Source organism: Bufo bufo, chromosome 4, assembly GCF_905171765.1.
Source record: "Bufo bufo chromosome 4, aBufBuf1.1, whole genome shotgun sequence".
Lineage (NCBI taxonomy): Eukaryota > Metazoa > Chordata > Amphibia > Anura > Bufonidae > Bufo > Bufo bufo.
In genome coordinates, this window is record NC_053392.1 from 219,888,265 (window position 1) to 219,960,353 (window position 72,089).

The 72,089-nt window shown below is 44.1% G+C and overlaps 1 protein-coding gene across 1 annotated transcript; it reads right to left on the reverse strand.

The window, feature by feature from the left end:
• Window positions 1-19,780: 19,780 nt before the first annotated feature.
• AHSG (alpha 2-HS glycoprotein) lies at window positions 19,781-38,704 on the reverse strand. Its single transcript, XM_040428305.1, has 9 exons — window positions 38,450-38,704; window positions 37,935-38,042; window positions 37,471-37,555; window positions 34,321-34,481; window positions 31,794-31,907; window positions 28,936-29,019; window positions 26,378-26,381; window positions 24,827-25,066; window positions 19,781-19,981 (listed from the first exon to the last, which is right to left on the reverse strand). The coding sequence occupies exons 1-8, from the start codon at window positions 38,654-38,656 to the stop codon at window positions 24,858-24,860; spliced, it is 972 nt and encodes a 323-aa protein (XP_040284239.1). The 5' UTR covers window positions 38,657-38,704; the 3' UTR covers window positions 19,781-19,981; window positions 24,827-24,857.
• Between the last annotated feature and the right edge of the window lie 33,385 nt (window positions 38,705-72,089).

A 72,089-nucleotide genomic window follows, 5' to 3' on the forward strand; every position in this document is an offset into this window, starting at 1 on the left:
AATTACAAGATGCGTAATTGTAATTGTTACATATCTGTGCCCTGCCTAGCTGAACGATGGGCCGGCCCAGCTTGTCTACTGAGTTGGGGGGTCTGAAGACGTCGAGTGGACCAGCTGTAGAGCTGGAGGGGTAGGATGCCGTGCTGACGGCGGACTTATCGCACCACTCGACAGAGTGAAAGATAGACTGGCAGGCGGAACAGGAGGGAGCTTTCAGACCTGCAAAATGCCTACAGAAAAGCTCAGTGTCCAGGTTGGACCAGTCAGTGACGTGTTGGAACTGGGAGAGAGCCGCTGCCGCCTTAGCTGAAAACGAACAGTGATAGTCGTAGAATGCGCTCCCTCCATACCTGTGACCCAACTCTGTGACCCTGAAGAGATACAGGTCTAGTTCTTCCCTCCTGTCCGGCCTGGCAGTGCAAATCACATCCCTGAAAAGGCTGAACGCCATGACAAATTCCGGTATGGACAATTTGCGGTTGAGCCGGTGGTCGCGGCTTCTCAGTACCACTGACACTTCCCCGCAAGCTATGACCTTGTTGTCAGATAGGTCCCTGGAGGCTATTAATAGAGACGCAAGATTGACATCCCTACCCTCCAGGATGTCCTTCCTGATGTTGATCGGGACAAAGTGGGAGGGAGTCACGTTGGGGACGGACTGGACAGAGCGAAAGTCTGCGGCGGCAGAAGTGGAGGCGACCGCAACCTCGAGGGAGGGAACTGGTAGGACTGCGCTGCGAGCCTCGATAGACTCTAACCTCGCCTGCATGGACGTGACGGCAGACGTCAGACTGTTTAGCATGACATGTATCTGAGTCAGCGAAGTTTGCATCGTGGCCGCAGGGGGATCATTGGTACTAGGTACCAGGGAGTCCTTCCAAAGGCGATACAGTTCCGCTTTTCTGGCAGACGCTGGGAAAGGGACGCCCTGCTTTGTCAGCGCCGCCATAAGCCTGGGGACGGTCCAAGCACGTAGGGACGGTATACTGCCCCCTTCAGATGTCTCTGCTACGACCTCGTCCACAGACGCCTCGATGATGTCTGATGCGTGTGACATCGTGGCTGTGAAAACAGTAACGTAAAAATGACCGTCTAGCCTGGATGACCGCCGGAAACCGTGCAGCAGTCTAAACCATGTAATGAAAGGGTAAACTATCCCCGTGAGGAATGTACGATGACACCAGAAGAGCCGTGAAGGAGTGGCCAGGAACCGCCACCCGGTAGTCCATGCAAGGAGACCTGCCGTACTTACCAACTGAGAAGCACTATACTCTGACTTCCGTGGAAGTATCAATGAACACAGAACAACCTGTACGTAAAGTAACGTATGAGACACAAGCCTGACAAAGGCAGTACCTACCCGTCCCCCAAGGTGAACCCCCACTACCTTGGTTGACAAGGAAAATCAACTGAGATCCAAACCAACTTCTCTCTGACTAATAACTGCTTTGAACCTGGAAAACAACGGGACAACGAAAGAACCAGTCAATGCGTAAGGCTCAATTGTAGAACGTGGGTTGTGAGTAAAGGTATAGTCGGCTAACGAGAGTAGGTATACTGATTGACATTGACCACTACCTGACGTTGGCGGTGAAAACCCCTACCTATCTAAGCGGCACAGCGGCCTGTGCCAGACTTTGGTGTGGGCGAGGAGCGGGGCCGTTGCGAGCCCCACCGTGCCTCACGGTAACCACGTGGGGAGCGCGGGGCTCCCTGGCACCGTGAACCAAGTGGGGGTGGTCCTCTGGGCAACGACCGACACCCCACGCCAACCTGTCTCAGGTGCCACGTGGAGAGCCAGCGCATGTCCCTGACAGGGTGCTCAGTGCGGGGGCCCCTTGTCGTCCCGGGGCTGGGCCGCCCGCCGGCTGAGCACTACTGCCGCGTGGGGAGCAGCGCAGCCCTCTGGCATGAAGTTGACACAGGGGGGGCACCCGGCGTCGAGGGCCCCACCTAGCCAAGACTAGAAATGCCGCGTGGGGGGCCTCACCGGTCCCTGATGGAGAGCCCAGTGCGGGGGAGCCCTCCTGCCTCTGAGGGGCCAACCCACCGCCGGCTGGGCATCTCCACCACGTGGGGAAACGGTGCTGCCCCCTGGCATGGGGGGAGGCTTTACCAGACACGGCCTCCCCCCTTCTAATGTGAGGGCGTGCCACGTGGGGGGCCCACCGTTCCCTGATGGGGTGCCCAGTGCGGGGGTGCCCCCCTGCTCCATGAGGGGCCGACCCACCGCCGGCTGGGCCCCTCCACCGCGTGGGGAACCGGTGCTGCCCCCTGGCATGGGGGGAGGCTTATCAGACACAGCCTCCCCCCTTCTAATGTGAGGGCGTGCCACGTGGGGGGCCCACCGCTCCCTGATGGGGTGCCCAGTGCGGGGGTGCCCCCCTGCTCCATGAGGGGCCGACCCACCGCCGGCTGGGCCCCTCCACCGCGTGGGGAACCGGTGCTGCCCCCTGGCAAACTGACATAACGGGGCCTAAACTCCCGGCGTGATGGGCGGAGCTACGTGATGCCGCCCCGCCCCCTGGTAAGGCGCTCGTCACAGGGGTGCCTCCCCTGGCTAGGGGCCGGCCCACAGGTGAGGGAGCGGAGCAGCATCGGCTGAGTTTGTGGACGGAGGCGGGCGGGGAGGCGGGCGGAGGGGGGCCTCTCGTGACCGCTGGCCCCGCCCCCCGCCGGAGAAAATGAGAAGCTCGGACCTGGGCGGCGGAGGAGGGGAGTGCCGTATCCGTGGGCTCCCTCCCCCCGCCGGCGGCTGAAGGGGTACCGCCGCTGTGGACGAGCAGGAGGGGTCCCCGGACTGCAGAGGCCCCACTCCCTGCTGTATGCTGGCGACGTAGTGGCCCGGCGCATGGCGGCCCCTACTCACCAAAGGGCCGACCACCGCACGCACATCCACTCACCTTCTCTGTCGACACCGGACTGCCAGGTACGAGCGCACACTTCCTGAGAACTCTGCACTTCGTACGCATGTGGGAGGGTGCCGGCCGTTGAAGTAGGTGGCCAAGCCCCTCCCACAAATACAGGCCAATGAATCGGCCTTTACACTTATTATGTCCGTTATCGCCATTTCAAAATGGAGGGCATTCACCTTCTCCGGGACATGCTTCTCCTAAACGACTGGATGGCCAAACTGGATTTGAAGGATGCTTATCTGACGGTCCCAGTTGCAGAGTCCTCCAGGGAGAGACTTGGAGGTTTACCTGCCTGTCATCAGCCCCTTGGTGCTTCACCAAGCTAATGCGGCCGGTCATGGCCTTCCTCCGCAGTCGCGGGATTCGTCTTATTATCTATCTAGACGACATCCTGCTCATGACCCAGGATCGCAGTCTTCTCCTGGAGCACATATCGTCTGCAATAGATCTTCTCTCCCGGTTAGGATTTCTCATCAATCTGGAGAAATCTTGCTTAGTCCCATCTTACTCCATGGAGTTCCTGGGTTTTCGGATCGACTCCTCCTCAGAGTCTCTCAGTCTACCTTCTTCCAAGGTTCGCTCTATTCGCAGGGAACTTCGTCGGACTTTGTCTCTTCCACAGATCTCTCTTTGTCAGCTTGCCCGCGTCATAGGTCTACTATCCTCCTCCATCCAGGCGGTCTTCCCGGCCCCGTTGCACTATCGGGCCCTTCAGCACCTCAAACTGGCACACCTGCGGACTGGTGCTACGTACGAGGACCTGATTTGTCTAGACAGAGATACCAAGGACGAACTTCGGTGGTGGATCCAGAATCTGGATGCCTGGAACGGCAAGGCCATTTTCGGTCCTCAACCCGATTTCACGATAGAGTCGGACGCCAGCCTTTCAGGATGGGGTGCCTACTGCAACGGTATCTCTACCGGCGGCCGTTGGTCTCCTACGGAAGCGAATCTACACATCAACTCCCTGGAGTTGCTGGCCAGCTCCTTTGCCATTCGCAGCTTTACGAACGGTATGGCCAACGCATGCATCAGACTGCGGATGGACAACATTTCGGCTGTACGTTATGTAAACGCCATGGGAGGAACACGCTCTTCAGTCCTCTCCCACCTAGCAAGGGACTTCTGGGAGTTTTTCTTACAGAAGGACATCAGTGTTGTGGCGGAGTATCTTCCGGGCTTGCACAATACTCACGCGGATTGGTCCTCTCGTTTTCTGATGGATGCCAGCGATTGGAGGTTAGACGGGAGGATATTTTCCTCCATTTCTTCCCGTTTGGGTCCTATGTGTATTGACCTTTTCGCTTCCCGCCTGAACGCGCAGCTCCCGAGATTCTACAGCTGGTGACCGGATCCGGAGGCGGTGGACGCGTTCCTCCAGGATTGGTCCAATCTTCTGTTGTATGCGTTTCCTCCATTCATGATGATCCCAAGGGTCCTGGCTCAACTTCGTCTTCAGACAGCCGAGATGGTCCTACTGGTTCCGTTCTGGACGGCCCAATCATGGTTTCCGCAACTGCTGGAGAGTCTGATCCTTCCTCCATTGCTGCTGCCATCGTTTTCGGACCTTCTTCTCGACCAGTCAGGTCGCCAACATCCGCTCGTTCTTGACGGTTCTCTATGCTTACTCGCCTGCAGGGTTTCAGGGGTTCATGGGAAGTCTCGGATGTTCCAGAAGCAACTAGACGTCTTCTGGAGAATGCTTGGGCCCCTGGGACCAGAAGATCTTATCGTGCTGCCTGGCGATCTTGGGCTGACTGGTGCCTGGCAAGGGACTTGGATCCCTTTTCTGTCCCTGTGATGGAGATCTTACAGTTTCTCACGTCTCTTTTTGAATCTGGTAAAGCATACCGTACGATTAACTTGTTCCGTTCTTCCATATCTGCCTTTCATTCGGGGTTTGACGGCCGTCCTGCTGGTCAACACCCTTTAGTTTGTCGCCTTCTCAGGGGTTCCCGCCTTTCTCGTCCCCCTCGGCCACGTTTTTCTGGAACTTGGGATGTCTCTTTAGTTCTCTCTCTTTTTTCCTCCTGGCCCTCCAATGACCAACTGTCCTTGCGACAATTGTCTGCCAAGTTGGTTACTTTGTTTTGTTTGATTTCGTGCAAGCGGGTTTCTGACGTCAGGGCCTTGGATTATGATGCTCGGTCCTTTACTCCCGAGGGTGTCGTTTTTAACATTTCTCGACGTACCAAGACCAACATTAGGTCGGTTTCTTACCCTAGTTTCCCAGAGGTTCCTGCCCTTTGCCCGGTCGCGTGCCTTCAGGTGTATGAAGCCCGTACATCTTCTCATCGTTTATCATCATCTCCGGAATTATTTCTTTCCTATCGTCGTCCCTTTGCTCCAGTTACTTGTGTCACTTTGGCCAGATGGGTCAAATGGATTATGTCCTTGGCTGGAGTGGATACATCTATCTTCACGGCTCACTCCACGAGAGGCGCCGCTTCTACATCTATGCCGGTTGCTGGTGCTCGCTTAGAGGATGTTCTTCGGTTGGCTAACTGGTCTCGAGTTTCCACATTTCGGGAGTTTTATTTCCGTCCTGCCACTCATGCTTTTTCTTTTATTATCCAGCAGCTTTAAACTTGCAATAGGAGCCTCCGTGTCATGTAATAAAATTGCATGATTTTCCTAGTGTATGACGTAAAGTCATGATTTTATTAAAGACACGGAGGCGAGTATTGCCCCTCCCTTAGTTTTTTTTTTTTTTCACCCTTATTTCGACTATGGTATTTATATAATTGTTATTTTTATTGTTTTTTTGCTCCCATATTTTGGCGCCATTTATACATATATTTATTGTTATTATTATCCGCCATTTGCTTATAATTTATTGACATGTTTACTCTTCATTGCTCTAGATTTTCATTGGATCTACGGTACGTTGGATCTATATTAGTCATTATTTCCTTTGTTTTTCTTTTTTCATAGGATGAATGCCCACATGTTCTTGGAGATTGAGGTCGTCTAGTTCCATTGCTTTATCTGCAGTCATCCCCGTTGGATGTGTTCCGATTGAGTTGGTTCGTGTTTGGTGTTAATCCTGTATGAGGACGTTCTTCATCAAAGAAAGAGGAAGAGATGTTGGATTCCAGGACTCTTATACTGGGTTAGGGGAGGGCTTGTTACCATGGTTACCCTGTGTGGTAAGGTTTTTTCTCTTTGCTGCTATATTTTTCAGTAAAGAAAGAGAATGCAATACTCGCCTCCGTGTCTTTAATAAAATCATGACTTTACGTCATACACTAGGAAAATCATGCAATTATTATTCATAAATATCTAAATGGCTAATCCCTCCCCAACTCCTCACTCTGAACAATAGGGCTCTCAATCAACAGGAATTAAAGTAGTTCCGTCAGGCAGCCAGGGAGACAGACACAGTCTCACCTGAAGCATGTGGCCCTCCATCGGCACATCCCTCACCCCCGGAAGGCGGAGCTAGTAAAGGTTCCCGCTTTACTCACGTGCGTCACTCTGTGAGATCCACTCTGGATCTTGGTACTGCTTGGAGACGGGATGCCTTCATTCCTAGCGCTGATGCTGGTCAGGGGTCCTGGGACGCCGGAACCCCTAGCGTCAGCTGTTGCCAGGGAACTTCTGTTGTCATGTCTCCCGACTTAGATATGTGGTGGGAGATTCCCTCCTCTGCACACTCTAAGTCCTCACCTGTGCTTCCCTGGTGTGAGGGTGGATATTGGGTGTGACCTGTGTCAGGTGATCTGTGGAGGGATATTTAAACCTTTTACCTCACTCACTGCTGCCAAAGTCCCCCTTCCTGCTGGAGGCGGGTGAAGAGTACCCCAGCCATCAGGGGTGTTCAGAGTGTAATGGCTTGTGCAAAGTGTGTCTGGTACGCTGCGTTTGCTGGACGTCAGTTTGGCTTTATCATTACAGTAGCATTACAAATTTAAGACCAGTTTATTTCTTAACCTGATAGACTGCCAAACCTCTAGGTACACAATTACATTGGGGGTCATTTATTAAACAGAAATATTCCTATATTAGGCGTATTTCTGGCGCAGAATGCGGTGCAAAGATCCTGCAAATTTCCCCTGCTCACACCAGGTCTAAAAAAGTAGGCATAACGTGGGCGAGGAAGGGGACAGGCTGGGAGGCCCGTCTCATTTACCATTTCCAATGCCTGTTTTAGTCATAGAATATGGTCTAAATGTAAGATAGCTTCCTAGATGTATATATGGGTGCTCAAGTCTGCTGATTGCACAAAAGCAGAAAGAATGTATAAAAAACACCAATATTGACTGGCACTCTCATTTGCCGGCAAATTCGACTAATAGGGAACTTAGATTTATGAGCACCATTGGTGACCCATTCGTGACCCATAACTCGAATACTGGTGACACGTACTCCATCAGATTTTATTTGACATGTGACTCTGATCATGTAGTATATATTCTCTCTTGCCTACATCATTTATTGTGTGTGGTGAGACATCTACAGTCTGAAAATCAGCGCTATACGATTCGTAAGAGGTTTGATTTACCTGTTTTTAAAAAAATGTATGATTTTAAACGCATTGAAAAGGATTTACGGTGGTGTATCATTAATTATGTACCCCTACCCAGAAGGGATGGAGACTGTATAAGTATTTTTCAGGAAAAAGAACTGCTATGCATCTATATACTCAATTCTCTTAGATGTTGATTACAAACTTGGGTTGGTGTTGAAGTTTGTAGGTTTGCCCCTAGTCCCTTGTTTGTAGAGGATATTATTTTCATTTGGGATACTAACATAGATTATTCATCAGTCACCTCAACTCTAACGACTAGGGCCTAACATTCAACCCTGAATTTGACCCAAAAGAAGCCATATTTTTTTAAAATATCACTAGGATACCCTAAAAAGCTCCAAACCCTTATGATAATAACCCGACAATCAAGGTTATCGATTGAGCCCCATGTTTATACGTTATCTGGATTCGGGGATATATAGATATATAAGCCTTTTCATATATAATCTCATATACAGTTGCAAGAAAAAGTATGTGAACCCTTTGGAATGATATGGATTTCTGCACATATTGGTCATAAAATGTGATCTGATCTTCATCTAGGTCACAACAATAGACAATCACAGTCTGCTTAAACTAATAACACACAAAGAATGAAATGTTACCATGTTTTTATTGAACACAGCATGTAAACGTTCACAGTGCAGGTGGAAAAAGTATGTGAACCCTTGGATTTAATAACTGGTTGAACCTACTTTGGCAGCAATAACTTCAACCAAACGTTTCCTGTAGTTGCAGATCAGACGTGCACAACAGTCAGGAGTAATTCTTGACCATTTCTCTTTACAGAACTGTTTCAGTTCAGCAATATACTTGGGATGTCTGGTGTGAATCGCTTTCTTGAGGTCATGCCACAGCATCTCAATCGGGTTGAGGTCAGGACTCTGACTGGGCCACTCCAGAAGGCGGATTTTCTTCAGTTTAAGCCATTCTGTTGTTGATTTACTTCTATGCTTTGGGTCGTTGTCCTGTTTCAACACCCATCTTCTGTTGAGCTTCAGCTGGTGGACAGATGGCCTTAATCTCTCCTGCAAAATGTCTAGATAAACTTGGGAATTCATTTTTCCTTCTATGATAGCAATCCGTCCAGGCCCTGACACAGCAAAGCAGCCCCAAACCATGATGCCCCCACCACCATACTTCACAATTGGGATGAGGTTTTGATGTTGGTGTGCTGTGCCTCTTTTTCTCCACACATAGTGTTGTGTGTTTCTTCCAAACAACTCAACTTTGGTTTCATCTGTCCACAGAATATATTGCCAGTACTGCTGTGGAACATCCAGGTGCTCTTCTGCAAACTGTAAACGTGTAGCAATGTTTTTTTTGGACAGCAGTGGCTTCCTCTGTGGTATCCTCCCATGAAATCCATTCTTGTTTAGTGTTTTACGTATCGTAGATTCGCTAACAGGGATGTTAGCATATGCCAGAGACTTTTGTAAGTCTTTCGCTGACACTCTAGGATTCTTCTTCACCTCATTGTGCAGTCTGCGCTGTGCTCTTGCAGTCATCTTTACAGGACAGCCACTCCTAGGGAGAGTAGCAGCAGTGCTGAACTTTCTCCATTTATAGACAATTTGTCTTACCGTGGACTGATGAACAACAAGGCTTTTCGAGATACTTTTATAACCCTTTTTCAGCTTTATGCGAGGCATCATTCACATCAGGCAATGCTTCTTGTGAAATGCCAACCCAGAACTGGTGTGTGTTTTTTTTATAGGGCAGGGCAGCTGTAACCCACACCTCCATTCTCATCTCATTGATTGGACTCCAGTTGGCTGACACCTCACTCCAATTAGCTTTTGGAGATGTCATTAGTCTAAGGGTTCACATACTTTTTCCACCTGCACTGTGAATGTTTACATGGTGTGTTCAATAAAAACATGGTAACATTTCATTATTTGTGTGTTATTTGTTTAAGCAGACTTTGATTGTCTATTGTTCTGACTTAGATGAAGATCAAATCACATTTTATGACCAATTTGTGCAGAAATCCATATCATTCCAAAGGGTTCACATACTTTTTCTTGCAACTGTATACATTCACTGTCCCATTTTTTATGTACCTTTATGTTTATATACTTATATATGTTTTTATATATTTATGTATTCATTTGTTTATATGTTTATACATATTTATATATTTATTTATATACTCATTGGATATGATTATTATTTTTATATTTATATATAGACTCACCTAAAGAATTATTAGGAACACCATACTAATACGGTGTTGGACCCCCTTTTGCCTTCAGAACTGCCTTAATTCTATGTGGCATTGATTCAACAAGGTGCTGATAGCATTCTTTAGAAATGTTGGCCCATATTGATAGGATAGCATCTTGCAGTTGATGGAGATTTGAGGGATGCACATCCAGGGCACGAATCTCCCGTTCCACCACATCCCAAAGATGCTCTATTGGGTTGAGATCTGGTGACTGTGCGGGCCATTTTAGTACAGTGAACTCATTGTCATGTTCAAGAAACCAATTTGAAATGCTTCGAGCTTTGTGACATGGTGCATTATCCTGCTGGAAGTAGCCATCAGAGGATGGATACATGTTCTCATTCTGTTTACGCCAAATTCGGACTCCATTTGAATGTCTCAACAGAAATCGAGACTCCTCAGACCAGGCAACATTTTTCCAGTCTTCAACAGTCCAATTTTGGTGAGCTCGTGCAAATTGTAGCCTCTTTTTCCTATTTGTAGTGGAGATGAGTGGTACCTGGTGGGGTCTTCTGCTGTTGTAGCCCATCCGCCTCAAGGTTGTGCGTGTTGTGGCTTCACAAATGCTTTGCTGCATACCTCGGTTGTAACGAGTGGTTATTTCAGTCAACGTTGCTCTTCTATCAGCTTGAATCAGTCGGCCCATTCTCCTCTGACCTCTAGCATCCACAAGGCATTTTTGCCCACAGGACTGCCGCATACTGGATGTTTTTCCCTTTTCACACCATTCTTTGTAAACCCTAGAAAAGGTTGTGCGTGAAAATCCCAGCAACTGAGCAGATTGTGAAATACTCAGACCGGCCCGTCTGGCACCAACAACCATGCCACGCTCAAAATTGCTTAAATCACCTTTCTTTCCCATTCTGACATTCAGTTTGGAGTTCAGGAGATTGTCTTGACCAGGACCACACCCCTAAATGCATTGAAGCAACTGCCATGTGATTGGTTGACTAGATAATTGCATTAATGAGAAATAGAACAGGTGTTCCTAATAATTCTTTAGGTGAGTGTATATATATATATATATATATATACATATTTCTATTTTTGTATATTGGTCTAGATGTCACCTTATATATTTATTAAGGTATACCTAGAATTAATTTTTTTGATATTATACGTTTTTAACCAATGAACTTTATCTATCACAGGACACACCATCCAGCATCCAGAGAATGAACGACAATTTTAATACTATTTAATATGAATTGCTTTCCGCCCTTAAAATAACTCAATTTTCAGGTGCTATGAGACTCCATAGCCCTTAGAATTATGCTGACACCCGGCAACGACCTGATCCATTCCTCCATAAGCCCAGACATAGAAGGTTAGCTCCGCGATCTGATGCTTCTCACTGGTGCGTTCCATCCACCGGAAAAGCCCAGATCTCAGTTGACCAGGAGCGCTCCTCCACCGGAAATTAGAAGTGGAGGTGCGTTCCACATATGCGTGCCACCACGAGTGGGACCGGAAGTAGAATCCGGGTCCCGCTCGTTTGAATTTACTCCAGGATGATTGCATCACCATACCCCCAGATCTCTTCCCCTATCCTTGCCACTACCTCCCAGTCTACCACTACTGTACCCCCAATGTATTATTTTTAAAATATTTCAATATTTTTAGCGAGACCACAACATTTGAAGGTGCGTTCCATCGTGGAACACACTCCTTAGGCCCCAAACAGGATATTACATCATTCTCACTAAGCACATGCATGTTTCAGACAGATATATAAAGCTCAATGGTAAGTTACACCTCTATACTGCTTGTAGCTGTTTTTAAACTTATTTACACTGCTCCTGATGAAAGGGGGTTGTATTCCCCCGAAACGCGTTGAGTCCTCCTGAGATTTATTGAAACAAAAGTAAAGAAGGAAAAACACCAGAAGTATTCGACACAGCCGTGTTTATTTCCTACAAAACCACAAGCGGGGGAGGTTTTGGTCATTCGGTGTCTTGAGCTTCATCCCAGTGACCTCTTCCTCAGTGAAGTAAGTCTCTTTGATTTGATCAATTTTTTATCATTTTTTATTGATACAACAGGAATATTGTATTCCTTTCATCTTCTTTTATTTAGATATTTATTAATCATCATTCTCTGGTACCACACAAGGTTGGCGCCGTCTGGGTGGTAATTTTCCTCCCCCTTTTTTATAATTTTTACAGAGACAGCGCACACCACTTCTTACCACTTGGATGCAGATCCATTCACTTCAATGGGGCCGCAAAAGATGCAGACAGCACATCTGTTTGCTGTCTGCATCCATATGTCCGTTCAGCGGGCCCCATGAAAAATAGAACATGTCCTATTCATGTCTGTTTTACAGACAAGGATAGGACAGTTCTATGGAGGGCAGGAGAATCTGTTGTATAAAATGTGCAACACACATGACCTGTGTCTGTGTTTTCCGGATCCGCAATTTGCAGACTCCAAGAACAGCAACGGTCGTGAGAATGAGCCCTTACTCTGTGAGTATCAGTGCATGGAGTCTGTGTTATTGCTCCCGGTGGTGGCGGTAGCGCTTGCTAATAGTTTAGAAATATGGGGATGGGGGGGCAATCATGTTTCAAGGATGTCGCAGGCAGAATCTAGCGTTTGAGAGCCTGGTAGCTGGAGGTTTAAATGCTGATTTTGAATTATTTAGGTTGAGCCAGAAGGAGTAGAACCAGGTCGGGTTCCTTGACCCGCTGAAGTGTCAGGTACCTGGCTGTTTAGCAGAGCTATGGTGCTCCCTTGGGACTGGGATCCTGCCCTGCCCATCCTCGTTGTCAAGAAGTAGAACACAGACAAGGTATTTAATATCTCTTTGGCAATTATAAAATGAAGTGTACTTTCCGCATCCGGTTGTCCATTCCGCAAAAAGAAGGAACATGTTCTATACTTGGCAGTTCATGGATCCATTGAAGTCAATGCTACATGGACGTCATCTGTATTTTGCAGATCTGCATTTTGGGTACTGCAAAATACATATGGTTGTGTGAATGTACCTCCAAGACTGGGGTCACATCACGTTTATGTATACGTTGGGGAAAAAGGATGCAAAAGCGCATTTGGAACGCTTTTCCATCCTGAAGTTCCCACAGGCATATTGTTTTTTTATGGAACTCTATGGTGACAGATACCACTGTATGACATCTGTCTGAGGCATCTGCTTAATATCTACATTTTTCTTTTATACATTAAGGCCTTATGCACATGGCCGTTGGGCGGTCGTGGCCGTATTGCGTCCCGCAAACAGCGGGTCGGCAATCCACGGCCGCCGGCCGTGTGCACCACGCATCACGGATACGGACCCATTCACTTGAATGGGTCCGCAATTCCGGAAGATGCGGAACGGAGTCACGGAACGGAACACCGGAGGCACTACGGAGTGCTTCCGTGGTGTTTGTTTCCGTTGTTCCGCAAATAAATATGAAATGTCATATTTTTTTGCGGTGCGGACAGACCACAGACCCATTCAAGTTGAATGGGTCTGGCTCGCTGCACGGATGTTTTCCGTGCATTGGGGACTGCAATTGCAGTCCCCCAATGCACGGAACGGCCGCACAACGGCTGTGTGCATGAGGCCTAAATGTAAGACAAAGGCATGATAACTTTATTTGCTTTATCTGTGACTGTGTGGTATGAATGAATCTATTTTTTCTTGCTTGTAGGACAGAATACCTCCACACATATGGCATCTGCTTGATCTATATCACTTTTTTCAGATTGCAACAAAAGGAAATATGTGTGAAATCTAAAGCATAAGGAGGTACAGTAGAGACCCCAAAAACATCAGTGCAAGTCCTATTGCAGATAAGTACAAAATGTAGTCACAATGTGGCCTTATCTTTTAGGGCAATGTGTTTTGGGGTGTCTTTTTACATATACCCATGCTGGGTGAGATAAATATCTCTGTAAAAGATAGTGGTAGGTTGTGGTGGCTCACTAGCAAGTAGTTAAGGTATGGTGCTGCAAGCTCATATAGAGGGAATCACCCCACCCTCTCTTAAAGGCAAATGTAGTAATAGAGTAATGAGCGAGCACTCATACACTTGGCAACCAGATTGACATGTGCAGAAAATATTTATTAAATCCCCATAAAATACAAGTAATAAAATTTATAAGAACAATGTTGCAATAATATACAACATTACAGTCACATATTGTGGTAGATATGATCAACACTATATTCATATGACTCAATAGTGTCGATAAATTCAATAATATATATCACACCAAGAAACTTCAAGTATATGCTGTTATTTGGGAAGAGGGGGTATTATCTTCTAGCGCTCTATCCCAATTTGGGAAACTGAATGTCACTGAAAATGTTGTAGGTGTATTCACTGGGAGCGCAATATGTTCATAAAGTGTCCACAGGAATCCTGATAATGTGAAAAGTCTCTTATAGCTGATCCTTTTAAGCTCGATATGAGCTTTGGATTGGAGAAAACTTTAAATCGATGTTTGGCTTACCGTCTAGCGTCTGCTGTCTCCCTATTGCTTCAATGGAGCTTTAAATATTTGCCGGCTTATTCAGTCGCTCCATACAGCAAGCTGGTTTAAATTTCGCAGGAGTTCCAAAGATCGCAGGAGTTGCCACTCTGTTCCGCAATTTCCTTTGGTGCAGCTTTCGACGATAAGAATAGTTAATCCTTTACTGTAGAGATTTTCTTCTGTATAGCCATACAGTATTATCGGAGGCTTTTCAATGCAGGTACATCACTTGTTTCAGGTACATCTCTGTAAAAGACAACTTTTCCAATTTTTTTATACAAAGTTGTCATTTTACAGAGATATTTCTCTCACCCAGCATGGGTATATGTAAAAATACACCCCAAAACACATTGCCCTACTTCTCCTGAGTACGGAGATACCACATGTGTGACACTTTTTTGCAGCCTAGGTGCGCAAAGGGGCCCAAATTCCAATGAGTACCTTTTAGGAGGGCATTTTTAGGCATTTGGATTCCAGACTTCTTCTCACGCTTTAGGGCCCCTAAAATGCCAGGGCAATATAAATACCCCACAAGTGACCCCATTTTGGAAAGAAGACACCACAAGGTATTCCGTGAGGGGCATGGCGAGTTCATAGAAGTTTTTTTTTTTTGGCACAAGTTAGCGGAAATTGATTTTTTTTTGTTTTTTCTCACAGAGTCTCCCTTTCCGCTAACTTGTGACAAAAAGTTCATTCTTTCATGGACTCAATATGCCCCTCAGCGAATACCTTGGGGTGTCTACTTTCCGAAATGGGGTCATTTGTGGGTGTGTTTACTGTTCTGGCATTTTGGGCGGGGCTAAATTGTGAGCAACCCTGTAAAGCCTAAAGGTACTCGTTGGACTTTCGGCCCCTTTACGCACCTAGGCTGCAAAAAAGTGTCACACATGTGGTATTGCCGTACTCAGGAGAAGTAGGGCAATGTGTTTTGGGGTGTATTTTTACATATACCCATGCTGGGTGAGAGAAATATCTCAGTAAATTGACAACTTTGTAAAAAAAAAAAAATGTTGTATTTTACAGAGATATTTCTTACACGCAGTATGGGTATATGTAAAAATACACCCCAAAACACATTGCCCTACTTCTCCTGAGTATGGCAATACCACATGTGTGACACCTTTTTGCAGCCTAGGTGCGCAAAGGGGCCCAAATTCCAATGAGTACTTTTAGGATTTCACAGGGCATTTTTTACGCATTTGGATTCCAAACTACTTCTCACACTTTAGGGCCCCTAAAATACCAGGGCAGTATAAATACCCCACAAGTGACCCCATTTTGGAAAGAAGACACCCAAAGATATTCCGTGAGGGGCATGGCGAGTTCCTAGAATATTTTTCTTTTTGCCACAAGTTAGCAGAAAATGTTTTTTTTTTTTTTTTCTCTTACAAAGTCTCATATTCCACTAACTTGTGACAAAAAATTAAATTTTACATGAACTCGCCATGCCCCTCACGAAATACCTTGGGGTGTCTTCTTTCCAAAATGGGGTCACATGTGGGGTATTTATACTGCCCTGGCATAAAGCGTGAGAAGAAGTCTGGAATATAAATGTCTAAAAAAATTTACGCATTTGGATTCCGTGAGGGGTATGGTGAGTTCATGTGAGATTTTATTTTTTGTCACAAGTTAGTGGAATATGACACTTTGTAAGAAAAAACAAAAAAATTTAAATAAAATCTATTTCCGCTAACTTGTGCCAAAAAAATAAAAATCTTCTATGAACTCGCCATGCCCCTCAAAAGTGATCTTTATAGCGCCACAGCGATTTTACCGTGTTTTTGCAGTGATCAGAAAAAAAAAAATTCTGTCACTGCGGTGGGGCGGACTGAACGCAATTGTGCGCACAAGATCACAGGCCTGATCGGGCGAACACTGCGTTTTTTGTAGAGCCTATAGAACATGTCCTATTCTTGTCCGCAATTGCGGACAAGAAAAGGCATTTTCTATATAGTTCTGGCAATGTGCAGATCCGCAAAATGCAGAAAGCACATTGCCGGTGTCCGTGTTTTGCGGATCCGCGGTGTCCGTGTTTTGCGGATCCGCAAAACACATACGGACATCTGAATGGAGCCTTACAGGGGGGTGATCAGGGAGTCTATATGGGGTGATCAGGGGTTACTAAGGGGTTAATAAGTGACAGGGGGGGTGTAGTGTAGTGTGGTGATTGGTGCTACTTACAGGGGTTAAATAAAATCGCATCTACAGCCTGCCAGCGAATGATCGCCGCTGGCAGGCTGTAGATCCACTCGTTTACCTCCCGATCCTGTGAACGTGCGCTCCTGTGTGCGCGCGTTCACAGGAAATCTCGCGTCTCGCAAGATGACGCGCTGATGCGTCAAGGAGGAACAAACCGACCGCCCGCAGGACGCATCCTTGCGTTAGGCGGTCGGGAAGCGGTTAAGCCATTCTGCTGTTGATTTACTTCTATGCTTTGGGTCGTTGTCCTGTTGCAACACCCATCTTCTGTTGAGCTTCAGCTGATGGACAGATGGCCTTAAGTTCTCCTGCAAAATGTCTTGATAAACTTGGGAATTCATTTTTCCTTTGATGACAGCAATCCGTCCAGGCCCTGACGCAGCAAGCCATGATGCCCCCACCATCATACTTCACAGTTGGGATGAGGTTTTGATGTTGGTGTGCTGTGCCTCTTTTTCTCCACACATAGTGTTGTGTGTTTCTTCCAAACAACTCAACTTTGGTTTCATCTGTCCACAGAATATTTTGCAAGTACTGCTGTGGAACATCCAGGTGCTCTTGTGCAAACTGTAAACGTGCAGCAATGTTTTTTTTGGACAGCAGTGGCTTTAGCTGACACTCTAGGATTCTTCTTCACCTCATTGAGCAGTCTGCGCTGTGCTCTTGCAGTCATCTTTACAGGGCGGCCACTCCTAGGGAGAGTAGCAGCAGTGCTGAACTTTCTCCATTTATAGACAATTTGTCTTACCGTGGACTGATGAACAGCAAGGCTTTTGGAGATACTTTTATAACCCTTTCCAGCTTTATGCAAGTCAACAATTCTTAATCGTAGGTCTTCTGAGAGCTCTTTTGTGTGAGGCATCATTCACATCAGGCAATGCTTCTTGTGAAAAGAAAACCCAAAACTGATGTGTGTTTTTTATAGGGCAGGGCAGCTGTAACCAACACCTCCAATCTCATCTCATTGATTGGACTCCAGTTGGCTGACACCTCACTCCAATAAGCTCTTGGAGATGTCATTAGTCTAGGGAGCTGGCATAGATTTAGGCTGGCGGTGGATGCGCTTAAGTTATGTAGGGGCCGGTGCCTCTACATAGCTTAGGCGCATCAATCGTCAGTGCAGGGTTATTAAGACCGCAGTCTAAAACACCGGCCTTAATAAATGACCCCATGTGTGTTCTGTATTTTTCCAGTTCCCCAAGTGTTTCATACTAACCTATTAATTTTACTGATCTTGAGGAGGAAATATAATTTAGTTTCTAGAAGCCATGTCTATTCAAAAATGCAAGTTTTAATCAGATTTTGTTCAAGTTTTTATGCAGGTTTTGAGGCCCAAATCAGGTATGCATCATAACAGGAGAGCATGTATAAAGGTCAAATACTACTTGTTTTGAATGCACTACTGATTTTGGCTTCAGAAACTGCATCAAAAACCCTGACAAAAAAAACTGATCAAAACCTGCTTATGTGAATATGAGAACTTTATTAAAAAAAAGGTACAAAAGAAGTTTATTGACACACTTTATTAGCAAAGAAAAGAGCACTATTTCCTTATGTATTCATTTTAGTAGTATTGTAGTACAGCTTGTATCATCATGCCATAAAAGCATATTTTGACAATCTCAGCATGTTTGGTCAAGGTGGCAACAAAAAATTTATATTCTTGCATTTAAAGGGGTTGCCCCATGAAAAATTGTCTAAATTTTTCAAACGAACGCCTGGATCTAAATACTTTTGTAATTACATGTAATTAAAAATTTAGTACACTGCGTGCAGAATTATTAGGCAAATTAGTATTTTGACCACATCATCCTCTTTATGCATGTTGTCTTACTCCAAGCTGTATAGGCTCGAAAGCCTACTACCAATTAAGCATATTAGGTGATGTGCATCTCTGTAATGAGAAGGGGTGTGGTCTAATGACATCAACACCCTATAATAGGTGTGCATAATTATTAGGCAACTTCCTTTCCTTTGGCAAAATGAGTCAAAAGAAGGACTTGACATGCTCAGAAAAGTCAAAAATAGTGAGATATCTTGCAGAGGGATGCAGCACTCTTAAAATTGCAAAGCTTCTGAAGCGTGATCATCGAACAATCAAGCGTTTCATTCAAAATAGTCAACAGGGTCGCAAGAAGCGTGTGGAAAAAGCAAGGCGCAAAATAACTGCCCATGAACTGAGAAAAGTCAAGCGTGCAGCTGCCAAGATGCCACTTGCCACCAGTTTGGCCATATTTCAGAGCTGCAACATCACTGGAGTGCCCAAAAGCACAAGGTGTGCAATACTCAGAGACATGGCCAAGGTAAGAAAGGCTGAAAGACGACCACCACTGAACAAGACACACAAGCTGAAACGTCAAGACTGGGCCAAGAAATATCTCAAGACTGATTTTTCTACGTTTTTATGGACTGATGAAATGAGAGTGAGTCTTGATGGGCCAGATGGATGGGCCCGTGGCTGGATTGGTAAAGGGCAGAGAGCTCCAGTCCGACTCAGACGCCAGCAAGGTGGAGTACTGGTTTGGGCTGGTATCATCAAAGATGAGCTTGTGGGGCCTTTTCGGGTTGAGGATGGAGTCAAGCTCAACTCCCAGTCCTACTGCCAGTTTCTGGAAGACACCTTTTTCAAGCAGTGGTACAGGAAGAAGTCTGCATCCTTCAAGAAAAACATGATTTTCATGCAGGACAATGCTCCATCACACGCGTCCAAGTACTCCACAGCGTGGCTGGCAAGAAAGGGTATAAAAGAAGAAAATCTAATGACATGGCCTCCTTGTTCACCTGATCTGAACCCCATTGAGAACCTGTGGTCCATCATCAAATGTGAGATTTACAAGGAGGGAAAACAGTACACCTCTCTGAACAGTGTCTGGGAGGCTGTGGTTGCTGCTGCACTCAATGTTGATGGTGAACAGATCAAAACACTGACAGAATCCATGGATGGCAGGCTTTTGAGTGTCCTTGCAAAGAAAGTGGCTATATTGGTCACTGATTTGTTTTTGTTTAGTTTTTGAATGTCAGAAATGTATATTTGTGAATGTTGAGATGTTATATTGGTTTCACTGGTAAAAATAAATAATTGAAATGGGTATATATTTGTTTTTTGTTAAGTTGCCTAATAATTATGCACAGTAATAGTCACCTGCACACACAGATATCCCCCTAAAATAGCTGAAACTAAAAACAAACTAAAAACTACTTCCAAAAATATTCAGCTTTGATATTAATAAGTTTTTTGGGTTCATTGAGAACATGGTTGTTGTTCAATAATAAAATTAATCCTCAAAAATACAACTTGCCTAATAATTCTGCACTCCCTGTATAGCCATTTAGTTATTCAATAAAATGTATCTGTATAGTGCCACCTGCTGTTTGTTCTTTTCCTTTTTTTTCTGTCCACCTGAGCATGGACACGCCTGCTCAATTCTATCCTTTTACCACCAGTGCCACCAGCGGTATCTACTGTAGGAAGATGTGACAACTGTAGGGAGAGAGCTGGAGCAGAAATGACACATCTCTGGGAAAGGACATGTCGACTGAGCTGCCAGTCAGAAATAAATTAGCAGACCAATTGCATAAATAATTGTGGAGATCTCTGAAACCATGTGAGGTACAGGGCTGGTTCTAGCTGTGTTAAAAAAAAAACATTGTCATGTACTATATGGTCTGATTTTCATTTTTTATATTAACCATGGGATAACTCATGATTTTTTTAACTTCACTAAGGCTACTTTCACACTCGCGTTTGGTGTGGATCCGTCTTGTATCTGCACAGACGGATCCACACCGATAATGCAAACGCTTGTATCCCATCATAACGCATCCGTTTGCATTATTCATAAAAAAAAAGTCTAAGTCAAAACGGATCCATCCTGACGGATGCGTTTTCAATTGCACCATATTGTGTCAGTGAAAATGGATCCGTCCCCATTGACTTACATTGTAAGTCAGGACGGATCCGTTTGGCTCCGCATCGTCAGGCGGACACCAAAACGTTGCAAGCTGCGTTTTAGTGTCCGCCTGAAAAGCGGAACGGAGACCAAACGCAGCCAAATTGATGCATTCTGACCAGATCCTTATCCATTCAGAATGCACTGGGGCTGAACTGATCCGTTTTGGGCCGCTTGTGAGAGCCCTGAAACGGATCTCACAAGCGGACCCAGAAACGCCAGTGTGAAAGTAGCCTAATCTTGTATCTTAAAACAAGGTTAAACCAGCAGTAAATGAATGTTAGCACCATCATCTAGTTGTGCTCGCTAGAATCATTCAAGTATCAAACCACAAAAACTCACTTAGGCCTCTTTCACACGGGGGGCGTTGCGGGAAAAGGTGCGGGTGCGTTGCAGGAACATGCGCGATTTTTCCGCGCGAGTGCAAAACATTGTAATGCGTTTTGCACTCGCGTGAGAAAAATCGCGCATGTTTGGTACCCAAACCCGAACTTCTTCACAGAAGTTCGGGCTTGGGATCGGTGTTCTGTAGATTGTATTATTTTCCCTTATAACATGGTTATAACGGAAAATAATAGCATTCTCTATACAGAATGCATAGTAAAATAGGGCTGGAGGGGTTAAAAAAAAAATTGCAATAATTTAACTCACCTTAATCCACTTGCTCGCGCAGCCCGGCTTCTCTTCTGTCTTCTTTTTTGCTGTGTGCAGGAAAAGGATCTGTGGTGACGCCACTGCGCTCATCACATGGTCCATCACATGATCCATCACCATGGTAAAAGATTATGTGACGGACCATGTGATGACCGGAGTGACGTCACCACAGGTCCTTTTCCTGCACACAGCAAAAAAGAAGACAGAAGAGAAGCCGGGCTGCGGCGAGCAAGTGGATTAAGGTGAGTTTAATTATTTTTTTATTTTTTTTAACCCCTCCAGCCCTATTTTACTATGCATTCTGTATTCAGGGAAAATGCATTCGCATAAGGGAATGCATTCTGTATAAGGGAAAATAATAATCATCGGGTCCCCATCCCGATCGTCTCCTAGCAACCGTGCGTGAAAATCGCACCGCATCCGCACTTGCTTGCGGATACTTGCTATTTTCACGCAACCCCATTCATTTCTATGGGGCCTGCGTTACGTGAAAAACGCACAAAGAGGAGCATGCTGCGATTTTCACGCAACGCACAAGTGATGCGTGAAAATCACCGCTTGTGTGTTCAGCTCATGTTCGCAATAGTCCAGTTCTATTTTTGAAGCTTCTTTTTTTTAACCAAAACTAGGTCGAGATTCAAGGAGAAGGAGAGTATGTGGGGAAAGACATACAGTACTTTTCTTCTATCTGAATAGAAACACATACAGTATGTAATGTTAGTATTGTTTTTTAAATAGTGTTTGAGCCAAAGTCAAAAAGAAGGTCAAGTGTACATTTCTTCTGTCTTGTATCTACTACTGTGTTTGCTTTAAAAACTGCACAGTGTGAACAAGGCCTGAACACATTTCTCATTGAATTGCTATAGTGGATTATTTTTCACCCAAGTGATTATCTGAAAACTCTGAATATCAGCATATTTTAGAGATGTAAGTAAAAAAAAACTCATGTATATGCTCTATACATGAGTGATTTTACATTTGCTTACAATGGACATTCTCCATTCATTTCTATAGGCTAAAATAGCTAAGGGCTGTACTCAGCAGTCCCATAGACTTGAATAGAGTGGCAGTATGCACACCTGTCACTTTGTTCTCTTTGGGGACTCAGGGACCCCATTCTCATAATCAGAGGCATAGCTATAGGGGAAGCAGGGAAGGCGGCTGCTTTGAGGCCCGAACTCAGAAGGGGCCCTTCCAGGAGGAGGACTAAAAGATTTTATAGTCAGGGTGCCTCAGCAGTCTTATACAATGACATTATATACAGAGACACTGTAGGAAATGGATGGAGCGGCTGCCGGGCTTCGTCTGAGAGAGCGATCTTGAGTAGTCACAAGAGTGGGGATTAAACGGAAGAAGGGGGTTGTGAAGAAGTTGCTGTGGTTGGAGGGGGTCATTTAAAAATTTGCTGTGGGGCCCAGACATTTCTAGTTCCTCCACTGGTTTTGAGAGTCTTTCTGTGATTTATTCTAGGATTGCTTGCTCTACACGGGGGGCCTCATGTGGGTGCTCCCGGACTCCCCTGCCGATACTTGTTTTGTCTGGATGAGCCCCCACCGTCCCCTGGCTGTGCCGCCTGTCATCCATAATCTATGAGCTGAGGATTTATTACCCTGTTGCTACCATTAAAGCACCAGAGACGTGCAGCTGACAGGTGATAATCTGTGACCTCCTCCCACGCACAGGGAATCTCTTGTTACATTGTAACTTATGACAAACACAAACCGCTCCAGGATCAATATGAGATTTACTGGAGATGCTGCTCACAGCAGGAGAACTACAATTCCCAGTGAACAATCCATAAAGTGAGAACGAGAGCCACAAGAGTCAAAATCATTTAATAGGCTTGTGCCCAGGATAGAGGATAGCTAACTGATCTGTGGGGGTCCAGTTGCTTGGACCCCCACTGGTCCCAAGAACGAGGGTCCCCAAATCTGAGGAGTGGCAGGTTGGGCACTTGCCCTGCCACTCATTCTCTAGGCAGGCATGTCAAACTCATGGCCTTCCAGCTGTTGCAAAACTACATCTCCCACCATGTCTGCACATCCTATAGCTATTAGGGCATGCTGGGAGTTGTAGTTTTGCAACAGCTGGATTGTCATGAGTTTGACATCCATGCAGGTTGTCTGCAGTAATAGATCTTCCTGTAGTATAAGGTGTGTGGCAGTGGCGTAACTACCGGGGAAGCGACTGCTTCGGGGTCCAGGCTGACAAGGGGCCCGGCAGCGTGTCAAGTTTCATCATGATTATTTAATACGTTTTTTTATGGCCCCTTCACATACACTACGGCGCCGGCGACATTGGGGGCTGGCCAGTCCCTTCCACCCCGCCCCAAGCTCGCCCCCGGTGCATCTTACTGCCAGCCAGCTAGAATCAAGCTGGTACAGGCCGGTGCTGTTCTAATTAGGCCCGCCCACCAAGTTCCAGTCTTGCCTGAGGTAACTAGCGTGTTGCTAGCGTGTGCTAGCCGGGCCTGGAACAGAGCAGCGCAGCGCGGGAGTCGGGACCGGGACCTCGCCTAACGGGTTGCGGACAACTGTGGCGATGACAGTGACAGTCTGACAGACTCACACACAGCACTAGTCTGCCACATGCCACTGCCCAGTAGCTCTATGCCCACTGCCGCTAGTCTCAGACTCACTCACCGCATTGCCCTGCCTTGCAGCTCTCTCTCTCTGCCAGCCAAACCAGGCTGCTGCGGAGTCAGCGACCTCATCCTTAGGGTACATTTACACGACCGTATTTTTGGCTCTGCATCCGTTCTGCAATTTTGCGGAACGGGTGCGGACCCATTCATTTCAATGGGGCCGCAAAAGATGCGGACAGCACACAATGTGCTGTCCGCATCCGTAGATCCGTTCCGCGGCCCCGCAAAAAAGATAGAGCATGTCCTATTCTTGTCTGCAATCGCGGACAAGAATAGGCATTTCTATCATGGGGCCGGCTACATTCACACGCCCGGTATCCATGTTTTGCGGATCCGCAATTTGCGGACCGCAAAACACATACGGTCGTGTGAATGTACCCTTAATCTTAGCCACCTCAAACCACTAGGCACTGGTTACCATCTGGAGACTGGCCTTGGTAACTTATGAGCTGGCCTGGTATAAGTTATACATCATATTAAATAACTCATACCAGCTGTACATATATAATCATATAAGGAGATACCCAGGTTATATGGCCCATATCACTATATACATATAACTTACCAGCTGTACATATATAATTATATACATGGTCCATATCGCTATATACAAGAAAATAATATACCGTATAACATCTTCTTGTATATAGTGATATGGATCATGCTGGTATAACCTGGGTATCTCCTGTATATAATTATATATGTGCAGCCGGGGCTGGGGGTCATACAAATATTTGCTGTGGGGCCCAGTCACTTCTAGTTACACCCCTGCTCATAATTAATAAGGTTCCCAGTGATTGGACCCCTCCAACCAGATACTTAGCACTTATTCTGTGGATAGGTGATAGGGACGTATGGTGGGAAGCCCCTTTAACACTAGCCTTGTTGTCTTCCTGACAATCTTGCCATGTGTAATACTGCAGTCAACAAGACAAGTCAGAAGATAACTGTCTGTACTATCATCAAGTTTTCTCTTATTGGATGTGATGATGATGAAAGCCCCAGCCTTCAGTATTCTAAAGATATATTTCCTGCTAGACCAGGCTGCATTTTCTAAAATACCGATTTGTGGGCCTGTGTTTTTCTAGGTAGTATCACAATTATCTGTCCTAATTGCGGAATCTAAAATTGTAACATTATTGCATCTTATTTTGTTACATACAGCAAAAGAAATTAACAACAGCAGGCACAAGTACAACAATACTACCTCTAAAGCAAATTTACCACCTCTACAATAAGCCTTTTAGTTTTCTGCATTTTAGTGGTGTAGTTTCCTGCCAGGACACAAGGGAAGATGTGGCCAAGGTTCCTTTGTAAGTGACCTTCTCACAGCGTGATGAGCTTGTTCAGCAGAGTTGGATTCAGATGACTGAGGGTCCAGGTGAAGGCTATGGTGGAAATGTGAATGAACACGTTGTGTCTGTGGTAGTGCCAGAGGTGGCGGAGGTGCAGCAACTTCTATCACCTTTCCATGATGGAAAAGAAAAGTTCTTAGTTCTGTTTCTAATCACACACATACAATATACAAACAACACATCATAAATAGTCTAACCCACAGGAGATACAAACTATAGCTATATGCTGTCATAACTACAGCTCTCTGCTTTCATTTTATACCAAATTTATAATGTCAGATCTGTAGTGGAAAAAGAACAAGAGGAGGTGAGGGAATATGTTTTGTACAGAATTTTTAATAGTAGGTGTGTGCCAGGCAAAGTATCAGGTCAATTGTTGGAGTGGTAAAGAGGTAAAAGAGTAATATCGGGACAGTGATAACTCTAACTAAAGGAAATCAATAATCCATATTAGGACATATGAGAAAGAAATAGATACAGGGGTGTAACTAGGAATGACTGGGCCCCATAGCTACTTCCCTGCAACCCCCTACTCTCTTGCAACCTCATATAACCCCCTACGCACTCGGTCATATAACAAATAAGAAAATAAAATAACCAGCAGGGTTGGATTTTTTGCAATCCTGGAGTTGCACCGTGAACCCATTTATTTTTATGGCTGCACTGCTACACTGTGATTCTTGGTTATCCAACACCTGACAAGCGCAAGATCGCTCCATCCTAATACATATGAACATTGCACCAAACAAAACTGTATCCATATATCAATATTGTAGGCAGCAACCTTCACTTAAAAGCTGCTGTGAAACTCCCAGTATGCATACTTAGGCCTCTTTCACACTACAGTATGTCCATTTCAGTGTTTTGCGTTCCGTTTTTCACGGATCCGTTGTCCCGTTTTTGGGTTCCGTTGTGTCTCCGTTTCCGTTCAGTATGTCCGCAAAAACCTTTCAGTATGGTTTCTGTATGGTTCCCGTATACGGTCCGTTTTTCACGGATCAAAAACGGAAGCCACCTGTATTTGTGCTCAGCCAAAGTTTGGCAACAAGAAACACATGGCCACAGTGGGCTGGGCCTAGCATTTGTTAATGACGGATCCGCAAAAAACGGATGACATACGGATGACATACGGATGCCTTCCGTATGCATTCCGTTTTTTTGCGGACCCATTGACTTTAATGGAGCCACGGACCGTGATTTGCGGACAAACATAGGACATGTTCTATCTTTCCACGGCACGGAAATACTGAAATACTGAAACGGAATGCACACGGAGACACTTCAGTATTTTTTGCTGAACCATTGAAATGAATGGTTCAGTATCTGTTCCGTATACTGAACTCAAAAAACGTCCAGTATACTGAACGCAAAATACTGTAGTGTGAAAGAGGCCTTACTCGGTAGTCCTTGTAATAGGACTCGGGAGGCTGTGGAGCTGGCTGATTCTCATCAGACCCAGATCACTTCTGCAGTGAGGTGGTACAAGCTTGTACAACCTCTCTGGGGACTGTATTTCCCCTACAACTTGGGCTAATATATCAGCCCATTTACAGGAGAAATCAGCAAACAGCCGGTCCGCAATATGTGGGCACCGGCTGTGTGCTCACCGCATCTCGGATGTGGTGCACACGGATCATGGACCCATTCAAGTTGAATCGGTTTTAATCCGTCTGCAGAATCCATATGGATGTTGCTTGTCTAGTGGGGATGCAATTTGTGGTCCTCAATGCACGGAACGGCTGAGAAACTGCCATGTGCATGAGCCCTAAGGCTAAGTTCACATCACCTTTTAGCTCTCTGTACTTCCGATGCTTCAGAACAAGAGGGAAAAAAAAACTATGTAAATGTAAAATGTAAAATAATGGACCCTGTTGCATCAGTTGCATGCAGTACTTTTTTTTCCATCTAAAAAACGGATCTCACGCGGAAAGGGCTCAAATGGATGCCAACTGGTGCAACAGGATCCGTTTTTTCACAGTTTTTTTTTTTTAAAGAGCCACCACACTCCACAACACAGCTTTTTTGCCCATTCCCTGGTGACCATAGCCCATACATCCCATATATTAAAACGACTGTTAAGGAAAAGTGAAATAGAAAAATATTTTAATTGCATGTTGTGCTATTAAAAAACAATAAATAAAAAATTGAAAAACAGGCTAATTTCTCCCTTTTTACATTTTCCTAAAAAAAATAAAAATAAACTAAAATAAAATGAAAAAAAAAAAAACCCAATCAAAACACGAACTATATATCACTGGAAAAAGGAGAAAAAATTATTTATATAACTGAATGGAAAAAAGTTATGGCTTTCAAAACGGAAAATGCGCCTTGTCAGGATATGGTTAATTTCATTGCACTCAGTGGTAAACATGAGGAGCGTTTTCCTCAGGATATTGCAGTCATTGAGAAGCGTCACAAAGGTAAATGGAGCTCTGCAGTGTTGGCACATTACTGTTGGATGTATGTGCTTTTTCTTTCTAACGAAAGAAATTCTTATTATGCTCAATGAGGGAGATTTATCAAGCCTGGCATTACCATACGCCACTCTGGGCGTGGAGCTGGATCCCCCTTAATTATTAAGAGGCAGATGCAGCTTAATAAATTGGGCTCATCGCTGGCACTCTGTGCTCCAGAAACTCAACGCTAGGGCCGGGTGTAAATATGAGCTATAACTTACACCAGTTTCTATTGTAAATTATAGTAAATCTGGCAGGACAAGGTAGGCTTCTCTCCTCCCATTAAGCCCCATCTCTTACAAAAGTGTCAAGAAGCTAAAAAAAAATCGCAAATTATTGTACAGGCCATAATTAGCAACTTTTCAATGCTGCAATAGTGGCTTAAATAGCTTGATAAATAACTCTCAGTGTTCTTTCCTTCTTCCTGTAACTTCCAAACAATCTTACATTTTTAACATAATTTTCTTGTTCAGCAACCAAAAATTATATGGGGTTAACCATGTCTTACAAAACCTATGTTGAACGGTATTATCAACTGTAGGTCCCTGATTACACAGGCAGATGTTCTGCTGACAATCAGGCATCTTTCTTTCTGATGAGCAATCAGCCGACAAACTAACATTTATTGGATGATCAGCGAGCAATTATACACTAATGATGGGAAAGTGTTCCAATGAACGTTAGTTCACAATAATTGGCCTAAAAAATGGTTTGGTCTAGGGCCCTTTCTTTTTCTAAGGGCTCATTCACACGAATTTGTGTTGCCCGCTGCCGTATTGCGGACCGCATTTACACGGGCGCCGTTCCGTGTGCATTCCGCATGACGGATGCGGACCCATTCACTTCAATGGGTCTGCAAATCCGTAAATGCGGAACGGTGCAGAACGGAAGCAAAGAACGGAACACTACGGAAGCACTATGGAGTGCTTCCTGGGGTTTCGTTCCGTGCCTCTGCACCACAAAAAGATAGAACTTGCCCTATCTTTTTGCAGAACGGATGGATCGCGGACCTATTCAAGTGAATGGGTCAGCAAACCACATGCGGCTGGCCCACGGTCGGTGCACGTGCATTGCGGACCGCAATTCGTGTGAACAAGCCCTAAATTGGGACTACTTAAAATTTTTTAGATAGAAAGATAGGATGGATTGATTGATATAGACAGATATCAGATAAATAGGCAGACGGCCAGACGATAGAGATAGATAGATATGAGATAGAGATAGATCATCCAAAATAATATAAACAGCACTGCGATCAAATGGTTGTGATGTGCCAGCGGCTGTAGAAGAAATCCACCATCAAGCAAATAAAGTATAAAATTCCACTGCACTCCCAAGGAAAGTAAAAAAAGTCACTGCTTGAGAAAAGTCCCAGTAAGAGGACTGAAACGTCACTTTTGGTGATTAAAGAACACTACTTTTAATTTACTTTCTTTGGGAGTGCCGTGGAATTTTTTACTTTATTAGAGATAGATAGATAGATAGATAGATAGATAGATAGATAGATGAATCTGACTACCTTCACTTCATAGATTGTACATGTTACAGTAACCTCTTCATCCACTGCTCCCTGGTGTTTCACAACTGAACCAGTGCAAACTCCGATATGCTGTGTAGACAAAACAGAAAACAATTTATAGGAGAGGGATAATATAAATATCACTACATTATGGGATTACAATTATATTATTTTTCCATTAACAAACCCAGTATTACCCTTAAGGACCCTGATACTCCCATTTGTTTACTAGCAATGGTCAACCGAACCATGAATGTACTTTGTAAAGTTAAGCATTAAACAAGGACAGGAAGAGCTTAAGCCAATGGTAAACTCTCATTTTGCTGACAGCCCTATAGGTCGCTGAACCTTATGCTGCTGGAAGCATGATCTTAAAAATATGCATGAGTTTCTCTAAAAATAGAGAAATCGGGTGTAATTGGAGGGTTTTACAATATAACTAGCATCATTTTTACAATGAAGTAAGGTAAAGTAAAATAATTTTGCACAGTTGTAATATGGCTTTAGCCCTGAAAGCTCACGCTTTTTTTGGACTGAACTTAGATCACCATAGAACCCTGTAATGCAGACCCTAATATGTGGACATATTATGACTGTCTGAAATTGACCTTAAAGGGGTTGTCCGAGTTATTATTTTGTTCTTTGTATGTTTCTAACAAATCAAATGTAAGGTGTTTACAATGCACTTACTTAATCTGCAGTGGCTCTTTTTTCAAAGTTCACTGAGGGTCACATGACCTGTGATGTCAGCTTCTCTTCCTGGTCTGATGATGTCTGTGCATGAGGCGTCATTATGCATTTTAGTGGTGTAGTTTCCTTCCAGGACACAAGGGAAGATGTGGCCAAGGTTCCTTTGTAAGTGACCTTCTCACAGCGTGATGAGCTTGTTCAGCAGAGTTGGATTCAGATGACTGAGGGCCCAGGTGAAGGCTATGGTGGAAGTGGGGGAAGGTGGGAGTGGGGGAAACTCCCCACCGTATTATACAGGCTGATACTAAGCCTGGAAACAGGGAAAAGGCACAGGTCACCTCCTACAGCCACCCTAAGGATGGGTTCACACCTGAGCGTTTTACAGCGCGTTCCTACGCGCTGTAAAACGCTCAACAGGCAAAAAACAATGATTCCCTATGGGCATGGTTCTTACCTGAGCGTTTTACAGCACGTACGAATGCGCTGTAAAACACCCTACGCCCCAAGAAGTACAGGAGCTTCTTTGGGGCGTATTGTCGCACGTTCCTACACATAGATTAGCGGGAACGCGCCTAAATGGACGTTTGCTTGTTTCCCGCGTAGTAACCGATGGAAGAAAGATAGATAGAGCAACAACTGAATGGCAGGCAAGCACCAGGTAAAACAACACCACACCAGAACAACAAACACTCACCTGCCACAGCAAAGATGGAACAACGACAACCAAACAATCTGCAAACACCGGATACAAGCTGGCTCCAGGCAAGGCTGCTCCTAAACTTTAGGTTCACCCCTCCGGGAAACCAATGGGGCCCCCTTCCGGAGGCATAAACAGACAAGGGGATGTCTAGCAAGTAGCACCCATGCCAGGCATAACACCAAAAATGCCAGACATAGTACACCAAACAAGACATCACCACACACCCATAACATAAACCCACACCAAACACAACAACGGGTAAGGGTAGGGACTAGAACATAGAAACAAGGGGGTGACATTGATGTTCCACTAGGATGGCCCTAAGACTGGACAGATGGAATCCAGGAACATCAACACTCCAACACACACACCAAGGCTGGAGACAAAACTAGATCTCAGGCTCAAACACAAGGATAAATAGAGCCTAGAGACCACACTCAATTCTACACCAAGGAAGACATTAACCCCACGACCACCAGACAGAAGGAGGAAACAACTTAAAGGGGAAGTGCACACACAAGCATAAAAAGCAACACGTTGCCGCAGGCAACAGCATTCATGGCAACCATGTAACAGCGCACACAACAAAGGCCGTGTCACAATGCCGTGCATGCTGTAACAGCAACACGTTGCCACAGGCAACAGCAAGCGTGGCAACAGTGTCACGGCGCACACCAAAAGCTGTAACACCTCCACTGGCCGAGTGGCTGCTGTTGCCCTGTGTCTCCCTCCCACTGGATTCTTCAGGAAAGTATAACCCCTTCTACCATCACCAGCACAGACTCAGGGCTGGAGGATTTTCTGAGCAGCTGCAGGCAGTGAAGAGAGAAATTCTGAGCACAGGATCTTCCCTCCTCATCCTGCAGACACAGAGCTGACAGACTGAAGGAGTTCTGCATAGCATTACACAATAACAGGTAGGGAGATCCTGTGTGTATCAGCAGTATCCTTGTACAGCTGGGACTTGTAGTCCTACACATACAACATGCTGCTGAGTATCCTTGCAATCAGATATCTCACTCAGGGAAGCACTTTTATTCACTCCCTTTGCAGAGCAGGGGGAGGGACACAAATATTCATGAGGAAACTCCAGAGATTTTTTGTTATTGCAGGTAAGCAAAGGGCCAGAAGAGAACCAGCGAAATGAGGAAATATAATTTTTTTGCCTAAAACTTTCTTGCTCGTGCCCATCCCCACCTGCCATTGGCTGCTCCCCGACACCGGATGTTTTTATCCGCGCATGGGGAGAAGCAGCAGCGGTGGTGAAGAAACAAGGGGCAGTACGGGGAGCAGGGTAAGTATATTCAATGTGAGGGGCCCGGCATATGGGGGACATTTACTGTATATAGTCTTGGATAACCTCTTTAACAGTCTATATATTTTTACTATAAACATTATAGGAATATAGAAATATTAGCATAAAAACAAAAGATATCCAGAAAATATTTCTGCAAGGGATGAAACAAATACTTACAGCATTGACTCCGGTTTCCTTCACACAAGGGTCAACTCCAGCATTGACATCATCTATAGTACAGTTACTTGCTGTGATAATATACTCAACATGTACTGAATTACTGATACCAGACTGCAAATAAAGATGAGAGAATTGGATTAGTGATTCTGCTAAATACACTGCTCAAAAAAATTAAGGGAACACTTAAACAACACAATGTAACTCCAAGTCAATCACACTTCTGTGAAATCAAACTGTCCACTTAGGAAGCAACACTGAGTGACAATCAATTTCACATGCTGTTGTGCAAATGGGATAGACAACAGGTGGAAATTATAGGCAATTAGCAAGACACCCCCAATAAAGGAGTGGTTCTGCAGGTGGTGACCTCAGACCACTTCTCAGTTCCTATGCTTCATGGCTGATGTTTTGGTCACTTTTGAATGCTGGCGGTGCTTTCACTCTAGTGGTAGCATGAGACAGAGTCTACAACCCACACAAATGGCTCAGGTAGTGCAGCTTATCCAGGATGGCACATCAATGCGAGCTGTGGCAAGAAGGTTTGCTGTGTCTGTCAGCGTAGTGTCCAGAGCATGGAGGCGCTACCAGGAGACAGGCCAGTAGATCAGGAGACGTGGAGGAGGCCGTAGGAGGGCAACAACCCCGCAGCAGGACCGCTACATCCGCCTTTGTGCAAGGAGGAACAGGAGGAGCACTGCCAGAGCCCTGCAAAATGACCTCCAGCAGGCCACAAATGTGCATGTGTCTGCTCAAACGGTCAGAAACAGACTCCATGAGGGTGATATGAAGGCCCGACGTCCACAGGTGGGGGTTGTGCTTACAGCCCAACACCGTGCAGGACGTTTTGCATTTGCCAGAGAACACCAAGATTGGCAAATTCGGCACTGGCGCCCTGCGCTCTTCACAGATGAAAGCAGGTTCACACTGAGCACATGTGACAGAGTCTTGAGACGCCGTGGAGAACGTTCTGCTGCCTGCAACATCCTCCAGCATGACCGGTTTGGCATTGGGTCAATAATGGTGTGGGGTGGCATTTCTTTGGAGGGCCGCACAGCCCTCCATGTGCTTGCCAGAGGTAGCCTGACTGCCATTAGGTACCGAGATGAGATCATCAGACCCCTTGTGAGACCATATGCTGGTGCGGTTGGCCCTGGGTTCCTCCTAATGCAAGACAATGCTAGACCTCATGTGGCTGGAGTGTGTCAGCGGTTCCTGCAAGACGAAGGCATTGATGCTATGGACTGGCCCGCCCGTTCCCCAGACCTGAATCCAATTGAGCACATCTGGGACATCATGTCTCGCTCTATCCACCAACGTCACATTGCACCACAGACTGTCCAGGAGTTGGCAGATGCTTTAGTCCAGGTCTGGGAGGAGATCCCTCAGGAGACTGTCCGCCACCTCATCAGGAGCATGCACAGGTGTTGTAGGGAGGTCATACAGGCACGTGGAGGCCACACACACTACTGAGCCTCATTTTGACTTGTTATAAGGACATTACATCAAAGTTGGATCAGCCTGTAGTGTGTTTTTCCACTTTAATTTTGAGTGTGACTCCAAATCCAGACCTCCATGGGTTGAAAAATTTGATTTCCATTTTTTATTTTTGTGTGAATATGTTGTCAACACATTCAACTATGTAAAGAACAAAGTATTTCAGAAGAATATTTAATTAATTCAGATCTAGGATGTGTTATTTTTGTGTTCCCTTTATTTTTTTGAGCAATGTAGTATATATGCTTATTACAACACAATAATTTGCCCACATACTTTGAACTCTTTTTTTTTGTTGTTAATGTAACATGAATATAAGAGTAGATGATGCAAAAATTCCACAAAATGTCAGGGTCTGAATAGTTAAATTGTCTTTAAGTAAGGTCTTGTTCACATCAACATTCTGTATTCCGTTATGGCTTTCCGTTATAACATGGTCATAACGGAAAATAATGCAATCCATAAGACGGAAATCAAAACAGAAACCTTTAGAGGCATTCCGTTTTGATCCACCATAATAGAAGTATATGGGCAAGCAGAACGCATCCGTCTGGCTTCCGTTATGCTGGACGGAAAACTAAATTCTGTAGACAGAATTATTATTTTCCTACTGCTTCCATTCCCCCCGCTGTCAGAACCCAAAGCTGCGCTGAAATACACAATCCGGACGGCTGTGCTGTTTCAACGCAATGGAGAGGACTCATGTGCATGCACAGCAGTCCCGACATTGTATTTCAGTGTAGTTCTGAGCACTGACAGCTGGGAATGGGTGCAGTAGTAAAAAAAAAAAATAGCCATAGGAACTCCATATGTGCAGTACTACTCATGTAGAATTGTGGTGGCAGATTCTCTTTAAAAGTGTAAGTGGCCCCATAAAAGTATTAAAAATATATCTTGTGTATTATTTTTATGGCATTTTATGTACAGTTTCTAGAGAGGTACATTTCTATGATAGCTCCCATCACGTATACCCCTTGTCTCACCTCCAAGTATGGAATACATGAATCATTTATCCACTGTAAATTTTTACCTGAATTCTTCCTCGGCCAATCTCATGGAGAAGGTAAAATACTGTGTTGTTCCCACCATTAAATTTCTTAAGGGACACATCAACTGCATGCACAACCTGGGTATCATTAAGAGGTGCCAACAGGCAGCCAGGACATGGTCTGAGTAAGTTTTCTGCTGAATCTGAAAAAAAGGAGAGAGAAATCATTGTTCATTATAACATAATAATGAAAAGAGCACTTTGCCCTCATATAAAAAAGTTAACGTGAAGACAAAAAAGCAATGGTAGCCTCAAACTTTCTGATAAGATAAGATGCCTTTATTGTCACTGTACAATACAATGAATACAATGCACAGTACAATGAAATTTTGTTTGGAGCAATCCTAGGTGCCATGGACAGAGGAATAAAGAACTGACATTTAAATTAAAGTATTATAATCTAAAAAAGAAACACATTGCACTAGAAAGCATTACTATTCACAGTTCACAGCATATACAGTCAAGTCTATAAATATTGGGACATCGACACAATTCTAAAATTTTTGGCTCGACACACCACCACAATGTATTTGAAATGAAACTAACAAGGTATTTTCCCTTCAGTTTTGTCTTCAGCAAGTGAAATGCATGCTCAATCGGATTCAGGTCAGGTGATTGACTTGGCCATTGCATAACAGTCCACTTTTTTCCTTAAAAAACTCTTTGGTTGCTTTTGCAGTATGCTTTGGGTCATTGTCCATCTGCACTGTGAAGCGCCGTCCAATGAGTTCTGAAGCATTTGGCTGAAGATCTGCAGATAATATTTCCCGAAACACTTCAGAATTCATCCTGCTGCTTTTGTCAGCAGTCACATCATCAATAAATACAAGAGAACCAGTTCCATTGGCAGCCGTACATGCCCACGCTATGACACTACCACCACTATGCTTCACTGATGAGGTGGTATGCTTAGGATCATGAGCAGTTCCTTTCCTTCTCCATACTCTTCTCTTCCCATCACTCTGGTACAAGTTGATCTTGGTCTCATTTGTCCATAGGATGTTGTTCCAGAACTGTGAAGGCTTTTTTAAATGTCGTTTGGCAAACTCTAATCTAGCCTTCCTGTTTTTGAGGTTCACCAATAGTTTACATCTTGTGCAGAACCCTCTGTATTCACTCTGATGAAGTTTTCTCTTGATTGTTGACTTTGACACACATACACCTACCTCCTGGAGAGTGTTCTTGATCTGGCCAACTGTTGTGAAGGGTGTTTTCTTCACCAGGGAAAGAATTCTTCAGTCATCCACCACAGTTTTTTTCTATGGTTTTCCGGGTCCTTTGGTGTTGCAGAGCTCACCGGTGTGTTTCTTCTTTTAAAGAATGTTCCAAACAGTTGTTTTGGCCAAGCCTAATGTTTTTTGCTATCTCTCTGATGGGTTTGTTAGTTTTTTTAAGCCTAATAATGGCTTGCTTCACTGATAGTGACAGCTCTTTGGATCTCATCTTGAGAGTTGACAGCAACAGATTCCAAATGCAAATAGCACACTTGAAATGAACTCTGGACCTTGTATCTGCTCATTGTAATTGGGATAATGAGGGAATAACACACACCTGGCCATGGAACAGCTGAGAAGCCAATTGTCATTTCATAGAATCACGCAATTTAACATATTATATCGCCTATACTACTCTCCTAAGATACTAATGAAATGTTATAAAACTAAACAATTTAACTGTAAAAAATGTGGAAAAGAGGGAGTAGATGATGTCTATATACTTTGGAAATGTATAAAAACCCAGCAATTTTGGAGGGTGGTGAATGAAAAAATAGAGAGGTACCATGCGTTTAAAATTCTGACTTGCTTTGAGGTTTGTGTTCTGGGAGTGATGGATAAAGTAGATGTTGCTCAAGATCGAGAAGTAGCAGCCAGACTCTCTTATTCTTTGCAAGAAAAACCATTGTAGCACACTGGGGAGCCAGGACAATACCAACAGTCAATGAATGGGAAAATTTGACTAGACTCTCGCTGGCTAGAGAGGAATTTCACTTGGTATCAATCAAGAAAAAACATATATTTGCCCAAAAATGGCAGAAATGGTTGAGATAGGGGACTTGGCTGCCGGTGGACTCGGGGGGTGGGGGTGGGAGGTTGGGGGGTGTGGCAGGTGCAGGAGGGGTGAGTGAGGCGGGGACGCTCCAAAATTTTATTTTATTTTTTTCTCCTTACTCCCTCCAGAAGAAGACAAAACAACAGGAAAGGTACAAGGGGTTTTGCAATTATATATGGCTGTTTATTATCTATATTGCTAATGAATAAGAATAAGGGAAAAAGTTTGTTATTCTTTGATATACTTGTATTTATTAAAACCAATAAAGACTAAATTTAAAAAAATATGTCGTTACTATTTTACTATTTCATTCCATTGTCTTGACCTATCTGCGAGAAATTCTTTCATCATATGCCTTAGTTAGTTTTCATCTAGATGACTTTCTGGATTCCTTCTCTTTTCAAGGGTTTTACAGAGTATTCAAATGTATCTAACTAGTGCACTGCAGGATCTTTATTTCGAAACTTGGAATTTCCTTTTCCTTTACTCATACTCCCAGCTCAGTAGCTATACCCTCTCATGCAAGCTGTCAAAGTTTATGAATGGCATTTTGTGTCTAGCAAGGTATTTTTTAAAGGGCTTGTCTGACTTACAAATCTTCACCTAGCCCCTAAATGTGAAAAGAAAATCCCATACTGACCACATTACTTTTACCTTTTACAGCTCCACTATTCCTCCTCATTAGGATTTGTTTACTCAACTGCAGCGATGACGTGCCTTACACCTCACATGACCGCCACAGCCAATTACTGGGCTCCACAATACATGGCTCGAGACTGCAGAGGCCAGTGATTGGCTGCAGTGGTCATGTACAGTAAACACAAACTGGAGGTTAGGACCAGAGTGGTGGCACAGGAAACAGGATTAATTGGTGAGTATTTGTAGAGTTTTTTTTTTTTATATGTTGGACAACCCATTTAAAGACCCCTTTAAAGTATGCCATCTTTGAGACACAATTCAGAACACACTCACTCAGTCCTCACATGGCAGGGTACTAAATACATTTTATTATAAAAGGCCAATGACTTCTCTGATTTTACTATACATTATTTAAACAGAATTTAAAACATGAAAACAATTTACCTAATTCAGATTTGCACTTGGTTCTAAGGACTGTAAAGGTGCCATTTTGCTTCTGAAGTTTGACATCACAGTCCGCTTCCACTGCCTGAAATTAAAATGGACACGTCTAATTAAATATATTTCGAAAAGTTTGTAGTAGTACCCACATACTGGAGGCAAAGAGCCATGCCCGCAAACTAGCCTATGTCTGCAGTATAGACACTACAGACTTCTTTTTAGCTTATTGCGATATTAGACTGGTATGATACTGGTACTAGCACTATAGTAGGGGACTGCTATATAAGCAGAGCCCTAATATCCAGATTTATTTGAGTGACTTAGCTTACAATCCATAACTGCTGGGCTATACAACTTTTACATGTTCTTTACTTATTTTCTGCCCCATGCACAATGTAGCATGTGTAACTGCATATTGTTAGATACTGTACATATTGTTAGTCTACTAGTTCATGTACTTTAAATACCTGTTCAGTTATCGGCCTCACAGAACAATTCATTAGTGGTTCTGGACTCAGAGATGGACATACAGTCTCCAAGAGATCTAACTCTAGGTAAAAAAATTCTCCAAGTGCCTTAAAACAAAAGCAAACACAGTTCAATTAATTTGGATGTATTACGTTGTTCAGAGGGAAATATAATTCATATGATTAATTTAGGAGCCACCCATATTCCCTACTGAGAATTCCAATAACCCCAAATTAACTTTGGAAATGCAGCTGAGCATCACCTGTAACAACCATTAATCGGTCATTGCTATTCATTTTCTAACACATGGTTCTGCCTAATATTTTTCATGTCTTGAATCTGGTGATGACCAATTCTTACATCTCTAGTAGTAACACATTAATCATACTGCTAAAAATGTAAAAATATAAATGTTCCATGGACATGTAAGTCCATGTTTTATATCTTTACCAAGAAGCATATCAAATAAAGTAGCCACAGAAAGATCTCATCCGTTTTTTACGTTTTGGCTTACCGAAGACCGCACGTGGACATTTTCAACCCGATCTAAGGCAAACTTATATCCAGTTCTGTGCTGACTATTAATGTGTTTAACGGCTAAATTAGCTCCTTCATGCACTTCTGGATCATCACAGTTTACAACACGACCAGTCTGTGTTAAAGGTAGTACCACAGCCTGGCAAAGGAGTAGTGATGCCAAAATGATCAGTATCTTCATCATGTTACAGCGTGTCTGGATTGCCTCTGGAGACAGTTAGAGGGAAATAGTGCTGTACTTTGCATCTTCCTTATATAAAGCAGATAAGTCATGGTCTTGCCAGGAAAAATATTTGCTCTGGCATTTCAGCGCAGTTCACATGAAACAGAAGAATCAACATTTGGGAAATCAATTTGTCTAGCTAAACTCCTGAAATGTTACCTAAATGTCTGTTACAATATACAGATATTCAATGTGCTCCTAGGTCTCCTCAATAATTTCTCGTAACCTAAGAAATAGCAGAGTTTGTGGCAATCTACCATCTATAACCACGTAGTGTCAGCTTTTTGTCTAGGACGCGGCCTGATGCCATCTTTCGCCACTTATAAGCGGATGAACCTGGATCATATATTCACATTTCTGCATAGGTAAAAGAGGGTATCCCATCTATCATCTCCAAACTCCAATACTAGTTCACAAAAGTTTGCATGGTAGGCAGTTGCTGCACGAGAAATACTATGCCTGCAAGGAAGATCAGACAAATTAAAACCCTGCTTGTGCACCTAAATGTCACCAGTCATCTGTGCCAAGCTGGTAATAAATAGGACAAAAAGGGATTAAATAAAACCTTGCAGAATGACAAATAAATGTTTGTTCCCTGCCACTCAATTCCATGTTTAACTTGCCTTTCATATTATGAGCAAGATAAATTGACCATCCACAAACTGCTGTTTTGTACATCTGCTCTTTTTTTTTACTGTTGCCCATTACCTTAGATATAATAGCTCTCATATTTGGTTCTAGAGGAATATTTATGTAGAGTACATGTAAGCTGCCAGGTCTTCACAGTATTCATCTAATCAACTGACCCTCTCCAACATCAAATTAAGGCTTTGGCTACAGAAGACTAGAGGGCACCTAAAGATTTGATGTGGCCATATGTGGAACAGATCAACCAAACGAGGGGAATGTATTATGATGGTAATATTTGAGGTCAGTTTTGCAGTAGACTGTGTTGGAGTACTTTGCACCAAATATATCATATACACTGCTCAAAAAAATAAATGGAACACTTAAACAACACAATGTAACTCCAAGTCAATCACACTTCTGTGAAATCAAACTGTCCACTTAGGAAGCAACACTGAGTGACAATCAATTTCATATGCTGTTGTGCAAATGGGATAGACAACAGGTGGAAATTATAGGCAATTAGCAAGACACCCCCAATAAAGGAGTGGTTCTGCAGGTGGTGACCACAGACCACTTCTCAGTTCCTATGCTTCATGGCTGATGTTTTGGTCACTTTTGAATGCTGGCGGTGCTTTCACTCTAGTGGTAGCATGAGACGGAGTCTACAACCCACACAAGCGGCTCAGGTAGTGCAGCTTATCCAGGATGGCACATCAATGCGAGCTGTGGCAAGAAGGTTTGCTGTGTCTGTCAGCGTAGTGTCCAGAGCATGGAGGCGCTACCAGGAGACAGGCCAGTACATCAAGAGATGTGGAGGAGGCCATAGGAGGGCAACAACCCAGCAGCAGGACCGCTACCTCCGCCTTTGTGCAAGGAGGAACAGGAGGAGCACTGCCAGAGCCCTGCAAAATGACCTCCAGCAGGCCACAAATGTGCATGTGTCTGCTCAAACGGTCAGAAACAGACTCCATGAGGGTGATATGAGGGCCCGACGTCCACAGCTGGGGGTTGTGCTTACAGCCCAACACCGTGCAGGTCGTTTGGCATTTGCCAGAGAACACCAAGATTGGCAAATTCGCCACTGGCGCCCTGTGCTCTTCACAGATGAAAGCAGGTTCACACTGAGCACATGTGACAGACGTGACAGAGTCTTGAGACGCCGTGGAGAACGTTCTGCTGCCTGCAACATCCTCCAGCATGACCGGTTTGGCATTGGGTCAGTAATGGTGTGGGGTGGCATTTCTTTGGAGGGCCGCACAGCCCTCCATGTGCTCGCCAGAGGTAGCCTGACTGCCATTAGGTACCGAGATGAGATCCTCAGACCCCTTGTGAGACCATATGCTGGTGCGGTTGGCCCTGGGTTCCTCCTAATGCAAGACAATGCTAGACCTCATGTGGCTGGAGTGTGTCAGCAGTTCCTGCAAGACGAAGGCATTGATGCTATGGACTGGCCCGCCCGTTCCCCAGACCTGAATCCAATTGAGCACATCTGGGACATCATGTCTCGTTCTATCCACCAACGTCACGTTGCACCACAGACTGTCCAGGAGTTGGCAGATGCTTTAGTCCAGGTCTGGGAGGAGATCCCTCAGGAGACCGTCCGCCACCTCACCAGGAGCATGCACAGGCGTTGTAGGGAGCTCATACAGGCATGTGGAGGCCACACACACTACTGACCCTCATTTTGACTTGTTTTAAGGACATTACATCAAAGTTGGATCAGCCTGTAGTGTGTTTTTCCACTTTAATTTTGAGTGTGACTCCAAATCCAGACCTCCATGGGTTGAAAAATGTGATTTCCATTTTTTTTTTTCTGTGTGATTTTGTTGTCAGCACATTCAACTATGTAAAGAACAAAGTATTTCAGAAGAATATTTAATAACTCAGATCTAGGATGTGTTATTTTTGTGTTCCCTTTATTTTTTTGAGCAGTGTACTTTTGGTGCATCTTTAAACACTTTTGTCTAGAAATGTTACTGCAGTTTTCCTACTCCACCCTTGTACTGGAGTGATTTTGTAACTTTTTGCAACTTTTTAAAAAGTTTTAGTGATAAATCTGGAGTGAAGGTCATTAACTAAGTGAAACACACCAATTAAAAATGCTAAATGTCACAACATTTTTGGAGGACTGTGCCCAGCATAGAATCTGATGAAGTAAATCAGGTGGTATAAAAGTCAGACTGTTAGTGGGATAGAGGGACTCCCACATGAGCTAAAATACATTGATGGTCCAATGTGTGCTAGATACTTTAAAGGAACATAATAGAGAATCAGTCATACAATTATTGGGACCTCAACTGTATGTGAGATGAAAGCTAAAACAATGGAAGAATGGAGTCCAGCAAGCTTGTTATGGGTGTAGTCTCTGGGCAACTTAAATGTAATCCAGGTTATTATGGTCCACATAGATGGTATCCAATCTAGAAACACAGAGGATGATCACTGTGGAGGTACTTCACCAGCAACATTTAAATGGGCTGCCTCATCTCACCGTTACTAAGGAGCGATGAGACACACTCCCGACCACCTCTCGGCCATAAAACTGTAGAGCGCTCCAAAGCTTCCATGTCATTGCATGAGAGCTATGGGAACAGCTTAGCACAGCAAGCTATGCTGTTTCTAAGTTAGGGAAACAGCATAGCTTTCTGTGCTATGTTTCTGTACTTCTCACGTACCACAATGACAGCTACTGAAATAGCGAGTGCCAGAGCGCTCTACTGTTTCTAGGCCAAGAGGTGGACAAGCAAACTATGTCTCATCTTGCCTTAGTCAAAAGCCTTTAAGTCAAAAACCAAGGGATGACTGCTATAATAAAACTTTTAATTATAATATAGTGTGACACAGTGAGAAGTTTTTTCTGGGAAAACAGGTATTTTCCTCCCAGCATGTGCGGCTGGGCTGATTTAGCCAGGTGAGGTCAAATACCGAACTGGATTTAACCCGGTCCGGGTTTTGGCAGCACCTGGCTGTCTTTAAATAGGCAGCTGGGCTCAGAAGCCAAGTCTCTGTGTTGGGATCTGAGAGCCTTGTGTCTGCTCCGATACTCAAATCAGGGGGGCTGCCTGGGTTAAAATGGGGATATTTCTGGGTTCAGCTCTGAACCCGGACAACCCCGTTAAGGTAAAAAAGTTTTCCAAACCCTGACCCTATGTGAAAAAGTAATTAACCTTTAAACCTAACTGGTTGTGCCACCCTTGGCAGCAATAACTAGCAGTGTGTCTTTGACATCACTGTGAAGGAATTTTCATTGCCATATTCTGACCCCCATCAAATTTATATAGTTATATCTATGGCAATATGTAAGGGTTATTTTTTTTGTGGGATAATCAGCATTTTTTAAAATACCATTTTTGTGTGTTTATGACTTTTTGATCATTTTTTTATTCATTTTTTTAGTAGAGGTAAAGTGATGAATAAACGGTGAATGAGCCATCACATGCAGCAATGCCCATGATGTTGATTTTTTTATTATCGTTATAGTATTTTTGATTTGGGGAAATGGGGGTGATTTGAATTTTTATTTTATTTTTTATATTTTTTTAAACTTTTTTTATACTTTTTAAAAATGTTTTAAGGTCCCCAATTGGACAACAACATGCAATCATCAGATTGTAGTTTGTATAGAGTAATGGAATTTTCACCATTATCCTATAAAGAAATAGCTATATTACAATTCAGTGCTGCTACCTGCTGGCCTGAATTGTATTATACAAGTAATGAGCCTGGAAGCCTAGTACAGGCTCAGGCTCATTACTTATATGGAATGCCTTCCCTGATCTCCGTCCGGGGGAGAGGTTTCTGCCCATGAAGCGCACACTTCTAGATTTCTGGCCTCTCAGATGCCGTAGTAAGTGCTTACTCCACTCCGGAGCGGGTGCCATCTTTAACCGCCTCCGGACCGCCTAACGCAGGATTGCGGTCCGGAGGCGGTCGATTCATTCCTCCTTGACGCGCCGGCGCGTCATCTCGCGAGAGGCGAGATTTCCTGTGAACGCGCGCACACAGGCACGCGCGTTCACAGGAACTGCAGGTAAACGAGTGGATCTGCAGCTTGCCAGCGGCGATCATTCGCTGGCAGGCCGTAGATCTGATTTCTTTTAACCCCTTAAAGGTATATTAGACGATGTTTTGATAACAGCGTCTAATATACCTGCTACCTGGTCCTCTGGTGGTCCCTTTTGCTTGGATCAATCACAAGAGGACAAAGGCAGCTCTGTAAAGTAGCACCAAACACCACTACACTAAACCCCCCCTGTCACTTATTAACCCCTTATTAACCCCTGATCACCCCATATAGACTCCCTGATCACCCCCCTGTCACTGATCACCCCCCTGTCATTGATCACCCCCCTGTAAGGCTCCATTCAGACGTCCGTATGTGTTTTGCGGATCCACGGATCCGCAAAACACATACGGACGTCTGAATGGAGCCTTACAGGGGGGTGATCAATGACAGGGGGGTGATCACCCCATATAGACTCCCTGATCACCCCCTGTCATTGATCACCCCCCTGTAAGGCTCCATTCAGACGTCCGTATGTGTTTTGCGCATCCACGGATCCGCAAAACACATACGGACGTCTGAATGGAGCCTTACAGGGGTGTGATTACCCCATATAGACTCCCTGATCACCCCCTGTCATTGATCACCCCCCTGTAAGGCTCCATTCAGACTTCCGTATGTGTTTTGCGGATCCGATCCACGGATCCGCAAAACACATACGGACGTCTGAATGGAGCCTTACAGGGGGGTGATCACCCCATATAGACTCCCTGATCACCCCCCTGTCATTGATCACCCCCCTGTAAGGCTCCATTCAGACGTCCGTATGTGTTTTGCGGATCCGCGGATCCGCAAAACACATACGGACGTCTGAATGGAGCCTTACAGGGGGGTAATCAATGACAGGGGGGTGATCAGGGAGTCTATATGGGGTGATCACCCCCCTGTAAGGCTCCATTCAGACGTCCGTATGTGTTTTGCGGATCCACGGATCCGCAAAACACGGACACCGCGGATCCGCAAAATACGGACACCGCGGATCCGCAAAACACGGACACCGGCAATGTACTTTCCGCATTTTGCGGATCCGCACATTGCCAGAACTATATAGAAAATGCCTTTATAGGACATGTTCTACAGGCTCTACAAAAAACGCAGTGTTCGCCCGATCAGGCCTGATCTTGTGCGCACACTTGCGTTCAGTCCGCCCCACCGCAGTGACAGAAATTATTTTTTTCTGATCACTGCAAAAACACCGTAAAATCGCTGCGGCGCTATAAAAAGATCACTTTTGAGGGGCATGGCGAGTTCATAGAAGATTTTTTTTTTTTTTGGCACAAGTTAGCGGAAATTGATTTATTTATTTTTGTTTTTTTTGTTTTTTCTTACAAAGTCTCATATTCCACTAACTTGTGACAAAAAAAAAAAAATCTCACATGAACTCACCATACCCCTCACGGAATCCAAATGCGTAAAAATTTTTAGACATTTATATTCCAGACTTCTTCTCACATTTTAGGGCCCCTAAAATGCCAGGGCAGTATAAATACCCCACATGTGACCCCATGTTGGAAAGTAGACACCCCAAGGTATTCACTGAGGGGCATGTTGAGTCCGTGGGAGATTTTATTTTTTGTCACAAGTTAGCGGAAAGGGAGACTTTGTAAGAAAAAACAAAAAAAAATCATTTTCCGCTAACTTGTGACAAAAAATAAAATCTCCCACGGACTCAACATGCCCCTCAGTGAATACCAAAAAAAAAAATCTTCTATGAACTCGCCATGCCCCTCACGGAATACCAAAATGGGGTCACATGTGGGGTATTTATACTGCCCTGGCATTTTAGGGGCCCTAAAGCATGAGAAGAAGTCTGGAATCCAAATGTCTAAAAATGCCCTCCTAAAAGGAATTTGGGCCCCTTTGCGCACCTAGGCTGCAAAAAAGTGTCATACATGTGGTATCTCCGTACTCAGGAGAAGTTGGGCAATGTGTTTTGGGGTGTCTTTTTACATATACCCATGCTGGGTGAGAGAAATATCTCTGTCAAATGACAACTTTGTATAAAAAAAATGGGAAAAGTTGTCTTTTAGAGAGATATTTCTCTCACTTAGCATGGGTATATGTAAAAATACACCCCAAAACACATTGCCCTACTTCTTCTGAGTACGACGATACCACATGTGTGACACTTTTTTGCAGCCTAGGTGGGCAAAGGGGCCCAAATTCTAAAGAGCACCTTTAGGATTTCACAGGACATTTTTTACACATTTGAATTTCAAACTACTTCTCACACATTAGGGCCCCAAGAAGACACCCCAAGGTATTTCGTGATGGGCATAGTGAGTTCATGGAAGTTTTTATTTTTTGTCATAAGTTAGTGGAATATGAGACTTTGTAAGGAAAAAAAATATATATCATAATTTTCCACTAACTTGTGCCAAAAAAATTCTAGGAACTCGCCATGCCCCTCACGGAATACCTTGGGGTGTGTTCTTTCCAAAATGGGGTCACTTGTGGGGTATTTATACTGCCCTGGCATTTTAATGCGTAAGAAGTAGTTTGAAATCCAAATGTGTTAAAAATGCCCTGTGAAATCCTAAAGGTGCTCTTTAGAATTTGGGCCCCTTTGCGCACCTAGGCTGCAAAATAGTGTCACACATGTGGTATCGCCGTACTCAGGAGAAGTAGGGCTATGTGTTTTGGGGTGTCTTATTACATATACCCATGCTGGGTGAGATAAATATCTCTGTCAAATGACAACTTTGTATAAAAAAATTGGAAAAGTTGTCTTTTAGAGAGATATTTATCTCACCCAGCATGGGTATATGTAAAAAGACACCCCAAAACACATTGCCCAACTTCTCCTGAGTACGGCGATACCACATGTGTGACACTTTTTTGCAGCCTAGGTGGGCAAAGGGGCCCAAATTCTAAAGAGCACCTTTAGGATTTCACAGGGCATTTTTTACACATTTGGATTTCAAACTACTTCTCACGCTTTAGGGCCCCTAAAATGCCAGGGCAGTATAACTACCCCACAAGTGACCCCATTTTGGAAAGAAGACACCCCAAGGTATTTCGTGATGGGCATAGTGAGTTCATGGAAGTTTTTATTTTTTGTCACAAGTTAGTGGAATATGAGACTTTGTAAGAAAAAAAAATAATAAATCATTTTCCGCTAACTTGTGACAAAAAATAAAAAGTTCTATGAACTCACTATGCCCATCAGCGAATACCTTAGGGTGTCTACCTTCCGAAATGGGGTCATTTGTGGGGTGTTTTTACTGTCTGGGCATTGTAGAACCTCAGGAAACATGACAGGTGCTCAGAAAGTCAGAGCTGCTTCAAAATGCGGAAATTCACATTTTTGTACCATATTTTGTAAACGCTATACCTTTTACCCAAACCAATAAATATACACTTATTGCATTTTTTTTTATCAAAGACATGTAGAATAATAAATTTAGAGAAAAATTTATATAGAAATGTCGTTTTTTTGGAAAATTTTTACAACTGAAAGTGAAAAATGACATTTTTTTGCAAAGAATTTTCTGCTAGAAACATAATGGATCCGATTGGATCCTGTCTCGTGGGAGGTCTCTATGTCTGGCAGGTAGAGGGAGATCACAGGTAGGGGAGACAAACAGAGGGAACGACCATATCAAATGGACAGGAAGGCAGAGGATATATAAAATACATTGCATAGTGAAGGGCAACGCTATTCATTCAATAAAGCATGCGAATGAAATAGCATCATTAAGGCCCTTTGGTTTCACTGTATTCAGTGTGAAAATCCACTGCGCTTCCTTTCTGAGGAGGAGTGTGTCAACATCTCCCCCCCTAAAAGGTGGTCGCACATGTTCTATCCCTTGAAATTTGAAACAGTCTGTTGTCATGGGGTGATTGGCTGCCACATGTTGCGCAATAGGGGTATCACCATAACTTCTGATCTTCAGTAGGTGCTCCACTATGCGTCTCCTAAACTCGCGCTTCGTTTTCCCTACATATTGTAATCCACAAATGCAGGTCGCGAGGTACACCAGCCCTATTGTCTTACAATTAATAAAGGATTTGATGTTATATCTGTGTCCTGTGGTTGAGCTAGTAAAGTGTGCACCCTTCAAAATAACTTTGCAGGCTATACAATTCCCACATTTATATGTGCCATTCGGTATATTCGCCGCTAACCAGGTCTCATTGGTAGGGGAATTAAAAGCATTATGGACCACCTTATCCTTTATATTTCCACCACGACGGTATGTTATCATAGGATATCCTCCTGCTAGATGCCCAACATCCGGGTCCGTTTTTAGAAACTCCCAGTGTTCAGTCGCACGTATCTCCTTGTGTGCCGTGTCATAGGTCACCCCCAGAGGAAGGTTTCAAATCGAAACGCGCGTCGGGGTGTGCAGTCTTCCTGTGGACCTGTTACTTCTATATACGGTATGTGACTTTGTTTTTGTTTGGACCGCATGTTTTACCATTATTGTTGCGGTTCTTTGCCTTTTTTGAACCGTTTTTGGTCATGTTATTCATCTTTTATCTCCTACAGCTTGCACATGCACTTTATTGTTCGTTACATGTAGCTGTATAGATACAACTATACATTTGGAAAGAGCCACACCTGAGGATTTATACCTTTTGTCCTCTACTTACAATTGATTATACGCACTTGCACTTTCATATTGAATGCATTCATTTGCATTGTGGACTCTTCTCAAGTGTATTTTTTGTATAGGAGTTTCTTCTATATACAGGCATTTATATCTTTGGTCACTTACCCTATTACTATGTTATACTGGATCAACTCTCCCAGGATTATACTGAACCATTCTGCACTTGTTCGTCATCTGTTTGTATATGTTTTTAACCATATGTCCAATAAAACTATATCTTTTAGCTTAATAGTTCTCAGTGTCTCTTTGTAGGTTATCTAGTTATTTTCTGAGTTAAGCTCTAGTTAGAGGCTTTATTGCTTTTCCATGCTATTCTTTACGTAACCTATTTCTGCCCTATGATACGTAGTTGAGCATCCTAAGATACCCTATTCTTGGGGTGCAGGAGATTTTCCCTATCGCATGCAGGATTTGATATGGTCGTTCCCTCTGTTTGTTTCCCCTACCTGTTATCTCCCTCTACCTGCCAGACATAGAGACCTCCCACGAGACAGGATCCAATCGGATCCATTATGTTTCTAGCAGGAGTGTCAGTGACTGACATTTCTGTCCAATATTGGCCACTATCTATGGCAGGTATTGTTTCACCTGTCCCGATTCATAGACATAAGGTTTATCCGAATTTGGAGATATCTTATGAGCCTCATGTCCCCGTTTAGATTATAACTCTAGCATTCGTCACGACTATACTTACTCCCCACTGCCATAGCGAAGAATGACGACAGGAGGAGGCGTGCAGCGTTATAGTCAGTAATTAGATCATAGTGTGTTTGGCGTGATTATTGCGCACCCACCATCAGGGTCGCAGTACATAGTGTTGGCCATACACTTGGATCAATGCTCCTGATGAATTACCGACAGCAGGCGGAAGGGAAACGCTTTGAGCATTAGACTGCAGTATAGATTTGATACATGCAGGCTGACTCTCTTCCCCTTACTGAGCCCCAATAGTGAATACTCCTTCTATATTTCTGTCCTATATAGCACTGTCTATGGGGTCTACAGCCCTGAGGGATTAGTGCAGATACACTTCTAGGACTGCAATAGGAGCTTTCCTTTGTTTTTCATACACCTATATCAGGCATGGCCAACCTGTGGCTCTCCAGCTGTTGTAAAACTACAATTCCCACTATGCCCTGCTGTAGGCTGATAGCTGTTTGCAGTCTGGGCATGCTGGAAGTTGTAGTTTTGTAACATCTGGAGAGCCTCAGGTTGGCCATCCCTGTCCTATATACATAAGGAGTTCTTGTGGTAGGGTGCACTTAGAAACCAGCATATTATTGGTCTGAATAGTTCCAGTTCACCCTATCAGCCTATAAGTGTGGAGACAATTTTTTAATATAATGAAATAACGTACTTTAGTTAGGCAGTAAACAGTCCTCTAGTTTTCCTAAATCCTTTTCCATTTGGTGTATCCCTCCAGGAACATCAACCCTGTTACAAATCTTTGTGTCATCAACAAAAAGACACACCTTACCATCGAGACCTTCTGCAATTTTGCTGATAAAGATATTAAACAATATCTTAACACGGAAGAGGACAGTATACTGCTACAGAAGCATCTGGATAGATTGTAGGCTTGGGCAGAAAGTGGCAGATGAGATTTAACACTGAAAAATGTAAGGTTATGCACATGGGAAGGAATAATGCAAGTCACCAGTACATACTAAATGGTAAAGTACTGGGTAATGCCTCATGCACACGACCGTATTTTTTTGCGGTCCGCAAAAACGGGTTCCGTTTTTCCGTGATCCGTGACCGTTTTTTCGTCCGTGGGTCTTCCTTGATTTTTGGAGGATCCACGGACATGAAAAAAAAGTCGTTTTGGTGTCCGCCTGGCCGTGCGGAGCCAAACGGATCCGTCCTGAATTACAATGCAAGTCAATGGGGACGGATCCGTTTGACGTTGACACAATATGGTGCAATTTCAAACGGATCCGTCCCCCATTGACTTTCAATGTAAAGTCAGGAGTTAATATACCATAGGATCGGAGTTTTCTCCAATCCGATGGTATATTTTAACTTGAAGCGTCCCCATCACCATGAAACTCAAATCCGACAGTATATTCTAACACAGAGGCGTTCCCATGGTGATGGGGACGCTTCAGGTTAGAATATACTAAAAGAACTGTGTACATGACATCCCCCTGCTGCCTGGCAGGTGCTGCCAGGCAGCAGGGGGCAGCCCCCCCCTGTAGTTAACACATTGGTGGCCAGTGCAGCCGCCCCCCCCTCCCCTGTAGTTAACTCATTGGTGGCCAGTGGCCCCCTCCCTCCCCTGTAGTTAACTCATTGGTGGCCAGTGGCCCCCTCCCTCCCCTGTAGTTAACTCATTGGTGGCCAGTGGGCCCCCCCTCCCTCCCCTGTAGTTAACTCATTGGTGGCCAGTGGCCCATCCTCCCTCCCCTGTAGTTAACTCATTGGTGGCCAGTGGGCCCCCCCTCCCTCCCCTGTAGTTAACTCGTTGGTGTCCAGTGGGCCCCCCTCCCTCCCCTGTAGTTAACTCGTTGGTGGCCAGTGGGCCTTGTCCCCTCCCTCCCCCTCCTAATTAAAATCTCCCCCCTATCATTGGTGGCAGCGGAGTGTACCGATCGGAGTCCCAGTTTAATCGCTGGGGCTCCGATCGGTAACCATGGCAACCAGGACGCTACTGCAGTCCCGGTTGCCATGGTTACTTAGCAATTTGTAGAACCATTATACTTACCTGCGAGCTGCGATGTCTGCGTCCGGCCGGGAGCTCCTCCTACTGTAAATCACTAGTCCCACCCTAATCCAGATACCATGTTACGTACCCATGTTGCTGCTGAAAAATGGTGACACGGTTCCCCCACTGCTTCGACCTCAACACGTGTTTCGCCACGTAGGCTTCGTCAGGAGGTACGAAGCCTACGTGGCAAAACACGTGTTGAGGTCGAAGCAGTGGGGGAACCGTGTCACCATTTTTCAGCAGCAACATGGGTACGTAACATGGTATCTGGATTAGGGTGGGACTAGTGATTTACAGTTATTGTTATATGCCATCTTTATGAGTAGTATTGCACCGTCCAATTATACCCTACAGCATCCATTGCTGGGACGCTGTGAATAAGAGCTAGGTAGTTGTTCAACACTAGGAAACAGCAATTGCACCCTCAACTACTCCAATATTCACAGCTTCTGTTAATTGTCTGTTACCTGCTGTATATGGTCACATTATCCCCCATTGTGATTCTCCACATTGCAGAGCCCTTTTGTGGCCCAGTCTCCATGTTCTGTCCCTTTTGAGTCTCACCTGTAATGTCCATGTGATTTATAATTAATAAAATGAGATTTTTTTACCTGGGCTGCTTGGAGGTGTTGCTCCTGGCGCCTCAATCATAATATTCTTGATGCAGCATGCATGGGAAATATCAAGATGGCCATTTCATCCTTATCCAGGTCCATGTCTCTACCCCCACTAGTAGAGATGAGTGAAGTATTGAAAAATTCAATTCGAATGCTTTGACAAATTTTATTTAACAAATTTGCTTTGGAATGATGACTATCATGAAGCGCATTTCTTTGTAAGTAGTGGGTGCAATGATGATTTTTTTAACATTTTTTTTTTACCGCCATTCAGGGAAAATCGATTCATTACCATAAAGCACGAGAAAATTCAACTTCTAGGCGAATGGAATTTTCCCCGAAATTCGGATCAAAGTCCACTTTGTGGACTTTGATTCACTCGACACTACCCACTAGCACTCCCTTCAAATAGAAATCCTTGAAAATTGTATTTGGGGATATTTCTATCTCACACAGGTCCCAACTTAAGAAAGATCCAAAAAATTCAGGTGGCTTCTATGCTCTCTCTATACCTAGAACTAGCAAATAAATGCTCATAGTCTGACTCTTTATTAGCCAAAATCTACATAGTACCTTAACAAATCCTTTGGATACTTGACCCATTCACCCCCTGCGTCAGGGATATATTCCAGAGTGGTTATTTTGAGTTTCGTAATAAGTATGATTATTGGCTGTCCGGGGCTTTGAACTCTAGAATCCTGTCCACTCATGTTAAGTCTATTAACTCCCCTGCTAAAAGCTTGCTTCACAGACCTTCAGAAATTCCAGAGGACTTCTGTTTATACTATCAACACCTTTATAACATACAATCTCCCACTTTTGGTTTCATTGACCATGCATGAATATTTAACAGATCATACCCCTCCATCTTTACCAACTTTGGGTGCCTAGAGCCTGGAGGAGGGCTTCTCAATGGGAGACCTCAAGGAAGTGATTAAGGACTTGAAAAACAGAAAGAACCCAGACCCTGACAGCTTCATCTCTAGATTGTATAAACTCTTTGCAGATGAATTGGTATCCTCCTTGCGTGAGTACTTCAGTTCCATAGCCCAGGGTTCTCTCATTCCTCCTCTGCCCCTTTTAGCACACATTACAGCTATACTGAAACTAAACAAAGATATCTCCAATTGTTGTAACTTTTGCCCTATCTATCTTATGAAGAGATATCTAATACTTACTTTTTCTAAATTGCTTGGCCAAAGACTCCAAACATTTATTCCTGATGTCATTCATAAAGAACAGGCGGGATTTGTCCCTAGTAAGGAAGCTGAAGAAAATACATTAACAACCATCTCAGTTATTCACAGGGTGCGCTTCCAATGTGATTTAAACAATAGGACATTTTCTGATGATACATTCCCTTTAAGGCTCCCTTTTAAATAACAATGGGTAAACTGAGCCTGGCCAGAAGAAACAGACTGGTGGCACAAGATCTGGTAGGTAAGTATATTGTTCATTGCATCCTGAAACTGCACAACCTCTTAATTGTTTTTTTTGGTTGGGTTGTGATAAATAGCTGTTGGCAGAACAAGTTTTAAGCATACATCTATTGAAGATTTATGGGCTACGTACTTTTCCAGGCTTTTTTTTTTTTACTGATTACCTATCTGATCAGCCCTTCTCTTCAGTGGGAATAGCCATGTGGTAATGAGCTCAGCTATAAAACAACTTTGTGTCTAAGACACTCACATGAATGGTATAATTATTAATGGGGCTGGCCACCTTTTGGGGTGTCTTTGGCAAACCCCCTTGTAGCCAGATCTGTAAAAGGGAATCATGCTCCAAAAGCTATGAGCAAGTGTACCTAGAATAACTAATACTGCTCTGAAGACAAAGGGAAGTCACACCAAATATTGATTCGATTTAGATTTCTCTTTTGTCCATTTACTTTGCATTTTATGTACTTATAAAAATAAACTATTAAAACATCTATTTTTGAAAGCATTCTTATTTTGCAGCATTTTTTCCACACCTGCCTAAAAGTTTTGTACAGTACTGTACATTACAAAATTTTAGCTACCTTCAAAAATGATTAGAGTATGTTTCTGCAATGCCGTGTGGCGTATATCATATGTTTCTACTTTCCTTTGTATAATGTAAGCTGTGCCTCAGGACATCATTCTATTTTCTATCTGAGAATGAGAGACAAGTACAATATAATACAGATGTGGAACCTGCCTTGTCTAATAAATATATGTATCACTTTAATTACAAGATCAATAAAATAGTATCTAACTTAATACATATCTAAAATCTCATGAAAGGAAGACCACTCATTTTAGATATTTTGCAGACAGCATCCTGCCACCACTAAGCAGTAATGGCATTTAGCAGTTCATCAATTCTATTAAAAGGTTTATCCAGGAAAATATATTTATGACTTATCCTCAGGATAGGTCATCAGTATCATCCCTGCAGGGGTGCTACACCAGGGACCCCCACATGATCGGCTGTTAAAAGAGGCCTTGAGTGCTGCAGTCTCGGTCAGATGGCCTAGTTGCATCTCAGCCCCATTCAAGTCAATGACACTGAGCTAAAATACCAAGCACTGCCACTATACGATGTATGGCGGTGTCCTTGGAAAGCTGCCAGGAGCCTGCATCACGCACCAAAGCTCCGGTAAGCACAGCTGCTCCCTGAAACAGTTGATCGTCGGGGATGCCAGAACACGGACCTCCACTGAGGTGATAGTAATAACCTATCTTTATTTTTTCCAGGATAACCTCTTTAAAGGGGTTATCCAACGCCTCCAACAGCCCCTCACAGGTAATATACTTACCCCGTTCCCGGCACTGCTCTTGGTCCCCACACCGCCGCCACTGCTTCTCCCTGTATATGGATGAAAACATCCGGTGTCGGGAGGGGAAGAACAGCCAATGGCTCGTCCCTGTCCCCACCTGCATTGGCTGTGAGAAGCAGCAGCGGCGGTGCAGGGAGCAGATATTACCAGTGAGGGGCCCGGCACATGGGGGACTGTTGGAGACATTGGATAACCCCTTTAACTATGAATCTGGGGCAAGATCAAATTAATGCTTCTTTGGCTGCATTTCTGCATTGGTCACTAATACAATGTGGTTGATTATTATCACAATCATAGACAAATTAAACAAAACTACACAAATAGTTATTCTGTTTATGTCTTTTATTGAGCACATTGAGTAAAAGTTCCAAAGTGGAAAGAGAAAAAGTGTGAATTTAATATGGGACTCCCGGAAATAGCAGAGTATGGTGCTCAGGTATTTCTGGCAGCCCCACAGAGATGAAGGGGAGCAGCAGCATGCATGCTCAACCTGCTCATCCATTCATTCTGCCACGTGGGTACAGGATTCCTGTTCTAATCAGGAGGGTTTGTATTATCGTCAGATTAGAAGTTTCGAAAAAATAGACTAGTTGTTTAAAGGGAACCTGTCACCAGTTTTATGGTGTCCTAACTAAGGGCAACATAAATAAGTGACTGATTCTCTTAGCAAAATGCTGGGTCACTTTCTTTAATTGACCCAGTCAATCTGCCAATATCTTGTATTGAAAAGCTCCAGCTGATAATGATGAGTCATGAATATTCATGAGCTCCTGACTCTCCCCGCCCACCTGTTGCTGATTGACAGTTATTTTCCATATGAATCAGCAGCAGATGGGCAGGGGAGTGGCTATAGCTCTGAATAAAAAAAAACGCTGGACTCACTCACATCACGCTGGACTCAAATCAGCTCATTAGCATGCGGCATGTGGCATCTTTGTGTGTATATTATGAGGTAACCATCTCTCACACCAGTTAGTGAATACATCTAAGGCACTTTTTAGTAGTTAATGATTGTATATAATTAGTTAGATTATAATCAAATATCCACATGACAGGTTCCCTTTAAAGAGTATACTAAACTATGATAAAAGATATATACAAAGATATACAAAGATTAAGTAAAGTAACAGTCACCGAGAGTCATGAACAAATGGGCCAGCTCAATTGACCCCTGCCCAACATGGTACTTGGCTGACTCCCATCTTACCCTGAGGATGTTTTCAATGGAGCTGCCCTCTCTCTTCCATAACTAAGTATTTTCTATTCTCCTGGTCCCTCCTAGCCCCACCTAAAGGTTAGTATGCATATACAGTTACCACATACTGCAGAAATGCGGGCAAGCATTGGACATCTCTATCCATTTTCATTACAAAGAATTAAAGGGGAAGAACCAATTCAAAATCTTGTGTTACATTCCACCCCAGTTTTCTTCCTTTCAACCCATCTCAAAATAAAAAAAACAACAAATTAAAATATGTAATATGTTTGCAACGGCTCAGACACCGTGGTACTTCTTCGTTTTGAAGCAAATTCCATAATCTATCACCGCTATACATTAAAGAATACTGCCCCTAACTGTTTAACAGAAAACCACCTTGGCACCACTGGGCTTCTCAAAAAAAAAAAAAACGGTATGTTGGACTAACAAGAGTTTCTTTAGTAAGGATCTTCTTTGCTTCTGATCTTAAAGGGAACCTGTCATGTGGATATTTGATTATAATCTAACTAATTATATACAATCATTAACTACTAAAAAGTACCTTAAATGTATTCACTTACTGGTGTGACAGATGGTTACCTCATAATATAGACACAAAGATGCCGCATGCTGCATGCTAATGAGCTGATTCGAGTCCAGCGTGATGTCATTGAGTCCAGCGTTTATTTAATTAACAGCTATAGCCACTCCCCTGCCCACCTGCTGCTGATTCATATGGAAAATAACTGTCATTCAGCAGCAGGTAGGCGGGGAGAGTCAGGAGCTCATGAATATTCATGACTCATCATTATCAGCTGGAGCTTTTCAATACAAGATGTTGGCAGATTGACTGGGTCAATTAAAGAAAGTGACCCAGCATTTTGCTAAGAGAATCAGTCACTTATTTATGTTGCCCTTAGTTAGGACACCATAAAACTGGTGACAGGTTCCCTTTAAATGCTCAAATTCTTGTGCCATTTCTTGATCTTGACCTTAGAATCCTCTTCTTGCTTTCTATTCAGTAGAGGCAATGGCATCAGCCTATCCAAATTAAAAGGTTCTCCCAATACTCACAAGTATCAAAGTCCATTCTCAGTTTCTTGGCGCTCTGTACACTGCATGGTGGATATAACTTTCCTGGTTTTCAGCGGCTCTTACTCAAAGTCCAGTCTTCATGACTTTTGTCTAGCACAGTCTCTTAACCCTGCTTGAGCTGTCGATGGGGTGAAGTAAGTTAAAAAAAACTTCCTTGTATCATTTACTTTTCACCTCCCCTGCATCAGATGGATTAAACAAAAGAAACAAATGACCCATTATGACTTTTGTCAATCCAACACTGCTTTTAAATAACATTGCCCAATTAAACCAAGAGGTCTCCTGCCAAAGCAAAAACTTTGCTAAACCCTATACCGAAGTCTCATTGTACACTGACATATACATATACTATTCTCAATTATTTGTTTATTACACAGAATTATAGAGGAAGATCTAAAAATATATAGAAATAAAATAGAAATTCCAAAAGAAAGAAGTATACAATAAGGGTACTTACACACTTGCGTTGTCGGAACTGCCTGCCGGATCCGGAAATCCGTGTGCAAACGGATAGCATTTGTTTCCAGATCCAGATGCGGATCCGTCTGACAAATGCATTGAAATACCGGATCCGTCTCTCCGGTGTCATCCGGATCTGTTTTTCAGGAACATATGACGGTCACGTACACACACACACAGGGGGGAGGATAGTGACCACTGCGCTCCACCCTCACCCCTGGCCCTGCCTATTTGCCTCACGAGTCCTGATGACAGGGGACAACTGGATGGCAGTCCCTAACTTAGTATACGTGTGGGAAGGACAGACAAGACAAATAACGGATAGTAAACGGACCGGGTCAAAACCAAGAGGACAACGCAGTACAGAGGGATAAGCAAAGAAAGGTCAGGAGAAGCCGGGCTCATACCAGGAGAGTCGAAAAGTACCAAAGGAGTCCGCAAAGAATAGTCAGGTGGAAGCCGAGGTCAATATACCAGGAAGGATGCGCAGTACAGGAGGAGCAGGCAAAGGATCATCAGGGAACAGGATCAGGTAAGTACACAGGTATCCAACAACTTCCAGGAACCTAAATTAACAGGCAACCTGTGGGCAGCAGGCTGCCTGTATTCATAGTGGGGAGTGAGGGTCATGTGACGTGGCCAGCGTCACATGACCGACAGACCGACCAGTCGAGCACTGAGTGATCAGCTCGGCGCTCAAGGCAGACCTAGGAGCAGGGAGCCTCCCAGCTAGCAAAGCCGCCCTGGGAACGAGGTCAAACACAGATCCTTGCTCCCGAAGCTAAGCAGCAGGTCTGCGGCTGATGGGAGACCGAGTGTGCCTTCGGCACCCCGTTACAGAACACTTGGTACCGGATCCGACATTAATGCATTTCAATGGAATTTAATGCCGGATCCGGCACTCCGGCAAGTGTTCCGGAATTTTGGTCGGAGAAAATACTGCAGCATGCTGCGGTATTTTCTCTGACCAAATACCATAAGAGGGACTGAACTGAAGACATCCTGATGCATACTGAACGGAATGCTTTACAATCAGAATGCCTTAGGATAAAACTGAAGCGTTTTTTTTCTGTATTGAGCCCCTGTGACGGAACTCAATACCGAAAAACTTTAACGCTAGTGTGAAAGTACCCTAACTTGACCTGGTCTCATTACAGATTACTTACTTGGTTTATGTACAGTATACATTGTCACTTCCTTGAAAAGGTCCAACCCCAGGATATAAAAATGTATATCTATAACAGATATTATTAGTATTAGTATATTAGTATACAGATACATGGACATAATATACAATTACAAATGACACTCTAGAAAATAAAAAAGTAATATATACTGCAGGTGTACTGTTACTGGAGTTGCTTTACAGCCTCAAAAATGACACCCAGCCAGAAGCAAACTTGAAGTTCCTGGCCCCCAGTGCAAAATCTGCAACAGGAACACCAACTTTACAACCTATTTGTGGTAATAGCATTCTTTTATGTGGCAGAAAACCTGTTGCACCACCCGAGGCAACCTTTGAAAGTGCAGTTTTAACATCATACACACAGTTATGTCTAGGTACATACAGTAGACTAAACACTGGTAATGCCAAATGTAGAAAAGTGGCTATTGGGCCCTCTCAGGCCCAATTCCAAGTGAAATTGCAGTCTCTGACATCCCCTATAGTTACTCTCCTGCTCTGGATATTTTCTTTTTGTTTAAGAAGTAAAACATGGGTGATCCGCCTCAGTCAGTGATTAGCTGAATAGGCCAAGGCTTTCATTTCCGCAGTGAGCAGCAGTGACTAGAACAGTGTTGGAACAGCAGCGGTACAGGACCAGTGGACGTGAGTAATGCTTCTTATTTTTAAGCCTTTCTGACCAAAAATCCTTTAATATTGAGTTCTGTGCGCATAATGTTTTTCATGTACATTTTCTCAGGAAAAAAGGTATAAAGTGACTTATGTCAGGCCAAGCTCTACTTTGGTTTAGAATTTTAGTTAATTTTAACCTCTTCAGGACCCTGCCATTTTTCACTTCAAGAACCAGGCCATTTTTTGCAAATCTGACATGGGTCACTTTATGTGGTGATAACTTTAAAAAGCTTTTACTTATCCAAGCCATTATGAGACTGTTTTCTCATCACATAATGTACTTCATGACAATGGTAAATTTGAGTCAAAATATTTCATTTTTATTTATAAAAAAATACTACATTTACCACAAATTTTGAAAAATTAGCAACTTTCCAAATTTCAATTTCTCTACTTTTAAAATATATAGTAATAACTCCAAAATAGGTATTACTTTACATTTCCCATATGTCTACTTCCTGTTTGTATCATTTTGTAAATTACATTTTCTTTTTTTGGGATGTTAGAAGGCTTAGAACTTTAGAAGCAAATCTTAAAATTTTTAGGAAAATTTTCAAAACGCAATTTTTTAAGGACCAGTTTAGTTATAAAGTCACTTTGTAGGGCTTATATATTAGAAAGCACCCATAAATCACCCTATTTTAAAAACTACACCCCACAAGTTATTCAATACTGATTTTACAAACTTAGTTAACCCTTTAGGTGTCCCACAAGAATTAAATGAAAATGTGGATGAAATTTCAAAATTGCACTTTTTTTTAGCCGATTTTCAATTTTAATCCATTTTTCCTGTAACACATCAAGGTTTAACAGCCAAACAAAACTAAATTTTTATTACCCTGATTCTGTAGCTTACAGAAACACCCCATATGTGGTCAGAAATTGATGTATGGGTGCACAGCAGGGTTCAGAATGGAAGGAGCACCATATGGCTTTTGGAAAGTGGATTTTGCTAGAATGGTAATTGGGAGCTATGTCGTATATGAAGACACCCTGAGGTGGCCCTGCAGTGGAAACAAGTGAGCCAATTTTGGAAACTACACACCTCAAGAAATCTTTCAAGGTGTGTAGTGAGCACTTTGACCTCAAAGTGGTGTGTAGTGAGCACTTTGACCCTAGAAACACTTGGCAGTGAAAAATGAAAAATTCTAGAAAAAGTTGCTTTACACCCACATTTTTCACTTTTCCAAAGGGTAACAGCTAAAAATACACTCCACATTTTGTTATCCATTTTCCCCTGAATACGGCAACACCCCATATGTGCTCAAAAACTGATGTATGGGCACACAGCAGGCAAACTGCAAAATATGGATTTTGCAGGCAGGCCTGCATTGGCATGCTGCAGACATGGATTTTAGGTGCCATGTTGCATTCCAAAAATTTCTGAGGTTCCCAGAAAAAAAAACTAAAAACAAGAAGTGACCCCATTTTGGAAAGTGCACCCCGTACAAACATTTTAACCCTTTCGCTACCAGCGCCGTACATGTAAGGTTCTGGAGCGATGTGGGAACATGGCGTCTGCTTGCACATGCAGCGGGCGTCATAGCCAGCAAGTCTGCTGTTTCAAACAGCAGAAACCTGCGGCTAATTACCATGACCAGCAATAATGCAGATCAAGTGAGATCACGACATCTAAATGCCCAAAAACCCACCGGCACCCCCTGCGGCCAATGAGGGCATCGGTAGTTGCGCTGAACACTATGAGCCTCGCTGACGAGGCTGATAGTGTTCATGCTGCAATTCTTATTTTGGCCACCAGATGGCAAGCCAGGATAAGAAATTGGCAATTTTCAGTTCAAACCCCATTTGAAAAATCCCTGATAGTACAAAATTAAAAATTGATAAACATAATTTATAGGTTCATATATGAGCTTAAAAATCATCACAAAAAATATAAAAATGTATAAAAGTTTAAATCACCCCTCTTTCCGTATAATAAAAAAATAAAAAATAAATACCTAAATAACAATAAATATAAACATCATGGGAATCACCACGACCAAAAACCCCCATACTATAAAATATTTTTTTTTAAATCCAATACGGCAAAAGGCGTAACAAAAAAAAGGGTTAAAATGGCCGATTTGCAATTTTTTCATTGCTTCTGTTACCCAAATTTTTTAAATAAAATGTGATCAAAAAGTCACGCACACTCCAAAATGGTATCAATAAAATCTACAGATTGTCCCGCAAAAAATGAGTCCCTAAACAGCTCAGTAGACATAAGTATAAAAAAGTTATGGGGGTCAAAATATGATGATGTAAAAAAAAATGTTTTATTAAAGTTTACATTTATTTTGACACTATTTAGACATAAAAAAACCCTATACATATGGGGTACCATTGCAATCGTACTTACCCAGAGTATGAAGGGCATGGGTCAGTTTTGCCGCAAACAAAACGCCATAGGAACAAAACCGTAAAAACAGTGGTGGAATTGGTTTATTTTTCCAATTTCACTCCATTTGGAATTGGTTTACCGCTTCCCACTAAATTTTATGCCATAATTAATGGTGGCATTAAAAAGTACAACTTTTAAAAGCTATGTGAATGGAAATATAAAAAAGTTATGGCTCAAGGAAAATAGGGAAGAAAAAATGAAAAAACCTCTGGTAGTAAAAGGGTTAAGGGGTGGAAAGGGCACTTTTGACCTAACAGGAGTTTCGCAGAAATGAATATGTAGTGGTTGGTGAAAAGTGGATATGTAAGTTATTCAGAGTAAATCAGAGATATAAGGTGGTAAAACTACAGAGTGCATAAAGGATGAAATTAACGTAATACTCCATGGAAGAGTGGTAGATTTTGAAACAATCCTGCATGCAAAGGCCAGGTTTTTCAGGGCAGGTATCGCAGTGGTAATTGGTGTCTTTCCCTTATCCCCCTTTTGGAACACAACCTGAGAGGGTGGATTAGGGATCTGGAACTTCTGCTGCTGCAAAAATAAAACAAATCACTGCAGCAAATGTTCCAAATGTTCTTCTTCCTTTCTTCTTTTCACAGGTTGAAGTAAGCTGTGGTGATGCACCACAAGTCCCAGCAGGGCAGATTTATAGCACAGAGGGGCACCGGTCCACTCTGCATGCAGAGGGATTCTTTCTGTTCCCTCTGCTGCTGTAGCGCTACCATTGGCTAAATCGTTGTTCCAGACAATTGCAGCGCTGGCAGGGGAAGCCAAACACTGGAGCATGGCAAATCGCAGTGCTTGGAGCTGCAGGGGGGGCAGAAAAACATCATGCTGCCCTTAGCCAGCATGGATGCCTGCCATTAAGGGCAGCCACCCCGCCCCGATTCCCCCGCGATCCTCTCCCAGAACCCGGCGTACATGTACAGTGCGGCTCCTCTACGGGTTGAGGCATAATTATGAGATAATTCTACAAAATATTTGAGCAGAAGACAAATGATTATATTTCACATCTGAATATTTTTCTGAGGAAAGAGAAGTGAGACTTTTTGATATAAGAATCTCTCTTCACAATGTAGAAACTACTGACAGTAGGATCTCACTGTCATAGGTCCCCTTGTGTTCAAGCTGACATCTTCCATTAGTGGCTGTAATTAGGGTACAGGACAAAGTTCAGGCCAACTAGAGCAGATCAATCACTAATGTGTCCGCTATACCTTAAAACTGGCCTAATTGCTACCAGGTTTCCAACACAGACTGCTGGATGATCCTATATTGATGCAAATCACATTTCCTCTGCACATAATTAACCTTTTAATTTGTTGAGAACAAAGTTAAAGCTATAATTAGAATACTCTACAGTATATATGGCAAGATGACTGACTACATGGAAACATCTGTCAAAGGAGGTGATTAATATAAAATGGTTACAGTTACATAAATTGTAGTCTTGAAATTTTTTGATCTGTGAAAATTTCTCTGATGTTTTTGAACGTGTGCCATATTCCAAATAAGTAATGGTGTACAAAGGTTTGGGCCCCTTTCACACGGGCGAGAATTCCGTGCGGGTGCAATGCGTGAGGTGAACGCATTGCACCCGCACTGAATCCGGACCCATTCACTTCAATAGGACCATGTAGATGAGCGGTGATTTTCCCGCATCACTTGTGCGTTGCGTGAAAATCGCAGCATGTTTTATATTCTGCGTTTTTCACGCAACGCAGGCCCCATAGAAATGATTGGGTCTGCGTGAAAATCGCAAGCATCCGCAAGCAAGTACGGATGCGGTGCGATTTTCACGCATGGTTGCTAGGAGATTATACGGATGAAAGCAACCCTGGACCCCATTAAAGTGTATTCACTGTATTATTTTCCCTTATAACATGGTTATAAGGGAAGATAATAGCATTCTTAATACAGAATACTTACTAAAATGTGGATTGAGGGGTTAAAAAAAATTAATAAATAACTCACCTCATCCAATTGATCGCGCAGCTGGCATCGTCTTTTTTCTTCTTCTTTCAGGACCTGCAAAAGGACCTTTGATTTCTATCTTCATTCAGCAGGACCTGCGCTGATGTCACCGCCCTCACCACGTGGTAAGCGCGATTACATCAGCAAAGGTCCTTTTGCAGGTCCTAAAAGAAGAAGCAAGAAGACAATGCCGGCTTTGCGATCCATTGGACGAGGTGAGTTAATTTTTTTTATTTTTTAACCCCTCAAGCGACATTTTACTAAGCATTCTGTATTAAGAATGCAATTATTTTCCCTTATAACCATGTTATAAGGGAAAATAATAAAATGAATAGAAGACCTAACCCAAACCCGAACTTCAGTGAAGAAGTCTGGGTTCGGGTCTGGGTACCACATTCAGTTTTTTCTCGCGCGGGTACAATAAAAACTGAACATCAGAACGCAATCACAGTCAAAACTGACTGAAATTGCGTGCCTACTCATGCGGTTTTCCCGCAATGCACACGTGACGCATCCAGAGCAAATCACGGACGCCCGTGTGAAAGAGGCCTTGGTTTAAATCTATCTATCTATCTAGACAAAAAATTATATACTGGGCAGCACTGCAAACAAGGCAGAGAAGCGGAGTGGCAACTGCTGCGAAAGCGATCCAACATCCAGATAAATATAAAAATGAAAAATTCCATGGCACTTCCAAAAATGAATAGAGTGTTTGGTGTAATAAACACACTATTTATTTTTGGAAGTGCCGTGGAATTTTTCATTTTTATATCTATCTATTGTGAGGCAGTGACAGGCCTCATGGTTGTTAGGGGAGATATATGGCAGGATTTGCTGTGTCTTCCCCACAATCACCAGGTCTGAAGCAAGAACAGGTGCAGTAATCACCTGGGGATAAAGGAATCCTCAGAGTGAGAGGGGCTGGTATCTTGTGTTGTACAGAAGCGTAGAGTGGTTCTGTGTGTGGTCCGGGGCTGGGATTAGCCTGGTTAGGGGGGTCCCGTGACGCCTAGGGATAAGGTCACATGATCAGCGTCGGGCGGACAACTATACCACAATCCCCCAAAAGACACCGGTGTGGTAACAGCCAGGAGGCTGATGGACATTAGGCTGGGAAAACCGCATGGGTTCATGTGTGTATGAACAGTGACTTAGGTGAGTCAGGCATATAATGTATTAGTTAGAGCCTGGACGGGCGAGTGTTTATTATTTTTGTTGTTTTGCTTGTGCTGGTGTGCCACAATAAATGCACTGTTTGGACCTGAAACCTGGTGCCCTAAAGCCGTATCTGTGAGGATGATCCCCTGAAAGATAGCTAGCCCTCACACTATCTATCTATCTATCTTAGGCCTCATGCACACGGCCGTTTTGGCGGCTCGGATGCGGACCCATTCACTTCAATGGGGCCGCAAAAGATCCGGACAGCACTCCGTGTGCTGTCCGCATCCGATGCTCCGTTCCGTGGCCCCGCAAAAAAAATAGAACATGTCCTATTCTTGTCCGTTTTGCGGACAAGAATAGGCATTTCTACAATGGGCCGCCCATTTCCGTTCCGCAAATTGCGGAAGGCACACGGGCGGCTTCCGTTTTTTGCAGATCTGCGGTTTGCGGACTGCAAAAAATGGCACGGTCGTGTGCATGAGGACTTAGTATAAGAAAAGAACATTGCTATAAAGACCATACAGAGCAGCACTAATGTGCCAAGCAAATAGAGAACAAAACAGAACTTCTGCTACAAGTATGACAAATATTAGTGAACACTTCCTTCAAACAATTGTGTATTTTGGTCGGTATATTGAATCAGTATTTGAAAGCCAAAACCAGGAGTTGGTCTAAAATATTGAAGAGGTGCAAGTCTTTCCATTAAAGTGCTTTGTAAAACAAGAAAAGAGGGAGGCAGCACACCGGCTTGTACGAGGCTGCAGCCGCAGTCGCTCTGTGGTGCCCCAGTGGATGAGGTATACACAGCGGAAGTATTGAAAAGTAAACCGGTAAAAACCGTACTTTGACCACTTTTTCCGGCGCTTGCTTGGAAGGATTCAGACCCAAATCATCGGACAGATAAGGGATTAACTTTTTTATTTGCAGGGTAGTCAACGCGTTTCGAGGGCTGGATTGCCCTCTTCATCAGGACTGTATACACTTATGATACCTTGATGTCTCCTGTCCCTTTTTACTGCTCCTTTGAAGACAGTAAAGTGACATCTACAGCACTACACCCCCAAAACAGTGACCTCCACAGCTCCCCACCCCCCTCCTTAATACTGACCCCCCCCCCACAGTGCCCTGTCCCTTTAAATTGGACCTCCACAGCAGCCCACCCCCTTAACTTTGACCTTTACAGCAGCCTTCCCACTTTAACAGTGACTTTCACAGCATACCACCCCCTTGACAGTGACCTCCACAGGGGCCTGTCTGCCCCCCTTTACTGGATCGGGGGCGTGTTCTTTTGAACAGCTCACTCTAAGACAGCAGCACTATTCTGTTTGAGTGCGATCTGCAGAGAGAAAGTCACCCTCCCTCCCACCCCTGCAGCTGACAGAAGTTGATTTTTACCTTCATTTTTTCAATCCCTGTCGGCTGAGGAGTGGAGGGGGCGTGGTCTAACCAGATCGGGGTGTGGATTAGCGGGACCTAGAAGTTGATTTTTAACTTTATTTTTTCAATCTCAGTTGGCTGAGGAGTGGGAGGGGGCGTGGGCTAACCGGATCAGGGCGTGTCCTTTTGAACAGTTCACTGTAAGACAGCAGCACTGTGCTGTCTGAATGTAAGATACAGGGAGAAAGTCTGCAGCGTACTCAAGTTGTGTGCCATAGGTGTTTCTGGGTGATGTAGTGCAATATACACTAACCTGGTACAGCTGACTCTCTGCAAGGGCAGGTATAGGTAGAAATAGTTCGTGACGCCAGTGCCAAGTAAACGGTGGCACGCCGTTTGCGGATGCAGGAATAAATTGAGGAAACGTAGTATTAAAACAGAACTCCAACTTTAGTAGTTTTCAAGCAGAGACAATATTGGAATCGCAGTTCCTTGGCATACAGTCGATTTTGCAATTCGGTCGATGCAGGCAATTCAGTTACAGCAAGGTGATTACAGAGTGTTGAACACAGGACTTGCAGCACAGGAGCTTGCACTCTAATTCTGTCTGATCCTGGAATATAGCATATCTTCACCAAGGCCCATTAACCTAATTCTGGCTTTATATCCTTGGCTACAGCTTTAATAAGTACCTCCTCTGTCTTTCTGAGTACCTCTTGCTTTCCTGATCTTTGCTTCTGTCTCTCTCAGCTTCTGGACACTTCCTCAGGCTCTAGAAACTTCTGAGCTGTGGTCTAGACTGACTTTTGCTTCCCTGTCTGGGCCTTATATAAACTAGGGCTCCCTAGCTCCCTCTAGCGACTAGAAGCTGGAATGACACCCCTGCAGGCCTGTACATGCAAGTTTCACAGTAACAGGGAAATACATAACATTACATTACATGACAATTTATAAAACTGACATATACCAACTTCTCCATAACTAAGGAGGGACGACAGCACACCAAGTGACACTTTGGTAGTGACGGGTATTACAGTTCCCGTACACTACATACCCCACTGGTTTAAGCTGAGTACGACCTCGTACTCCATCATGGGTCGCCCAACTGGAATCTCTACCTGAAATAGAAAATAGAGACATGCAGGCATACATGCATGTAATTCATCTGCATTTACATTTACATCAGGTCCAATTGGCAAAAGTGAAGGGTAGTGACAAGGGGCGTCGTTCTCTTCTCTCAGGATAGTGAATGGAACGGGGGCGCTGACCTGGCACAGCGTAACATTATAACCAGGATAGTCCATGACAACGAATAAGTCCATAATAGAACAGCAAAATAACGGAACTACCCAGGAGTTTCCCGTGGGTGTATCACAGGCAAGGGCTCACGTGGAGGAGTCCATTCTCGCGCACAAATGTCAAGTAAGGTATTGCCCGTGGCAACTGTTTGGGAGGAGACACCACCAGAATAATCAAAGTCTCCTAAACGGACTGGCGGACGTCCCCTGGTCATCCGGGTAGACCTTCTCAACACAGGGGTCTCCTCTTCCCTTAGCAACGAGGTAGAAGGGAGAGGAGCAACAGGAGGGTCTCCATCCGTGAGACCTCGGTCAGGAACAACTGGAACAACAGGAACAAATGGAACAACAGGAACAACAATATCCACTACAGGGGGAACTGGATCCAGGGCATCTTGAACCGGCTCTTCTGGAGGTGAAACTACAGTAGGTGCCGGAGCAGGCACCAGCAAGTTCAACCACGGTGTCAGAAGCCAATGCATGGGATCAGCGTCATACCTGAGATTACTGACAGCCTGCATAGGATCCTCGGGCGGTATTGCTGACTCTGACACAGGATATTCAGATCCGGAACTCTCGGCACTAGGTTCTGGTGTCAGGCAGAGCTTCAACCGGTTTCGGTGTACAATTTGGGATCCCTTGTCTTCCCGGGTGATCTCATAAGTGTGAGTTCCAACATTTGGGATTGCAGTGACAACATAGGGACTTCGCTCCCACTTACTGTCCAATTTGCTGGTACGACGGTTATTCTTTAACCATACCACGGCCCCTATGGTCAAGGGTTCTGCATGGGCTGCCTGATCATAGTCTCTCTGCTGTCGGTCTCTAGCAAGGTCCATACGTTCCTGAACAATGGCTTTGGCTGCATCTAATCGCCTTTGGTGCTCAGCAACCCAGTCGGTGTTAGGTAATGGGTTAATGCAATCAGGCACATGTATGTACAATGAATGATCAGCAGGCAATGTCCCTTGGCGCCCAAACATCAAGTAAAAAGGGGTATACCCGGTGGAACAATGTATGGTATGATTGTATGTGAACATGAGCTGTGGCAACAGACTGGGCCAATCTCCTCTGTTTTCGGGAGGCACGGCCCTCAGCATCTCTATCAAGGTCTGATTCATTTTTTCACATAATCCGTTACCTTGAGGATGGTAGGCCGTCGTCCGGATCTTCTTACAGTTGTGTAAGCGGCACAGTTCATGGAACAGATGGGACTCAAAAGCAGGTCCTTGATCGGTGAGGATCTTTTCTGGACATCCATAGGGCAGGAGAAAGTGCTTCCAGAACATTTCGGCTGTAGTCTTGGCTGTCTGGTCTCTCACAGGCACTGCTACAACAAACTTTGTGAAATGGTCAATAATAGTCATGGCATAAGCATACCCTGAGCGACTAGGCTCCAGTTTCACATGGTCGATGGCGACAAGTTCAAGAGGACGGGTACTTACAATGGGTCTCAGTGGTGCCCTCTGATCATGGTGCTCACTTCGTTTCAAGGCACAGGCTACACACTCTCGACACCACTTCTCCATGTCTTCTCTCATGCCCACCCAGTAAAACCGCTGGCGGATAGTAGCCTCAGTCTTTTGGACCCCAAAGTGACCGGATTGATTGTGGTACATCTCCAACACCATACCTGCATCTCGTCGGGGTATGAGAATCTGATGCACTCTCTCGTTGGACACTGGGTCTAGGCTTCTCCGTAGCAATAGGCCCTTTTGTATGAAGAGTTGCTGGCGCTGTCTCCACAGTTTGATGAGCTCAGGATCTGCACTCTTACGCCGAATCCTCTCAGGGGCTCTGCCACTAGTAATGAAGTCCAACAACTCACCCAGCACTCTACTTTCAGACTGTAGTTTCACCCACCTTTCTTCTTTAGGATCAGGCCTACGGGAGGGTGAAGGAACTGCAGCTCTGTTATTGGTAGCTCGAGCCTGATCCTGTTGAGCAAATTTGTTATAGAAAGCCGGCATCTCTACATCTTCCCAAGCATCTCGCACATCATCAGGAGCTGTCTCTGTGGGAAGCCTGGATAAAGCATCAGCGTTATCATTAGTACGTCCAGCACGATACTTTACAGAGAAATTATAGTTGGCAAGGCGAGAGGCCCATCTCTGCTCCAAGGCCCCCAATTTAGCTGTATTTAGATGCGCCAGAGGGTTATTGTCAGTGAATGCAATGAACGGGGTGGCGGCTAGATAATCCTTGAATTTTTCGGTCACCGCCCACACTAATGCCAGGAACTCTAGTTTGAAGGAACTATAATTCTGGTCATTTTTCTCAGCTCCTTTCAGGGAGCGGCTTGCATATGCTATCACTCTCTCTTTTCCCTCTTGGATCTGGGCTAACACAGCTCCCAGGCCTCGCTTGCTAGCATCAGTATAGAGATGGAAGGGCTTGCTATAATCTGGATAACCTAACACTGGAGGCTCGGTCAGTTTCTTTTTTAGCAATTGGAACGCTATCTCTCTTTTCTCATTCCACTCAATGGGCACAGGAGTTCTAGGACTCTTTTTGGGCTGCCCCCTCAAGAGTTCCTGGATAGGATCAGCTATTTGAGCAAAATGGGGGATAAAACGTCTATAGTAGCCGGCAAAACCAAGGAAACTCCTCACCTCTTTGACGGTAGTAGGAACCGGCCAATTACGGACAGCTGCTAATTTATCAGGGTCAGGTTGCACTCCCTCTCCGCTTACTACATGCCCCAGGTATCTTACTGCAGGTTTGAGCAGGTGACACTTGGATGGCTTTACCTTCAAGCCATATTTGATAAGGATTTCAAATACTTCTGCCAAATGTTTCAGATGGTCCTCATATGTTTTTGAGTACACAATGACGTCATCAAGATACAGCAGCACTGTTTCGAAGTTTTTGTGACCCAAACACCGCTCCATTAGTCTCTGGAAAGTTCCTGGGGCATTACATAGCCCGAACGGCATACAATTGAATTCAAACAGGCCCATGGGAGTAGTGAAAGCAGTCTTTTCCCTATCCTCGGGGGCCATGGGTACTTGCCAGTAGCCGCTGGTCAAGTCCAATGTGGAGAAATAGGCAGAAGAGCCCAGAGCAGTTAGTGACTCCTCAATGCGGGGCAGTGGGTATGCATCTTTGTGGGTTATTTGATTAATTTTCCTATAATCCACACAGAAACGGATACTACCGTCCTTCTTCTTTACAAGAACCAGGGGTGCAGCCCACGGACTACGGCTGTCCCGGATCACATTAGAGTCTTTCATCTCTTGGATCATTTCCTTTACAGTCTGATATGAAGTAGGTGGTAAGGGTCTGTATCTCTCCTTGATAGGAGGATGAGAGCCAGTAGGTATGGTGTGTTGTATGGCACTAACCTCTCCATAGTCAGTAGCATGCTTACTGAAGGCCTGGTGGTGCTCCTTGACAAGCTGTACAATCCCTTCTTGTTGCCGTTGGGGGGTATTCTCGTCCCCCACATGGAGCTCTTCCCACCAGGGCACTTGTGGTTGGGTCACCGGCGAACATCTGCTGTCTGCAGCTGGCGGCTTTTCTGTCACTGGAAGACGAATGATGTCTTGGAAGGACACCTGGGACAGCTGGGCAACAGGGCAATGCTTAGTAAGCGCAACAGGATGATTACTCAGATTAATCAGACGGACAGGTACTTTACCTTGGGAGACGTTCACCAGGCACTTGGCAGCTCTCACATAAGGATAATCCTCCATCTGGAGTGGTTCCACCAGGGCTGGATAATCTCGGCCTTCGACTCCCAGGACAGCACGACACCACAAAAGAGTTTGAGAATTAGGAGGCAAAGTCACAGGCTTAATATCATGGATCCTGGCAGTACAAATTTCTCCTTTCCCATTAGCAAACCTCTGCTGGGCACTTAACACAGTGATAGTCTTTTGAATCACCCTCCTGGATGCAGAGGAAGCAGTGGGCAAAGTCTGATGTAATACAGCAAGTATTTCTGAATAACAGTTTTTGAAGACATTGGTGCCTAGAATGACAGGATGTCCTCCTCTGTCACCGGCCTGTACTACAATCACTCCCTGTTGAGGCAGGGTTACTTCTCCCACCTGCAGGGTGGGTTCCCAGTATCCATGAACCTTTACTGGTTTGCCATTGCTGGCGATAATTTCCACCCAGGAGTCAGGCGGTTGGGTCAACTGGTTGGTGTCCCAGAACTTTTCAAATGCAGGCAGCTGAATAGTAGTGACCTGAGACCCAGTATCTAATAGGGCTTCAAAGGGGACCCCGTTGATCTCTATATTGATTTTAGGATGGGGTCCTACATAACGTGGCATCCAATTTGGATCCTCTGGACCTAGTGTTCTACCTCCCGAGGGGTGGTCCTCAGCCTCAGGGGTTGCCCGTTTAACTGCCAGCACGTGGATTCTGTGTGTCCCAGCTTTTTGCAGTATGTACACACGGGCTTCTTGCGACCTCTATTACGCCTCCCAGGATCCCTGGGGTGAGTCTCTTGGTATGGAGGTGAAAACGGCCTAGGAGATGACAGGAACTCTTCTTCTGTCATTATGGGTTTTTCCCATTCCTCTATTTTTCTGCACACCTTCTCTAGACTTTTAGTGAGGTGATTTACTTGCTCTGTCAGCATGGCAATAGTATCAGTAGCTGACACTTGAACAGCTTGGCCGGCCTCAGCTCGGTTAGTGACAAGCGGTTTTGGCTTGCAGGCTGATGACTCAGATAGGGCGCTCAACTCAGGAGATACTGTGGACCCCAGAATTTTTATAGCCAGTTCTTTAATGTCCAGAAAGGTACTGTCAGGGTGCTGGGCGGACAGCATCTTTAATTGGGTCCTTATTTGTTCACTAGACACCCCGTTGATAAATTGTTCCCTCAGGGTCTGGCCCTGGTTATCAGCCTCTTTGGGATCTATCTGAATTACAGCCCCTAAAGCCTCCTGAAGTGATAGGGCATAGTCACGGAGGGACTCACCGGACTTCTGTTTCTTGCCAAAGAAGTGCATCTTTATCTCTGAGGCAGTCCTAGTTTCAAAAGTGGCTCTGAGGCGGGTGAATATCTGTTCTAGAGTACTCCGCTTAGTAGCAGGCCAGGATAACACTTCTCTACGGGCCGCTCCCTCCAGTTGTGCCAGCAGGATTTCCATTTGCTGGTCGGCATTTATAGGGTACAATCGGAATAG

Bases quoted from the DNA above. Each gene is read 5' to 3' on its own strand.
- AHSG (XM_040428305.1), bottom strand. From the start codon at position 38,656: ATGATGAAGATACTGATCATTTTGGCATCACTACTCCTTTGCCAGGCT. The intron at 37,556-37,934 runs GTATTTAAAGTA...TTTTAATTTCAG, and splicing joins TGAGGCCGATAACTGAACAG to GCAGTGGAAGCGGACTGTGA. The intron at 34,482-37,470 runs GTAAATTGTTTT...CCTTTTTTTCAG, and splicing joins CAAGTGCAAATCTGAATTAG to ATTCAGCAGAAAACTTACTC.